Genomic DNA, 70,723 nt, shown 5'->3' on the forward strand with positions numbered 1-70,723 from the left:
GGAAGTAAGGGCTGTGCTAAAGCAAGCAGTGGTTTCTGATGGGCGGAGGCTCCCCTCACGCTTCCTGCTGGCAGATGTGAAAAGCCCTCCTTCAGAAATACGTCTATGACTTATTTCCCAGATAAGAGCAATACACTCGGCCGAGCGCGGTGGCTCACGCCTGTAATCCCAGCACTTTGGGAGGCCGAGGCAGGCAGATCACAAGGTCAGGAGTTCAAGACCAACCTGGCCAATATGGTGAAACCCCATCTCTACTAAAAATACAAAAATTAGCTGGGCGCGGTGGTGGGTGCCTGTAGTCCCAGCTACTAGGGAGGCTGAGGCAGAAGAATCACTTGAACCCGGGAGGCGGAGATTGCAGTGAGCCGAGATCATGCCACTGTACTCCAGCCTGGGTGACAGAGTGAGACTACATCTCAAAAAAAAAAAAAAAAAAAAAAAAAAGCAATACATTCTCACATCTAATCTCCACCAGCCTCTTTCATTAAAAAATATCTGTGGAGACCCACCATGTTGAATAAAACGTGCAGAACTCATAGGGTGAAAAACAACGGTGCAAGACCTGTTGAGAAGGGGGGGGGATTTCTTTCCAAGTTCAGAGGGGATGGATCGGAACGTCTTTGTCCAAGAGAGGTAACTGCCTATTTATTCTCTTCTCAAATGGAGTGGTACTTACTGGACGGGCCCCAGAAGCTGGGACCATAACAATCCAGAGAAACTGAACTCCGAATGCTTCAAAAAGCCCTCAGTAGGAAAGACACTGGGAATCAGCGACTTTTCTGGAAAAGAGAAAAAGGGATTCCTCTTCCAAATTCACTGGAACCTGGTGAGGAGCCGTGGTTAAAGGTCACTGAGAGCTGAGCCCCAGAAGCCACTCGCCCTCAAGCGGTGATGAACTTTCCATTTGTGAATTTGGTGCAGCAGGTCCAAGAGGTTCTCTCTGGCTTATTCATTTAATTTCTGACACAGACAAAGCACTGGAACAACTGAGGGGTGAATACGCCAATTTCCCTTTAAAGGAAAATTATTTACCGTAAAAATGTTTAAGAGCAACTTTCCTCCCTAGAAATGGGAAGACTGCGGTTCTGGTTAGTCCCGGTTTGAATGATCTGCACAGTAATGTGGAGACAAACGTTCACCCCTAGGCCTCTCCCATTCATTTACGCCGGGAATTGGGTGAGACCCCAGCTGCACCCCTGCAAGGGAGCCAGGGCCGCAGGTCTTCCTGGGCCAAAGCCGCCGAGCGGGTGATCGGGGAGCCGGCGTCCGCTGCGGCCCCGCCTGGCGGAGAGGAGCTTGCGAGACGCAACCCCACCTCCGAAATTTCTGCGCGGCTGCGCGTAGGGCGTGGCGAGATGAGCTCAGCGCCCCAGAGCCCGCCGGGCTCCAGGCCCACCTTGGAGACCCCCGCTCCAGCCGCCTGCCCCTCCTCTCCACTTCCCTGTAAGCACCAGGTGTAGGGCAGCTGCCTGCCCCGGAAAGCTGCTTGCACTTACTGGGGATGGGGAGGTGGAGGCCGGGGAGGGGAACCGTGCGAAGCCAGGGGACCCCTGGAGAGGGTTGGGGAGGAGTGGTGCTGGAGAGCATGGAGGTCTGACCCGAACATCGAGAAGGCTCTGGAATTCTAGACAGTCTTGCACCAGTCCCTGGTAGAAAGAGACCGAAACTGGGAGTGAGAACCAAGGGTTGGGGCCCAGAAATTCTTCCAGCGCTTTAGGTCCTTCCTCTTTCCTGGCCTTGGTTTCAACTCAATTAGATAATACGATACTGGATAATTTCTGAGGACTTATCAGAGTCCCCAGAATTCTCAGAATTTGCTGATAGGAGCAGTTACATAGGAGTGGGGGAGGGGGGGCGGGACGGGACTTTTAAAAGAAATTATGTGAGACACAGGTTTTTGAAAGTGACACGAAGGATGGAAGTAAATTCTAATTCAACACACAATAAATGAGCATGCAAAGTAACTTTGTTTTTGTCTTTTGAGACAGGGTCTCGCTCTATTGTCCAGGCTGGAATAGAGTGATGCGGTCTCAGCTCACTGCAACCTCTGCCTCCCAGGTTCAAGTGATTCTCATGCCTCAGCCTCCCAAGTAGCTGGGACCATATGCCACACCACCACGCCAGGATAAAATTTTTTATTATTTTTGTTTTGTAGAGACGGGGTCTCCCTATATTGTCCAGGCTGGTCTGGAACTCACGAGCTCAATTGATCCTCCCACATAGGCCTCCCAAAATGCTGGGATTACAGGTGTGAGCCACCACGCCCGGTCCAAACATATGAATCTGGGGGGACATAACTGGAATGAATGTTTATGTCCCCCTAGATTCCTATGTTGAGATCTTAACCTCCATTGTGATGGCATTAGGAGGTGGGGCTTTGGGAGGTGATTAGGTCATGAAGATGGAACACCATAAATGGAATTAGTGCCCTTATAAAAGAGACCCCAGAGAGCTCTACCCACCCCCACCATAGAAAGATAGCCCTCTATGAACCAGGGAGGGGATCTCCACCATTTGATTATACCAGCACCTTGATTTTAGACGTCTAAGCCTCCAGAAATAAATGTTTGTTCATGTCACCCAGTCTGTGGTACAGGTTGAGTATCCCTTATCCGAAATGCTTGGGAGCAGTGGCGTTTTGGATTTTGGATTTTTTTAAATTTTGGAATATTTACAAATACATAATGAGATATCTTGAAGATGGGAACCAAGCCTAAAAATTCATTTTTCTTTCTTTAAAAAAAAAAAAAGCCAGTGTCTTGCTCTGTGGCCCAGCTGGAGTGCAGTGGTGGAGTCATAGCTCGCTGCAGTCTCAAACTTGGGCTCAGCCAGGTGCCATTGCACCCTTTTTAAAAATGTTTATTGATACAGCCTCCCTATGTTTCCCAGACTGATCTCAAACTCCTGGCCTCAAGCAATCCTCCTGCCTTAGCCTCCCAAAGTGCTGGGATTATAGGCGTGAGCCACCACACCTGGCTCATTTATGTTTTATATACATCTTGTAGTTATAACCCAAAGCTACTGTTGTACAATATTTTAAAGAACAGGATATAACCATCACAAGGTCAAGTGTGCACTTTTCCACCTGCGGCGTCATCTTTTCTTGTCACTTGGCCAGTGAACCAGAGACCTGCACCTCTCTCCTGGCCTTGGGGCTACAGTTTGTCCTTCTCAAATAGGCTAACTGAACCCTGCTACCTGTTAAGCTGCCCTTAGCCTGATGAGAACCTTTCACTAACACCTTTGTTGTCTTGTTTGTTTTCAGAGACAGGATTTTGCACTATTGCCCAGGCTAGATGCAGTGGTGTAATCATAACTCACTGCAGCCTTGACTTCCTGAGTTTAAACAATCCTTTCAAGGCCAGACGCAGTGGCTCATGTCTGTAATCCCAGCACTTTGGGAGGCTGAGGCAGGCGAATCACTTGAGGTCAGGAGTTCGAAACCAGCCTGGCCAACCTGGTGAAATCCCATCTCTACTAAAAATACAAAAATTAGCCGGGCATGGTGAGCGCACCTGTAGTCCCAGCTACTCAGGAGGCTGAGGCAGGAGAATTGCTTGAGCTCAGGAAGCAGAGGTTGCAGTGAGCCGAGATGGTGCCACTACACTCTAGCCTGGGTGATGGAGCAAGACTCTGTCTCAAGAAAAAAAAAAAATCATCTGAAGTAGCTGGGAATCTAGGTGTGAGCCACCATGCCTACTTAATTATTTGTTTTTTGTAGAGATGGTGCCTTTGCTGGTCTTTAACTCCTGGGCTCAAATGATCTGCCCACCTTAGCCTCCCAAAGTGCTGGGATTACAGGCGTGAGCCACCATGCCTGGCCCACTTTGTTGCTTGAAAGACCCATTATAACATGTGACAGTGTTGATGAAAAAATGATGATACTACTGATTAAAGAACAGTTAGGCAGACTTTATTCAGGTGGCCAATGGAGATAAGTATAGGGACCACCACAGCAGTATTTTACAGTGGGGAAGAGAGATTGGGCTCAACTCTGAACACAAGTAAAGGTGGAAATTTATAGCCAAGGAGCAGGGTGGGGGTCAGCAGAAAATTACTAAGAAGAAACACCATGGGCATGGGGATTCTGGCTGAACGGACCTAACAGGACTCTTGCTGAAGGCAGGCCATGGTGATCAGACTTTACCTGGGGGACGATGGAGGACAAGGAACCTGATCAGATATCACGGTGATCAGATACCACATCACCAGAGGCATGATGGAGGATGAGGAACTCAATCAGATATCAAGGGTGATCAGTATCAATGGTGCAGGATTCTGGCTAAACTGACTTAGCAGGATTAGACAATGTGCAGAGATAAACACAGAAGCCCAAAAATCAGGGCTTGAGAAGAGTTCAGGGAGCATGAGTAGAGTTTGGTCGAGAAAATCTTTGTCAATAGCAGTCCTGCTTTTTTTTTTTTCTTTTTTTTTTTTTGATACAAAGTTTCCCTCTTGTTGCCCAGGCTGGAGTACAGTGGTGCGATCTCGGCTCACTGCAACCTCCGTCTCCCAGGTTTAAAGGATTCTCCTGTCTCAGCCTCCCAAGTCGCTGGGATTACAGACATCTGACACCACGCCCAACTAATTTTCTGTATTTTTAGTAGAGACGGTGCTTCACCATGTTGGCCAGGCTGGTTTCCAACTCCTGACCTCAGGTGATCCACATGCCTCCCAAAGTGCTGGGATTACAGGTGGGAGCCATGACACCCGGCCTAGTCCTGCCTTCTTCTAACAGAATAGAGCAGGAATTATCAGAGCATGTGCCTTTCTTGGGGATGCAGGCAAAAAATCATAAACTCCAGCCTGCAGAGTAAAAACCAAATTCTTTAGCATGGTGTACCGGGGGGCCTCCAGGTCTTATCGCCAAGTCTGTCACACAGTTCCCTCCAAATAGTGTTTTCAAGAGGCTTGGCCAGGCGCAGTGGCTGACGCCTGTCATCTCAGCACTTTGGGAGGTCAAGGTGGGCAGATTGCTTGAGGCCAGGAGTTTCTGAGACCAGCCTGGCCAACACGGCAAAACCCCATCTCTACTAAAATTACAAAAATTAGCCGGGCATGGTGGTGCATGCCTGTAATTCCAGCTACTTGGGAGGCTGAGGAATGAGAGTTGCTTGCACCCGGGAGGCAGAGGTTGCAATGAGCTGATCGCACCACTCCACTCCAGCCTGGGCGACAGAGTGAGGCTCTGTCTCAAAAAAAAAAGAGGCCCCACCTTTGTGTAGGTCTCCCGGATGCCCTTCCCTCTTTCTTTTAAGCTGGTGAATCCCCAATAAGCCTGAAACAAAACCTAAAAGATGCCCCCTTGGAGCCACCCCTGGCTGATGACAGGGCAGGGAAGTCCAGAGCTAATGTGGACCTGCTGATTGTCCTGCTAGTTCTTCTCCAAATGCACTGTGCCCTAGTCACCTGTAGGCTGCCCCTCCTGGCTGTGAACACCTCTGTAGGGAATGAAGCTTCTTGTTCTTGGGGTTAAGATGATACCCCAAAATGAAAACCTCAGTAGCAGCCTCAGAAGCAAATTTTCTGACCTTCTCCTGCCTTCCTGCCTCTGGCCTCTCATTTTCCCGAGGCCAACAATAGAAATTAGAATTCTTCTCCAAAGTGAAACCAGAACCCCCTTTTCCCTAAAGCCAGCCATTATACCTAAAAATATTAATCAAACTTCCCCCCACCTTCTGTATAAAAACTGACCATAAATAAATAATCTGACCTACCTTTTTTGATTGTAGGTCATAAGACCCCCCCCCACCACCATTCCGTAGAGGGGCTGCCCCGTAGCCAGAAGACATGCTGCACAGGAAAGCCAGGAAGAATCTAAGCAGATGCCCTGCTGGGTTTCCCCACTCATTTCTCTGCGTTGCTATCTACACTTTGTTGAACCTCAGCATAAAAATAGACAGTTTTCCGCTGGGTGCGGTGGCTCTCGCCTGTAATCCCAGCACTTTGGGAGGCTGAGGTGGGCGGATCACCAGGTCAGGAGTTCAAGACCAGTCTGACCAACATGGTGAAACCCCCGTCTCTACTAAAAATACAAAAATTAGCTGGGTGTGGTGGCATGTGCCTGTAGTCCCCAGCTACTCAGGAGGCTGAGGCAGGAGAATCGCTTGAACCCAGGAGGTGGAGGTTGCAGTGAGCTGAGATTGTGCCATTGCAATCCAGCCTGGGTGACAGAGCGAGACTCCATCTCAAAAAAAAAAAAAAAAAAAAAAAAAGACAGTTTTCCCTGTGTCTCTGGGCCTTCATTCTGAAGGCCTCTGAGTCATTTAGAACTATGAGTCATTAGAACTATGATCGAATAAATCTGTATGCCTTTTCTCCTATTCATCTGAATTTTGTCAGTTGATTTTTCAGCAGATCTTCAGAGGGCAATTCCCTCGGCTGCTACGCTGTCTTGTTGGTGGGAGGGGGGACTCACCAGGGAGGCATTTTGCCCCTCTCCCCGGGAGGTGCCGCCCGCCTCGTTGCATTACTGTCAGTCTCACTTATTTCATCTTCCGATTGCACCAGTGGGGTTTCCAGGTCATCCAGAATAAGCCCCACTTGCTCACGCTTGAGTGAGGCTGCTGTCTGATTTGATACCCAGTAAATGCCAAGTTGAATTAACTCAGAGGGAAAGAAAGGCACTGAGATCTGTTGGCAATTATCTCGATATTCCATGAGACAACTCAACAAAAGGCAACCAGAATTCAAAAGAGCTGATGGATCGGAGTTGGAGGACATTGTCAATTTTAACCAGTGAGGTGTGGGAACTAAAAGGCAGGGGAAAAGCAGGTCATGGGGGTGTGTGCCTGTAATCCCAGCTACTTGGGAAAATCACGTGGGCCTAGGAGTTCAAGATTGCCTAGGCAATGTGGCAAGACCTCGTTTCAAAAAAAGAAAAAAGTGGGCCATGCACGGTGGCTCACACCTGTAATCCCAGCACTTTGGGAGGCTGAGGTGGACGGACCACAAGGTCAGGAGTTTGAGACCAGCCTGGCCAGCATGGTGAAACCCCGTCTCTACTAAAAATACAAAAAATTAGCCGGGCGTGGTGGCAGGCACCTGTAGTCCCAGCTACTTGGGAGGCTGAGGCAGGAGAATGGCGTGAACCTGGGAGGTGGAGGTTGCAGTGAGCCTAGATCGCACCACTGCATTCCAACCTGGGCGACAGAGCTAGACTCCATCTCAAAAAAAAAAAGTGTTGGTGGGTAAAGCTGAAGGTGACAAGCTTCAAGTCTCAGTGCAGGGTTTCAGCTTTACAAGACATTTAAGGTGAACAGTCTGGTAACAATCATTATAAAACAAGCAGAAAAGTAGGATGGCAGCAAGTTTCCTAAGACCGTCAGTCAAGTCAGTGGGTGTCAGACGAAACAAGCCTCTGTGTGTTTCCCAGGGCTGCTGTCATGATTGCCATAAACTGAGTGGCCTGAAACAACAGAGTCAGAAATCAAGGCATCTGCAGGGCCATGCTGTCTCCGAAGGCTCGGAGTATGGACCCCTCCTTGCCTCCTCCTAGACTCTGGTGAGTGACAGCCAATCCGTGGTGTTCCTGACCTGGTACACATCCCTCCAGTCTCCGTCTCTATCATCTCACATGGCCTTATAGGGACACCTGTCATTGGATGTTGGGCCTACTCTAACTCATGATGACCTTTATCCAGTATCATCTTAACTTGATGACATCTGCAAATATTCTATTTCCAAATTAAGTTCACATTTTCAGGAACCAAAAGTTAGGACATAAACCATGTTAGGGGACACAATTTTACCCATTGTAAGACCCTCCCTGCCACCCCCATTTGCACATGCAGTGAACTGGGCCTGAAGGAACGGGGATGGAAGAAGACTGGCAAAATTTAAAAAACGGTAGCTACAGAGTGCTAAGGAATTCCTGCTACAGATCATGCTATGCTTATAAGATTTAGTGGCCTGGTATGGTGGCTCACACCTGTAATTCCAAGACTTTGAGAGGCCGAGGTGAGAGGATGCCTTGAGCCCAAGAGTTCGAGACCAACCTGAGCAACATAGTGAGACCTCACCTCTACAAAAAATTTAAAAACTTAGCAGGGCATGGTGGCACATGCCTGTAGTCCCAGCTACTTGAGAGGCTGAGGTGGGAGGATTGCTTGAGTCCAGGATGTAGAGGCTACAGTGAGCGGTGACTGTGCCGCTGTACTCCAGCCTAGGCAACAGAGATCCTGTCTCAGAGAAATAAATAAATAAAATAAAAGACTTAGAGAAAGTACTTGGAATGTTTGGAGATAGAGAGGAATTCAGAATACTTCATGTGGGAGCACAAATAACTGGCAGGTGGCGTCTGTATTAGGGTTCTTCAGAGAAACAGAACCAGCAGGATGCAGATTGAAACACATAAATGAAGACGGTATTCATTATGGAAACTGGCTTGGATGACTGTAGAGACTGAGAAGCCTCATGATATGCAATCTGCAGGCTGGAGAAGCAGGGAAGCTATTGGTGTAACTCTCGGTCCGAGGCTGAAGGCCTAAGAAACTGGGGGGCCACTGTCAGAGTATGAAGCTGCAAGAACCTGGAGCCCCAGTGTCTAAGGCCAGGAGAAGGTGGGTGCTCCAGCTCAAGAAGAAAAGAGAATTCCTCCTTCATCTGCCTTTTCACTCTCTCTGGGCATTCAACAGATTGGATAATGCCAGCCCACATCAGTGAGGGCAAATCTTCATTACTCAGTCTGATTCAAATGCCAGTCTCTTTGGGAAACACCCTCACAGACACACCTGGAGTTACTCTTTTACCAGCTATCTGGTCATCCCTTAGCCCAGTCAAGTTGACACCGAAAATTAATTATTACAGTGTTCAATGGCAGAAGGGCAGATTAAGATACACTAAAATGAGAAATGTCATACACTATAAAGTTTAAAAGTTTATATGCAGCTAATAGAGGAGGAAGAAGGATTGTGATGAGCAAGCACCTGCTAAGTATCTCTAACTCTGCGCTGGGTATTTAAGTGCCAGATTTTGTTCTATCCATTTGGGCCAGATGTATCAACAGTTTATGAATGGAAAAATTAACCCATCATCTCCCACCACTTAAGCAACACACATAGCGAGGGGGCAGAAATAGAATTGCCCTGTATGTGGGTCTGACAGAGGGAAAATACCCAGGGTAGGGACAGCATGGCTTAAACTGCACCTTAGTGAGCAGGCTGGAGAGAGATGCTGAGGTCAGGAAGAAGTCTGTGCTCTGAGCTGGAATCAGGACACATATCAGGGTGTGAGATCCAGGATGAGGTCTGTGCTCTGGGCTGGAATCAGGACACATATCAGGGTGTGAGATCCAGGATGAGGTCTGTGCTCTGGGCTGGAATCAGGACACATATCAGGGTGTGGGATCCAGGATGAGGTTTATGCTCTGAGCTAGAATCAGGACACACATCAGGGTGTGGGATCCAGGATGAGGTCTGTGCTATAAGGTAAAATCAGGACACATAACGGTGTGAGATCCAGGATGAGGCTGTGCTATAAGGTGAAATCAGGACACACAACAGGGTCTGGGATCCAGGATGAGGCCTGTGCTCTGAGCTGGAATCAGGACACCTAACAGGGTGTGGGATCCAGGATGAGGTCTATGCTCTGAGCTAGAATCAGGACACACATCAGGGTGTGGGATCCAGGATGAGGTCTGTGCTGTAAGGTGAAATCAGGACACATAACAGGGTGTGGGATCCAGGATGAGGTCTGTGCTATAAGGTGAAATCAGGACACACAACAGGGTCTGGGATCCAGGATGAGGTCTCTGCTATGAGATGGAATCAGGACACACAGCAGGGTGTGGGATCCAGGGTGAGGTATGTGCTCTGAGCTGGAATCAGGACACATAACAGAGTGTGGGATTCAGGATGAGGTCTCTGCTATGAGATAGAATCAGGACACATAACAGGGTGTGGGATCCAGGATGAGGTCTGTGCTATGCTATGAGGTGAAATCAAGATATAGGTTAGGGTTTCTAAGTGGGATTGCACAGAAAAAAATAAATCTAAGACACATTGAGGCTCCCAGACGTTTTATCAATTGGCAAATACTAGATGTGAGGAGAAAAATGTGGAGTTGTCAGAGGTGACTTGAATTTCAGAAAATGCTATGGAAAGAGTAAGGTGGCAGGAAGCTGAACAGAATTGATATTTACTTGTTTTGTTTGAGACAGGGTTTCACTCTGTTGCCCAGGCTGGAGTGCAGTGGCACAATCATAGCTCAACTCCTCGGCTCAAGTGATCTTCCTGCTTCAGCCTCCCAGGTAGCTGGAACTACAAGTATGTGCCACCTTGCCCAGCTAATTTTTAAATTTTTTGTGGAGATGGGTTCTTGCTATGTTGCCTAGGCTGGTCTCAAACTTCTGGACTCAAGTGATCCTCCTGCCTTGGTCTCTCAAAGTGCTGGGATTATAGGTATGTGTGAGCCACCACACCCAGCCAGATACTTTTTAAATTTTCCTAAGTGACATGGCATACAAGGAATAGCTGGACATAAAATTCCAGAACTGTGAGTAAGGATGTTTTCCCCCTTTACTAGATCGACCAAAACACTGTCCTACAATACCAGAGGAGTTTACTCTGGTATTTACTCGCCCAAGAACCAATCACCCCATTTGAGGCCTGCAGCAAACCCTTCTTTTCTGGAAGGCAGAGTCCAAACACTACTCAGGGCTCCAACTTCCTGGGATGGTGGTGAGAATTAGGCAATATGCAGATAATATACCTAGCAAATGCTGAACATATTCTGTACAAAGTCTACTTCCCCATCCCTCCCTCATTCAGACACACACACATACCCCTATAACACTGGGTCCCTGACCACTATCCTCTTTCTCTGAACATCAGTTTCCCTCCTGAAATTCCAAGGATGCTAGGATTCAATGCATTTAAGGAGCAGACAACAAAGACGATCACAAAGGATCAAACTCACGTTCATGGAAACATCTGCGGAACTGTAACATCAAGGCGTTTCCCTCCTAAGAGCATCAAAACCTCTCCAGGCTGGGCGCGGTGGCTCACGCCTGTAATCCCAGCACTTTGGGAGGCCAAGGCAGGTGGATCACGAGGTCAGGAGTTCAAGACCAGCCTGACCAACATGGTGATACCTCGTCTCTACTAAAAATACAAAAATTAATCAGGCGTTGTGGTGGGCACCTGTAATCCCAGCTACTCAGGAGGCTGAGGCAGAAGAATCGCTTGAACCCAGGAGGCGGAGGTTGCAGTGAGCCGAGATGGCACCACAGCACTCCAGCCTGGGGACAGAGCGAGACTCTGTCTCAAAACAACAACAACAACAACAGCAACAAAAACAAAAAAAAACCTCTCCAGGAGCGAATGTGAGAAAATCTACAAGATCTGCAAGGACTGAGAAAAGAAAACAGGCAGCCCTGCCTTTCATCAGGCTAAGAAGACAGACGAGTAACCCACTGTGCATTCACAGGACACATGGTTTTCCCCAAGGTCTTGCCAAAGCTTCGAAACGCCACAACGCCCGCTTGACAGATGGACTCCTGCTTTCTAACCAAGAACGCCCTAGACCCACTTGCTGCACTCATTTATGACTGGGGGAACGCAACAACCAAGGCATCCTTGCCTCCTGACGGCCCATCACCCTCAGTGAACCCCTACTTCTTCTGAGCCCACCTCTAAACAACAACCAGTGCAGATGCGACTCCCACTTCCCTGATACATTATCAATTATTAAAACTTCATACTTCCATGAGGACTCAGTATCACACACAGGCTGTGAGTCCCCCAAGCAACTAGGCACACTGGTGTGATAAGCCTGGTCTCTGCCTCCAGGTCCCCTTCTTGCCTTCCCCCGACTGTGACCCAGCGACATTCCAATGCACCAGTAAAATCCCCTCATACCTTCTGCTTGTGTGCCCCACCCTGACCCCCCGACACAGGTACTCGCCCACGGGTTCTCTTTCTCGACTCCCCACCTGCACTGCAGAGCCTGGGCCCTTGGCTCTCATCCAACACGGCCGCTGCACGCATGTGGTGCCTCCCTCTCCAGGACCTTGGAGCAGCATAAATCCTGTAATTTCATATCATTCTTGGACTGTAATTGCTGCAGCCACTTGGGAATGATTCTTAAAGATCCCACAAGGGAGACTTACTCCCACACTTACCTCACACCTGACACCATCCTCCTCCTCCCCGCCCCCGCTTCCTCCTTCTCCTCCTCCATCCGGAGCAAACCTCGCAAAAACACTTCTCCCATTATCAAGCCATATTCCAGCCTCCTCTGGGTGCCCTCCCCCGCTCACTGAATCAAGACGATAAATCTGGTCATTTCTGCAAATCTGAATTTGTCAAGGCACAAGCTTGTCCCTGATGGTCCAGCCGAATAAACATGAACAACCCAATGCTCAAGAATAGCTCCAAATACCAATGTCTGGGGTCTTTATTTTCTTGACTGTAGCATCCAACGCTGATTTCAAGGAAAAAGATGTCATCTCTTTAGTGACAACTTGGCCACTTAAAAGAGGTACTTTCACTGGAGCCCCTGAGAGTGGGTTATGTCGGCCTACCTGCAAATCTCAAAGTGTTTTTGCTTTCAAAAAAAGAAAAAATAAAATAGATGAACAGGCCTCTGTGACAGTTGGGAGGCCTCTATAGTGAGAAAATGTCATCATGCAAAGCTGTTTCACTGAACAGCTTCTCACTGACCCCTTTCCACAGGCCACAATAAGGGATCAGATTAATGCCTTGCTGTCCATGCCCCCTAGATGTCTGTGACTAACACAGTAAGAACTAGCACTACTATTCCTAGGACTGTTCCTAAAGCCACAGTTTATTGAGTATCTACTATGCCCAGCTTACAACAGAGCTTCTCACATTGCAAAAAGCATGCAAGTCCCTGGTGCCTGGTTAGCCGCGCAAGCTGTGGTTGGGGCCTGTGGGTGCTGACAGCTCCCAGAGAAGGCAGGTGTGGTTGGTCCAGTGATGGGGCTTCACATATTTGCACACCTGTATTTGTCATCAGTCTACAAGCATATTATGCGGAATGATGACCTCCTCTGCAGGGGGTGATGTCACAGTGGAACGGCTGCCCGCCTGGGGGGCGATGTCACAGTGGAACGGCTGCCCGCCTGGGGGGCGATGTCACAGTGGAACGGCTGCCCACCTGCAAAGCACTGGGGCTTTAGGTTACACATCACATTTCCTTGTGCACACTTCACTTTCCAGGTTATATATAATTCACCCTTTCCTTTGTTATCGTCCATTCACCTTTCCACTCTGCAAGATGGCCGTCTCACGCCCTCTTCCTCCTGCTCTCACATTTCACCCCCTCTTTCTCCCTGTCACTTAAGGGCCCTGTGAGCAGTCAGGGTTCTCCAGAGAAACGGAACAAATAGCATGTGGAGTGGGGGGAGGGAAGGAGGTGGGGGATAGAGAGCTAGAGATCAATAGAGAGAGATGAGAGAGACTGTTTTCTTTTAAGGAACTGATTGGCTTGCAAGTCTAAAATCTGCAGGGCAGGCTGCAGATCCAGAAAGCCGAGGCTGCAGCAAGTCGGAAGGCACGCCGCAGGGGGAGTTCCTTCCTCAGGAGACTGCAGTCTTTGCTCTTACGGCCTTCGACAGATTGGATGAAGCCCGCCCACGCTATGGAGGGTAACCCGCTGCATTCAAAGTCTACAGATTAAACTATTAATCACATCTAAAAAACAGCCTCACAGAAACACCAGACTGGCGTGTGAGCAAAAACTGAGTACCACAGCTAGCCAAGCTGGCTCATAAAATAAAACGTCACACTCGCTCCTTATTTTACTGGAGTGTTGGCAAAGTTGGAAGAAGCCTGCCCCAGGCTCTCCCTGCCCAGATGCTGTGGACATGCCTCAGGTCCAGAGGCAGCCTTCCCTGCCCTCCGGCTCCCCGTGGGCCCTGGGTGCCAGCCCTCCCTCCTCCAGGCGATGCACTGCAATTTCTCCCATCTTTAAGATGAGACCGTTTTTCTCCACAGGGCTGTGTCCACTCTCATCTCCCTTCTCTTCCAGAAAGTGCCCTAGCCCAGGAGCTCCACTGTCTGCTTTGCTCAGGGGCCTGTCTACCAGATTCAATGGGCAGTGTTCTTTCCTCATCAGATTTGATCTTGGCGCAGGATTTATCCCCCTGACCTCCTTCTCTCCTTGAAACACAGGTGCTCACTTGGATTCCAGGGCTCCACACCTGCAATTTTCCTTTTATCTCAAGGCGGCAGCGGCTCTCCCTACCCGCTTCTCTTGCCCTTGTCCTCCCTCACTTTCCTCCTCCTACTTCCCCTTCTCTCCCTTCTCCTCCACTAACCCCTTGGGCTCCCACGGTCCAGGGCTGGCATTTCGCAGGGTCTGCCCTCCCTGGGGCTGCTTCTCAAAACACACTCAACCCTCTCAAGTCCCAGCTCCTGCTACATACGGTGACTCCAGATTTCCACCTCCAGCCACAGCTTTCTATCCCAGAGGGTCATCCCCACTTGTCTCCTGGGCATCTGAAAACCAGCAAGTCCCAAATCCACCAATTCAACCCCAAACCCAACCCCTTCCTGGAAACCTGCTTCCTTGCATCTGCCATCTCTAGAGGGCCTGTTCAGTCACCCAGTTTCAGCCCCAGTCACAGCCGTTCCTCACTCCTCTAACACAGGCAGCATGCCTTCAACACAGAGCCTGGATTGGGCCTACTGTTCACCAGCTGTGCCTCCAACAGTCAACTCCAGGAACCGAGCATCTCCTGCCGGGATCTCTACAGCAATTCCTAACAGAGACTCTGCTTCATCTGTTCTGCACAGTGATCTTGATAAAATCAAGATTCCGTTAGGCCACACTCCTACTTGAAACCCTCTAATGACTATAAAATCTGGTGACCTGGTTCCAGCCTCACCATTCTCTCACTATTCCTCTGCCCAGCTGAGCAAGCACACGCTGTTTCCTCTGCTGGAATACTCTTCCCACACACCTCTGCTCAGGAGCCCCCCACCTGCTCTCCACTCAAATGTCACCTCCTGACAGAGGCCCTACCTGAACATCCCCAGCACAGTCTTCCCCACCATGTTGTATTTCTTTCATGACACCGATCACCAATGGCGTTATATTGCAGAATCACTGATTTATTATTTGATTCCCCTCCCAACTCCTTGGATCATTCTTCTATGGTCTCCCCATGGATCGAATAATCATTGGCACATAGCAAACATTTCATAAAAACAGATACAATTGGCAACATTATATTCATACAAACCTAATACACGCACACACTGGGCATGATGATGGTGCAGTCCTTGAGCAGGATTTACAGGCAGGATCCTCTTCCCGATGCTTCACCCGTGGTATCTGATACAACCCCACTTCATCCAGAGGCGAACACCTTCCCCACGGGCTCCTGTGCCCCCACCCAGCTCTATACCATCCCTCTCCTCTCATTCCCCAGCCCACCTTGCTTTGCATCGCTCCCCCTTAGGGCCTTTGCTGTCAAGGTGGTCTCCATGTGTCAAACGGGGATTCTGACCAACTACTTCATCTCAAATACCACCTTCACAGTAAGGCCTGCCTGCCCTCCTCTTTAATACCATGACCGTTACCAGCCCCTCCCCAGCACTCCTGACTTCCTGATGCCTCTCCACTTTCCTTTTTTTCTGTAGCACAGATCAAAGAGAGCAGGTCATGTTACTGATTTTGCTTCCTCCAATAGCCAGTTGTGTTCACAGATGTACCTGAGCACCTGGAAGGCTGGCTGCCTAGCACTCATGAATGTACAGTAGGTACTCGGTATAGGTTTGCTGAATGACTGAATCTTTGATCCTGCACAACCATCCAATGAGGTAGACAGCATCATCCCTGTTTTCTGGGTGAGGAAACTGAGGTACAGAAAGGTTATGTAGGCCTGAGGTCACCTGGCTAGGAATTCATGGGGCAGTATTTAATCCGGGTGCCTGAGTCCAGAACCTTGACTCTGAAGCCCTGTTTTGAGCTAAATGCAGCAGCAGCATAAACAGCCCGTTTTGTGCCTCAAAAGGTGAACAGTGGGAGGCACAGCTGGGCAGGGACGTGTCAGGTCAGGGGAAGAAACTGAATTGGGTAGTGGGGATTAACTGGATGCTGTCTGCCAGCAATTTCTGCCTCCTGCATTTTATCTGCTTTAGGGTTGCAAGGGGCAGAGCTATGAACACGGATGCCCACTCAACAGCCAGTTCCTGGGCCAATCAAAGGGTTGGGAGCTGTAGCACCAGAGCTCTGGAACCCCACAGACTAGGATGTTTGCCAGAGCACCTAAGCCCTACCAGCCTTTGATGACCCCTCGGTTCCTCCCAATTCCTCTCCTCCATGTCACGGTTCCTGGCTGGTGTTCCTGAGAGTGGGCTGTACATGAGTTCTGTAAATGCCAGTCCAGTTACGTCAAAGGGGGTGGCTCTCACTTGTACCTGTAGGCTCCAGCTAAGATCTGCGTGGCCCTGCCCGGCATCTGGCTGTCATCCGGGAAACAATCACTGTTCACAAACAAGGGCTTCACTCCTTCGCTCGCTCCATCTCCTGCTAAAGTCAGAATGTGAACACCGACAAACAGCGGCTCCCAGTAACTCTGCTAGTCAGAAGTGATTATTTCAGCAGTTCAGAGGAGGAAGTGGCGGTGCCCAGGGCCACGGGATTAGAAGAGCAACGGAGCTAAAGGATCCCGTGCCTCAGTCCAACCACCTTGTTCCCACTTACTCAGCCGGGCCACTTTCTTTGGAGAAACTGATTTCCTTCTGCTTGCCCTTGAAAGGGGATCCGAAGGAAATCGGAGCTACCGGCAGTAGCTACCCTCCGGAAGACGGAGAATCTTCTCCACCTTCTCCTCTAAGTAGGAGAATCCAATTTCGGTGCAGAGCAGATGGAGAAGGGGCCATGGGAATCAGACCTGCTCAGGGACCGGGTTCGCACTTTCTCTCAAGCTCTGGAGCCTGAAAAATGAGCATTCCCCGGGGACGACCCATGTAAGAATTTGGGCTATATTCAGCATAGTGCAGCGGCCAGCAGCCCTGTCTCGGGGTGGGGTCCGGAGGCCCTCATTTCTGCTTGCCCCTCACTGCCACATAACCTTGGGTCAGAGTCCCTCATCCTCTCCCTCCGCCACTGTGCACAGCGGCAACCGTGTTCACTTCAGCGAGCAACGAGCCCCGTGACCCCCACTCAGGGTCAGGACTCACCGCAGCCCCTCTGCGCAAGCCCCGAGGCTCTGCGTGGCCTCCGGATGCGCGGCCTTTCCTAACCCGGGGACTGCGCACGTGGGCGCCAGGCCCGGAAGGCGCGGATGTGAGCGCTACCTTCGGCGTCCCGCAGCGGCAGGAGGGGCTGGGCGGCCCGGCCTTCGGCTGGCGGCGTGGGGGGGGTCGCAGGGGAGTCTGAAATGAGGCGGCCGACGGCGCGCGGGGCCTCCTCTCTCCGCTCCATCCCCAGCCGCGACTCCCGGTCGGCCGTTCCGGGCGTCCACTGGCCGCGTGTCCTGGGGGCGCCAGAGAAGGAGAACAGCGGAGAAAAGAGCCCCGGGCCCACCTTCCGGACCGGCGGGCCCGCGGGGAGGCCCGGGCGCGGCGACGTGGCTGACCCACAAAGCCCCCGGCCCGGCGGCCAGGCCCAGGCGCGCGCGGAGCGGGGCGGGCCGGGGGTGTCGGATGTCACCCCCAGCGCACACCTCGGCCGGGGGGCGGGGGAGCGAACCACTGAGATGCGGAGACCTCCCCAGTCCTAGAGCGGAGCAGGAAGTGTCCCAGGGGAGGGAGCCGGAGGGCTCCGGCCTTTCCTTTCCTCGGCGTCCGGCGGGCTCCCGCGGCGGCCAGGCCTGCGCCGCCCGCCAACAGGGACGCGCCGCGGCGGTGAGTGCACCCCGGCTCCCGCGGCCGGCCCCGCCCCGCCCTCCTCGGCCCGCGCCCGGCCTCCGCGGCGCCGCCTCCCGGCCCAGAGCCCAGCGCTCAGGAAGGTGCGGGCGGGGGAGAAAGCAACACCATTGTTTTTCAGGCGCCTCCATTTGCCCCCGAGCCGAGCCGTGGCTTTCCGGATGATCGGGAGACGCGGTCTGGACGGGCCGGGAAAGGAGCCGGGCGCCTGCGGAGACCCCGCCTCAGCGAGTACGCCCGGCCGGGCGGGCTGGGAGGATGAGGACGGCTGCCCTGGACTTCCGCCGCCACAGGAGGGTTTTCGGCCGGACGCCGGGAGGGAGCTCCAGGCTGTGAGGTGAGGAGCCCGGAGCCGGCGAGACGGGAGACGCGCGTGTGAGGGAGACCGAGGGCGCGGAGGGCGGGCTCCCCCTTCCCTGGCCCACAGCGACCTTCTCCTTCCCTTTCTGCCGATCCAGCTCGGTCCCTCCTCCGCGAAAGGCTGGGAGCTCGCTCCGCCCCTGCGGGGCCCTCCTCCGCCTCACTCACGTTAGTTCATTCATCAGGCATCTCCTCCGAGCCTCCCACGCGCCAGGTGCCGCCGTGACAAAGACGGACGCGGCCGTCTGGTTGGAGACGATCCGAGTGGCAGCCCGGGTGGGCGCCGGTGCTCCGGGGGGGCGGACCTGAGTAGTCCTGGGCGCTGCAGGTGTGTGATGGGCGCCGCAGGGGGCCGCCGAGCAGGGCGGGCGGGGCCCACCCCGGGCTCCAGATGCCGGAGCCGCCCTGGAAGCGATCCGGTGGTGGGGAGCGCTGTAATGCGTCCAGCCCGACGCCTCCACGGCCCCCATATGGGTTTCTGTGTATGTTGTTACTTTGGAAAGCAAAGAGATTCAGAGCAGTGGGTGTTTCTGGAACCACTCAGTTGTTTCGTAGCTTTTCTGGCATCACTTGTCTTTCTGTGAAATGGGAGTGAGGCCCGAGTCCCCCTTCCCACCTTGTGAGCTGTTGGAGGTTAAGACGCGGCCACGCTGGACAACCTCGTGCAGATGGGGGAGTGGCAGGCACTGCCGGTCCTAAGGATCACAGAGACCTGATGGCAGAGAAGGGGACTGTGAGTGTCCCCATGTGCCCTTTCACGGGCCCAGCGTTCTAAAGTGGGAATCATGAACACCAGCCAGGTATACTGGTTGCTGGTCTCTTTTGCCACCCTAGTTGTGGCAAAAGTGTCGGCTAGTTGTCTGCACACCAGCGGGGAGGTGTAGGGACCCCTGAGTCCCACCTTGGGGGTGTGGCAGCTGCAGTGTCCAGGGGTTCTTTGAGGGCTGAGCTGTGCAGTGACGGACCCACTTTTCTGTCCTGGCCGAGGAAGGGCTTTGGCGGGTGTGCAGTTGCCTTCAATGTGGTTTGAAGAGGGCAAGGATAGAGAATAGGGTGGAGGCGAGGTTGAAGGTCAGGGCAGAATTGGCAGAAGGCTCATAGGAAACCACTGATACTTCTAGATGCGGTGTTATTTGTCCCTGGGAGACTGCATGTAGCTGTCTTACGTGATGTTTTCCCTTGCCTCCCATTGCAGACTCTGCTGGGCAAAGCTGATTCTGGCTGGGTTGTCCATCCAGCACGCAGCACCATCGGCCCTCTGCCACCAGAAGGGTGGATTTTCCATTCCTGGATGTGCTTGAAGGCTCATCCGATGCATGTCTTTGTCATTCCAGCTCCATTTGTAAAGGTCTTAATAACAGGAACAGTGACTTCGGCTCCGGAGCTTCAAGATAGTGGCCTGCTTGGCCTGCCCATCTCGGATCTCTCCAGGAGGACCCAGCCACTCAAGGTACCAGAGCGTCTTGATTACATCTGCATGTGGCGCTGTTGGTTTCCTGGGATGCTCAAAACAGCAGTGTCACGTTGAAATGCCACCACTTTCTCCCAGATTTCCTGTCTTGTTCATCCAGTCATCCACATGTAATGGTACTGATGGGGGGAGGGCATCTTTCTGTCTGTTTCATCCTGTGTGTAAAGACCAGCCACACCAACACTCCCTACCTTTCCCAGGGCTTCTCCAAAGGGCTGGTCTCTGAGGGCATTGACAGTTTCCTTGTCACTGTCCCCCAGAAATGACCACAGGAGACCAGAACACTGAAGCCAGTGATTTCTGTTTGGAAATAGGGTCGTCTTCTGCTGCTGACCCCCATCAAATCCCATCATGCCCACAGCCCTGTGCCCCCGAGTCTTGGCTCCGAAGGAAAGTGAGGAGCCCAGGAAAATGAGGAGCCCACCTGGAGAGAACCCTAGCCCCCAGGGGGAGCTTCCCAGCCCCGAGTCCTCTCGGCGCCTCTTCCGCCGTTTCCGCTACCAGGAGGCGGCGGGACCCCGGGAGGCCCTGCAGCGCCTCTGGGACCTGTGCGGGGGCTGGCTGCGGCCTGAGAGGCACACCAAGGAGCAGATTCTGGAGCTGCTGGTGCTGGAGCAGTTCCTGGCCATCCTGCCCCGGGAGATCCAGAGCTGGGTGCGAGCGCAGGAGCCTGAGAGCGGAGAGCAGGCTGTGGCCGCGGTGGAGGCACTGGAACGGGAGCCCGGGAGACCCTGGCAGTGGGTGAGTAGAAGAGGTGGGGCTGGGACGGGTAGAGATCTGGTACTTAGACACTTTGGCTGGGCCGTGCGTGTGCTGGCTGGGGAATGAGGAGTTCCATCGAGAGCCATGTACTTTGGTTAGGCCCAGACTAGAGTTTCCTAAGAAAGCCAGTTTTACTCCCTGAAGGCTCTAATTTGGGCATGATAGTGTGGTGCCCCTTTACAGCCCAGTCCAAGGCCTAAGTAGAGCCTTTGTTGGTCAGCTGTGGAGTGGATGGTCACCAGGCCCAGGGAGAGATGGGACCTCTTACCCTAGCCCTGAAAAGCTGTCTCTGGGATTGCAGCTCAAGCACTGTGAAGACCCTGTGGTGATTGATGATGGGGACAGCCCTCTGGACCAGGAGCAGGAGCAGCTGCCGGTAGAGCCCCACAGCGACCTTGCAAAGAACCAGGATGCCCAGCCCATAACCCTGGCACAGTGCCTAGGGCTCCCAAGCAGACCACCAAGCCAGCTCAGCGGGGACCCAGGTATGCAGCCCAGGGGAGTGTAGCAGGGGTGATCTGGGGAAGCGCACACCCCATACTGTGCCCTGGGTGTGGTTTTTGTTAAGCTGATGGCTTTTACATCAGCAGTGTTCTCGTGTCCCCGAGGAGCTGTGAGCTGTTGTCAGGGTCTGAGTCCCTTCCTAGAGCAATTAAATGAGAACCTCATCAGGATGTTTGTCCTCTTCATGGTTCTAGATCCTCTCAGAGCTAACTCTTCTGTAGGTGGGTGTCACTGAGGTGGTGCCCTCTCATCTCTTCGAGGGTGCATCTCTGCAGGATTTGTCAGTTTGATGACAGCTGGGGACGGCCAGTGTACAGCTGGGGCCTGCTGCATGACTGGAGCATGGCCATTTCTTGTCTCTTGGAACCTCTGTTTCCTTGGCTAAACAACTCCTGTTTACAGGAGTGTTGTGATGCTGCGAAGAGATGTAGAAATACTTAGGAGGACACAGGGTGGTGTCTAGTGTGTGGAGCCAGAACATCAGCTACACGTAGTTTGAGTATGTATATGAAGTACATGGTAGCTACAGGAAAGTAGTTTTTTCGTCATATAAACTCAGATTTGAATCTTCTGGGTATGACCTGAGGCATGCTTCTAAGCTCTGAAAGCCTCAGTTTCTTCCTCTGTCCAGCAGAGATAGTAATTACCTTTTTTGGGGTTTTTGGACAATTAAATGAGATACAACCTATAAAAGGTTGAGCACAAGGCCTGAGGTGCCCAAAACTTTAAGTACATATCATGGGAAACCAGCTCCCTTGGGTTGAAGGAAGTCTGGCACGTAGGTTCCTCTGGGTGGACTTGCCACGGTGCTTTATATGTACGGTGGAAAGAGAGTGTCTGGGGGGCCAAGGGGGCTTTCTTATGACTCTGGGTGGACTTGCCATAGTGCTCTATAGGTACAATGGAAAGAGAGTGTCTGGGGGGCCAGGGGAGACTTTCTTATGACTTGCAGAAGTTGTGTTTGGCATTATGATAAGCTTTTCAGTAATAAAACCAAAATGCCTATTAAATTTCTGTGTGTGGAAAAACTATATTGACTTCTGTACAAATCACATAAACTCTTCAGCCTTTTCTTGCTTATAAATCAAGTTTGGTGTGTTGTTGGCTGCCATAACAAAGTACCACAGACTGGATGCCTTATGTAACAGAAATGTATTCTCTCACAGTTCAGGAGGCTGGAAGTCTGAAGTCAATGTATCAGCAGCCTTGGGTTCTTCTGAAGCCTCTCTCCTTGGCTTGTAGGCATGCCTAATGTTAACACTAAGAGAAGTTTGCAGATAGACATTTAGAAGGAGCTAGGGGTTGGGCGCGGTGGCTGACGCCTGTAATCCCAGCACTTTGGGAGGCCAAGGTGGGCGGATCACCTGAGGTCAGGAGTTCGAGACCAGCCTGGCCAAGATGGTGAAACCCCATCGCTACTAAAAATACAAAATTAGTTGTGTGTGATGGTGGGTGCCTATAATTCCAGCTTTTCGGGAGGCTGAGGCAGGAGAATCACTTGAACCTGGGAGGCGGAGATTGCAGTGAGCTGAGATCACGCCATTGCATTCCAGCCTGGGTAAAAACAGTAAAACTCCATCTCAAAACAAACAAAAAAAAGGAGCTAGGAGGGGAAGTCTCTTATGCCACTGGCTCTCTTTGGGACCCGTAAAAACCTATGAATATCCGGCCCTGAAAGCTGACAACAAGCTTTGTGCCAGGACTCTTGATGACGGGCGGTTTTCTTTCAGGGAAAGGAAGAGGAAGATGTTTACACTAAGAGAAGTTTGCAGAGCAGGTGTAACAGACACCTTCTCTCTCTGGGTCTCTTTATGGGGTCTTTCCTTGTGTGTGTCTGTGTCTTAATCTCCTCTTCTTAGAAGTACACCAGTCCTATTGGATTAGGGCCCACCCATATGACCTGATTTTATCTTAATGACCTCTTTAAAGACCCTATCTCCAAATACTCAGTCGCATTCTGAGGTACCTAAGGGTTAGGGCCTCAACATAGGAATTCGAGAGGGCCATAACTTAGCCTGTAACAACAGGTATAAGGGAAGCAGCCAGTCGCCCACATAATGCACGTGCAAGTAGCTTGGGTTATGCAGGAAGTGGGGGGCTGTGAGAGGCCTTGTAGTGGGGTCTGGGAAGGCATGCAGGTGGAGAGGAAGAAGTTTCAGGAACTACAGTAGCCTGTGCAGTTGCTTCTTGATAAAGTTCTGAGATAAGCCAGCAACCACAGATGGGCTTTAGGAAAACAGGGCCAGCTCTCCCATTTCCATGAGCAATAATCAATAGGCAAAGTAGGTGTGATGAGAGTTAGCAATCAGGAAAACCTTAACTATTGGGACAATTCATCATTGGAATGCACTACCTATCAGAGCTGTATAGTTCTTCATCTTGAAGATCTTCCCCAAAAGCTAGATTTTGTGTAGGGTCTGCAACTCTCCAAAGTGATTCTTGAAAGGGTCCATGTATTCATTTATCGGGGCCAAAGGTAGGGTGGGACTACATATTCATATATATATATATGTGTGTGTGTGTGTGTATATATATGTGTGTATATATATGTGTATATATATGTGTGTATATATATGTGTGTATATATATGTGTATATATATGTGTGTATATATGTGTGTGTATATATGTGTGTGTATATATATGTGTATATATGTGTATATGTGTGTGTATATATATGTGTGTGTATATATATGTGTGTGTGTGTGTATATATATGTGTGTATATATATATATACATATGTCTCAGCCTCCCAAAGTGTTGGGATTACAGGCATGAGCCACTGTGCCCGGCCAACATGACTTCAAACTTGGAGAAGGGAGGGCTAGGGATGGGAAGGAGTTAGCCAGGTTACCCAGTTAGGGGGCATCTCCATTCATATATATATGAATATCTGGGATAGCTACATATCCCAGAAGGTGGCAGGTGTGAGGAAGCAGAACTAAAATACCACCTCCTAGCCAGGCATGGTGGCTCATGCCTATAGTTCCAGCTACTCAGGGGGCTGAAGCAGGAGGATTGCTTGAGGCCAGGAGTTTGAGACCAGCCTGGGCAACATAGCGAGAACCCACCTCTAAAAAATAAAACACCCCCTCTGGGAGACATCGGTCAAAGAGTACAAAGTTTCCGTTAGGTAAGATGAATAAATTCTGGAGATCTATGGTACAGCATGGTGAGGTTGATGAAAAATAATGCATCTTATACTTGAAAATTGCTAAGAAAGTAAATAAGAAATGTTCTCGTCACAAAAATATATGAGGTATAGATTTGTTAATTAGCTTAATTTAATCATTTCACAATGTATAGTTATCACATTGTACAGTTTTCGTACACAAAATACATACAATTTTTGTCAATTATAGCTTAATAAAACTGGGAGGTAAAAGTAAGTTAAATAAAGATGAAGATAGAAACTTAAAATGGAACATACACACAGAAAAATACCACCTCCTCAAATCTACGCCCATCCAGCCTGAGCTTCCCCTTCAGACACAGTGAAGAGGCTGCCTTCCACTGAGACCCCTAGAATGGCACTGCCATCTGTGTGGGCTCCTGGCCCCGTCCTTTGTTCCACATAGCCACTCCTGCAGCTGCTGTTTCCTGCAGGCTTTGTATTCCGGGTCTGAAAGGCCAGGGACACTGGCCTCTGGGGTTTGCTTTGATAATGACTTAACATGTGACCTGGGGTTAACCAGTAGACTATAGCACAGCTCTCCAAGTCTTACTCTGAGAAAGGAGTACCTTTTGAAACAGAGCTCATTTTTACATGGCTGCACTGTTGGCAGGGGATGTGGCTCATGGCAGAAGCCTGAACAAAGGGTAGTTTCCAATTCCAGGAGAGAAGAGTGGCAGAGTCCCTGGTAGCCCGAAATAAGGCTGGTGAGATGGTCCCAAAGCCACACTTTACATTTTGTATGAGGGTCTTTAGGACACTGTGTCAAATGCTCTTTCAGGAGTACCTACAGTGGTAACAGTTTTTCTTTTTTGTTTAATTTCTGTCTTCAAATTGACAAAAAAAAAATTGTACGTATTTACAGTGTACAGTGTGATGTTTTGATATCTATACACATTGTGAAATGATTAAACCAAGCTACTTAGCTGGGCATGGTGGCACACCTGTAGTCCCAGCTACTCAGGAGGCTGAGGTGGGAGGATCCCTTGAGCTCAGGAGTTCTGTTCCAGCCTAGGCAACCTAGTGAGACCAGTTTCTTAAAAAAAAAAAAAAAAAAGTCAAGCTAATTAATATAATGCATTACCTCATGTACCTATCCTTTTTCTGTGTGTGGTGAAAATACTTCAGATCTACCCTCTGAGCAATTTTCAAGTACACAGTACGTTGTTACTGCCTATAGTCACCATGTTGTGCAATAGGACTCCTGAGTTTACTCCTCTCATGTCACTGAAATTTTGTACACTTTGACCAATGTCTCCCCAGTCCCCTCATTCCCTAGCCTCTGGTAACCAGCATTCTGATCTCTGCTTCTATGAGTTCAGCTTTTTTAGAGTCCACATTTAAGTGAGAACATGCAGTATTTCTTTTTGTGTCTGGCTTATTGCTCGTAGCATGTCTTTCAGGTTCATCCATGTCGTCACAAATGACAGGATTTTCCTTCTTTTTTTATGGAGTTCCACAGTAATTCTGATTGCCAACAGCCCTTACTTTTTTTTTTTTTTTCATTTGAGACAGAGCCATGTTCTGTCACCCAGGCTGGAGTGCAGTGGTGCAGCTGTGGCTCACTGCAGCCTCCATCTCTCAGGCTCAAGCAATCCTTCTGTTTCAGCTTCCCAGTTTTTTTATTTTTAATAGAGATGCGGTCTCCCTATGTTGCCCAGACAGGTCTTGAACTCCTGAGCTTAAGCAATCCTCCCACTTTGGCTTCCCAAAGAGCTAGGATTACAGGCATGAGCCACCACATCCAGACCCTAAGAGTCCTTATAGATTCCTCAACTCTACGGCTTTTTCTTTTTCTTCTTCTTCTTTTTTTTTCTTTTTCTTTTTAAGAAACAAATACTCTGTGTTGTCCATGCTGGTCTGGAACTCCTGGGCTCAAGTGATTCTCCCACCTCAGTCCCCAGAATAAGAATAGCTGAGATTACAGGCATGTACCACCACACACGGCTGAACTCTATTATAGAGTTTTAACCTTTATTTTCCCATAGTTTGGATAACAATGCTGAGGTCCGGGGACCTACCCGAGGTGAAAGAGTTCATTTAATTGACCGTGCCATCATGAACCCAGGCACACTCTGTTACAGCCCCCCTTGTTATATCTGGAAACAAAGTCGCAGCAATCTTTGTGGTTTACAGAGTGCTTTTCATGTGCGTCATTTTGTAATCCTCATTTTACAGTTAAGAACAGAGACTGGGGTTTTATGAAAAGCACCATGAAACAGTTCCCTGTTGGTGCCTCTCTTGTGATTTTCCTTGCTACCAAAATGGAAATGAAGAGCCGCAGGAAGCTCAGAAGGTATCAGCACCGGGCCTGGCCCTGGCCCACTTTAGGACACCATTTTCTGATCTCTTTCAGTTCTGCAAGATGCTTTCCTTCTTCAGGAAGAGAATGTGCGGGACACACAGCAGGTGACCACCCTCCAGCTACCCCCGGTGAGTGGTTTCTACAGGAGTCCTTGAAAATCCCATGTTTGCCTCTCTAGGCTACAGGGCAGCTTTCTTAGGACCCCAGCCAGCTTTCTGACTGCCACACAGGATGTTCAATCCCAGCCCAGAAAAGCTAAAATAGGCAGAGCGTGAGCTTAAGAGACGCCCCATTTCTCCTCCTTCCCTGTGGTCCCAGCCGCCCACTGGGTTGACTGTCATCAGGCCACCTTCAGGAAGCTTTGTGCAGACGATAGCAGGAAACAAAGGCCCGTGAGTCCCCATTGATGGGCCTCTCAGCGTGTCTAAGTTCCCCTCTTGTGAAAAAGGAGATCTCTCTGCTCTCTTATTTTACAGAGAATTTTTCAATTTAATAATCATCGCAGCAATGGTTATATTTTAGAAATGTTAGGAAGTGGAGGGAAGAAAGCACAGATAATTTCAGTCCTGTCACAGATCTACGTGGTGAGTCATTCCAGAATTTCCTCGAATGTTCTCGTTCGTGTTTTTGTGTAAGACTTGCTTACTCGGGCGCTCTGAGGAGTCAGAGTCAGGGCTGGGGGCTGGTCCAGCAGGTGATCTTACTCGCCTCTCTCTAGCCCAGTTGCTGTCTTTGGCCATGTTTTCTGGCCATATCTCCTTCACTTTCCCTCCTAACACTTTCCACTGGCTGGCACGAGATTTAGTTATGACAGCATCATCCCCTCCCATGGGAACAGGATGTGTGACTCCTGCTTTTGTTTAGTTGCTCCTTACCCAACAGAAAACTGTGAAAAACAGTAGACACTCTTATTATCATATCTCAGCAGAATGTCAGAAGCTGAGCAGTTTGCTTTCTGCACAGTTCATTTGACATGACTTTATTTTATTTTTATTTTTAGAGACAGGGTCTTGCCTTGTCACCCAGGCTTCAATGCAGTGGCACAGTCGTAGCTCACTGCAGCCTCAAACTCCTGAGCTCAAGCCATCCTCCCACCTCGGTCTCCTGAGCAGCTGGGACTACAGGTGCATGCCACTACACCCAGCTAAGTTTTGTATTTCCTTGTAGAGACAGGGTCTCGCCATGTTGCCCAGGCTGGTCTCGAACTCCTGACCTCAAGTGATCCTCCTGTCTCAGCCTCCCAAAGTGCTGGGATTACAGGCATGAGCCACTGTGCCCAGCCAACATGACTTTAAACTTGGAGAAGGGAGGGCTAGGGATGGGAAGGAGTTAGCCAGGTTACCCAGTTAGGGGGCATCTCCATAACTTGCTTTTGCCCCACCAAAAATGTGGCACACGCCTGTTTACCCTGATGCTCAACACATACATGTCAGCATCTGCTGTGTACTGTGACCATTTCCAAACACAAAGGAGGTAAAACCAGTATTTCTTATTAAAATTTGGACATTTAACCAGTTTAACACATAAGGGGATGCTGTTAATCCAGTACCTAATGAGGTTTGGTCTTCATCTTTCAATTCCTGCAGTCCCTAGTAAATGCCATAGCGAGCACAGTACAGAGATTTTGATAAGTCAGTACTGTTTTATTACTCTGATAGTTTCTTCCCAGTGATAGTTTCTTCCCAGTGCACTAAAAGTCACCATCATGAAGATGTTGTTTATAAGTGTTTTTTAATTTCTGTTTTTAATTGTGGTAATATACACATAGCGTAAAATTTTCCATCTTAACTGTTTTTAAGTGTGCGGTTCAGTGGTGTTAAGTATATTTACATTGTTGTACACCCAATCTGTAGAACTTTTTCATCTTCCCAAACTGAAATTCTCTATACGTTAAATAATAACTCCCCATTTACCCTTTCCCTTAGCCCCTGGCAACCTCCATTCTACTTTTAGTCCGTATTAATTTGACTATAAATACCTCATATAATTGGAATTATGCACTATTTGCCTTTTTGTGACTGGTTTATTTCATTCAGCATAATGTCCTCAAGGTTCATCTATGTTGCAGTATGTGTCGGAATTCCCTTCCGTGTTTTTTTTTCCCCCGAGATGGAGTCTTGCTCTGTCGCCCAGGCTGGAGTGCAGTGGCTCGATCTCGGCTCATCGCAACCTCCGCATCCCGGGTTCAAGCAATTCTCCTGCCTCAGCCTCCCGAGTAGCTGGGATTACAGGCACCCGCAATCACGCTTGGCTAATTTTTGTATTCTTAGTAGAGACGGGGTTTCACCATGTTAGTCAGGCTCTTGAACTCGAACTCTTGACCTCGTGATCCACTTGCCTCGGCCTCCCAAAGTGCTGGGATTACAGGCATGAGCCACCATGCCTGGCCATGAATTCCCTTCCTTTTTAAGGTTGAATAATACTCCCATGTGTGTATATATCACCTTGTTTATGCATTCATCTGTCGATGGACATTTACATTGCTTCCACATTTTGGCTTTTGTGAATAATGCTGCTACGAACATGGTACACGTGAAGTTTTGTTTTTCTTTTTAAATTAATCTTCTCATTTTTACGTAATTGTAGATTCACATGCCATTGTAAGAAATAACACAGAGAGATCCTGTGAACTTTTTAAACCCTCAATGGTAAAATATAGAGTAAAAATCTATATTCTATAAATATAGTACAATGTCACACCCAGGGTATTGACATTGATACATGCAAGATAGAGAACAGGTGCTTCACCAGAAGGATACCTCCTGTTACCTAATGTCCACACTCATTTCTTTCCTACCCTCACCCTCTCTTCAGCCTCTGGCAACCACTGATCTGTTTTTCAGCTCTATGATGTCATTTCATTTCAAGAATGTTATATAAATGGATTCATATAATATGTAACCTTTGGGGATTGGCTGTTTTCATTCAGCGTAATTCTGTGGAGCTTCATTCAGGTTGTTGCGTGTGTTACTATTCCATTGCTTGTCATTGCTGAGTAGTATTCCATCACATGGAAGTCCAACAGTTCGTTTAACCATTCACTGGTTGAGGACTATCCGGGTTGTTTTGGGGCCATTATTGTATAAAGCTGCTGTAAATATTTGTGTGCAGGTTTTTATATACACATCAGTCTTCATTTCTCTGGGATAAATGCCCAGGTATGCAATCGTTGGTAAGTACAAAAGTTGGTAAGTTTTGTAAGAAAGTACTCTTATCTGATGTTAATATAGCTTTTCTTCTTTCTTTTGATTAATAATTGTATAATATATTTATTCCATCCTTTTACAGTCAACCTGCTTATATTATTATATCTGAAGTGAGTTACTTTTAGATAGTATATATGTTGTTTTATTTTGTTTGAGGCGGAGTCTCACTCTGTCACCCAGGCTGGAGTGCAGTGGCGCGATCTCAGCTCACTGCAACCCCCATCTCCTGGGTTCAAGCAATTCTCTTGCCTCAGCCTCCCGAGTAGCTGAGACTACAGGCACGCACCACCAGGCCCGGCTCATTTTTGTATTTTTAGTAGAGACAGGGTTTCACCATGTTGGCCAGGCTGGTCTTGAACTTCTGACCTCACGTGATCCACCTGCTTCGTCCTCCAAAAGTGCTGGGATTACCGGTGTGAGCCACTGCACCCGGCCTAGATAGTATATATTTGGATAATGTTTTCTAATCTACTCTGCCAGTTACTGTGTTTTGATTGATGTATGTAGACCATTTGTATTTAATGTCATTACCGACATGTTAGGGCTTAAATCTGTCTTTCTATTTTTCTGGCTCTGTTTCTGTTTCTCTGTTTCCTTTTTCCTATTTTTCTGTGCGTTACTTGAACATGTAGAATTCCATTTCGATTTACCTAGTGTGGTGTTGAGTGTATGTATATTTTTGTATAGCTTTTTTAGTGGTTATTCTAAGTATTACATTATATATACATAACTTATCTGCTGAGTATCATTTTATCAGTTTGAGTGAAGTGTAGAAGCTTATTTCCTTTGTTCGGGCACCGTGGCTTGTGCCTATAATCCGAGCACTTTGAGAGGCCAAGGTGGGAGGATTGCTTGAGCCCAGGAGTTTGAGACCAGCCTGGGCAACATAGCGAAACCTTGTCTCTACAAATAATAATTCTAAAAAAATTAGCTGGGAATGGTGGTGTGCTCCTATAGTGCCAGCTACTTGGGAAGCTGAGGCAGAAGGATTGCTTGAGCCCAGGGGGTTGAGGCTGCATAGTAAGCTGTGATTGCATCACTGCACTCCAGCCTGGGTGACAGAGTGAGACCCCATCAGAAAAGAAAAAGAAAGAAATATAATATACCTCCTTTTACATACCCTCATCCTTCTTCCCCTATTATAATGCAGTTGTTTAAATATTTCCTCTACATACATTTAGAACCGCATCATAGAGTGTTGTAATTTGTGCTTCAACTGTCAAACATTATTCAGAAAACTCAAAAGGAAAAAGAAAACCTATTTATTACCCATATTGTGGCTTACTGTTTTCTTTCTTCTTATGTTCCAAGGTTCCTTCTTTTTGTTTAGAGTGTTTCTTTAGCCATTCTTTTAAGATAGATCTGCTGGTGATAGACTTACATATTTTTTCCTCATCTTAGTAGGTCTTCATTTCCCCATCATTCCTGAAGGATGTTTTCACCAGATGAAAGATTCACACTTGACAGTTTTCTTTCAGCACTTGAAAAATATTATGTTACTTCCTTCTGGCCTCCATGGCTCTTGATGAGAAATCTGCTGTCATTCAAAAACTTTTTCCCTGTAAGGAAGGTATTATTTTACTCTGGCTACCTTTAAGATTTTTTTCTTCTTTTGCCTTCAGTTTTCAGAAGTTAAATTATGCTGTGTCTTGTTATGGATTTCTTTAGATTAACCTGTTTAGAGTTTGCTCAGCTTCTTACATTTCTAGGTTTATGTCTCTTTCCAAGCTTGGGAATTCTTAAGCTAGATTTTTCTAGTACTTTTTTAGTCCCTCTCTCTTTCTCCTCTCCAGACAGCTAAGGATACAGGTTTTAGATGTCTCATTAGAAACTGTGTAATTTATAAAGGTACCTGAGACAATTTTTTTTCAGCCTGTATTCTCTCTGTTGTTCAGATTGAATAACTTTATTTTTCCGTCTTCAAGTTGACTTGAGTCTTTCTTCTGTCCCCTCCTCAGCTGAGCCTGTTCACTGAGCTTCTTATTTCATATTGTGGTTTGTACTGTTCACATTTCCAGTTAGTTATTTTCTGTATCTTCAGTTTCTTTGCTGAGACTTTCTGTGTCTTTACAGACACTTTCTATTGTTTCGTTTGTTTGGAGTGTGCTTATAATTGTTCATTGAAGCATTTTTTGACAGCTTCTTTGTCAGATAGTTCTAACGTATCTGTCACCTGAGGGTTGGCATCTATTGGTGGTTATCTTTTTTCATTCAGTTTCAGATCTTGATATAGTGAGTGATTTTCTGCCTGCATATTTTTATATGATGAGACTGGACCTTAACTTTGGTGTGGCTGGTTTTGTTTGGTTGTGCAGTGTTGTTTTTGACATAGCTCCAGCAAGAGAAGGGCAGGTGGGCCACCACTTGTTATTACCTGGTGAGAGAACGTCAGGTTTCCTCCTGGATCTCCACGGGCATCAAAGTGGGGATGCTCCTCATACGCCTGAGTGGGAGTGGAGTTCCAGCTCCCTACATGGTCTCCACTGGTGGCGGTGGCGGGGGGGGGCTTGTTCTTAGCTAGCAGGGATGGAGGTCCCAGCTCCGCATTTGGCCTTCTCTGAGACCACCCCAGCAGGAGTGTTAGGGCACCTCATTGCACCTGGTGAGGGTGGAAGTCTAGGCTCCCCAGTCATTCTCTGCTGGTGTTGGTAAGAAGGGGCCACAGTTTTCTTATGTGGTATTAAGTGGAGTAGAGCAGTTATTACCTGTTTGGCTGGGCTGCCCCTGTCCAGGTCCTGTGGCTTTTGTTGGAGCTTTTTTTGGTCTGTGCCCATGGGTATTTCTTGGTAGCTGGCTCCTTCGGCTTCAAGTCAGGGGAATATGTGGTAGAAAGAAAAACCAGTGAACTTAGCACATATTGTTCTAAGGTCCCTGGCCATTCTGCCACCCTCTCTCCACCTTTCAGAGTCTCCTGTGCTCATTTTATATGCAATGTCCAGGGTTTTCATTGTACTTAGTGGGAAGCATTAGAAAAATCTCCTCTGAAGATTTAATCTTAAATAGACATGTTTATCTATCTTGCCCATCCCTTCTCGTGAAAAATTAACAAAATGTAGGAAGTGAAAAGATACCACTCATCCCCAGTCATGTGAGAAGATTCTGCATGGTCTAGTGAACTTCCTTCTGGACTTTTCTCTGCCAATTTATTTGTGTGCCTCACAAATAAATCGATCACAAATAAAAGGATCCCGCTGTAAATCAATGTCCTGTTTTTATGCTCCTCCCCAGCATGTAAGCATTGGTCCATATGGTTCTAAAAGCTCCCTGGGGAGCCTGCTAAGTGGCCGTGTCAGATTCTGGAGGTGACTGGAGCACTGTCTGTCCACCCGCCTGGCGCTTAGACTTGGGTTTGCTTCTGTGATGCCATGACTGTCTAGTCAGTTTTCTGTCGCTTGTAACAGAATACCTGAAACTGTAATTTATAAAAAAATTAATTGACTTCTCATATTTATGGAGGCTGAGAAGATTCGGGTTGAGGGGCTCCATCTGGTGAGAGCGTTCGTGCTGGTGGGGGCTCTGTGGTGTCCCGAGGTGGGTGCAGGGTGTCACATGGCGAGGGGCTGAGTGTCCTGACACGCTTGCTCCGGTCTCTCTTCCTCTGCTTACAAAGCCACCAGTTCCACTCCCATGACAACCTATTCATCACCTCGTAAAGGCCACACCTTTCAGTACTGCCACATGGGGGATCAAGTTTCCAGCACCTGAAATTTGAGGGCCACATTCAAAGTATAGCAAGTAGATCCTCAAACACCTAACCAAGGCTCAAAGGAAAAAGCAGCCAAATCTGTTGTTAATATATACTCTCAGTTTTTCACTCGGGACCCCCGCTGTGTGCGCACACACACGCACACACACGCGCGCGCACACACACACGCACACACACACACCCCTCCCAGGAAGTCATGTCAGAGTGATGAATTCTTTTGTATTTTTTGTCACTGGGGCAATTACCATTTTTTTCCCCATTTAAGAAACCAACATCAAGTTGTCTCCCACAGGTCCTTGTAATGAAATCCAGTGGCTTCCCGAGGCCTGTTTTGGATTCTGTGGAACAGTCTGGGAAGACAGGCTTTTCCACACTGACCTCTTCCGAGCAGCACATCCACTTAGGGGCTCATTCAGATATAGCCTCTGAGGCTCCACCCCGACCTACTGAGTCAGAGTTTTTACTAAGATGCTTGTGATTCATATGTACAGGCAAGAGTCCTTGTTCCAAAACCGTGACTCAAATTTAGAATTTTTGAGGTATTCTCTTTCTTTTTATTTTAAACTTTTTCTTTGGAATTAATTTTAAAGTTAGGGAAGATGGCAAGAACAGTACAGAGACTTCCAAATACCCTTTCCTTCACTTTCCCCGTTCTCTCTCTCTCTTCCTTACCCACTCCCAGCCCCTCATTCTATTTTTCCCCAAATCTTCAGTTAGATGCAGACGTTTGTGCCCCCTTCTTCATGCCAAAGGAGCGTATTTCCTAAACACAAGGACAAGCTCTTAACCACAATACAGTTATCACGTTGAGGAAATTTCACATTAAAACAATAATGATCCAGCATCGTTGCTTCTTATTTAGTTGTCCCATCTCTTAACACTTCCTCCTTGGGTTCTCAATGTTTGTCATGCTGTGGCTAGTTTTGAAGAGTAGAATATCGTGATAGGTGATACAGCTTCCTTCCCTCAGGTGGGGTTAGACTCACAGTGGCACTCAGGCCACGCGTTTTGCAGGAGAACCACACTGGGCTGTGCACTCCCCATGCAGCACATCTGGAGGCATTGAAGGTGAGGTGTCCTGCATGGGTCACGTCAGCTGTGGTCACTGGGATACACATGTACAATTGACGCATAATTATTCCATAGCTGTTTTTTTTATATTAACATCTTTTACTTTTCACCAAAATGATTCCTTTAAGTGCCCTCTGCCCTCCATATTTTTGCCTTTTTAAAAAAAAAAAAAAAAAAAGACTAGTCAAGGCTGGGCTTGGTGGCTCACACCCATAATCCTACCACTTTGGGAGGCCAAGGTGGTTGAATCACTTGAGCTCAGGAGCTCGAGACCAGCCTGGCAACATGGTGAAACTCCATCTCTACTAAAAATACCAAAAAAAAGTAGCTGGTCATGGTAGTGAATGCCTAGAGTCCCAGCTACTTAGGGGGCCGAGGCCCAAAAATCATTTGAACCTGGGAAGCAGCAGTTGCCGTGAGCCAAGATTGCACCACTGAACTTCAGCCTGGGCGACAGAGCAAAAACCGATCTCAAAAAAAAGAGAAAGAAAGAAAATCACTCCTTCCCAGCCGTGTCCTGGGTGCCTGGCCCCAACACCCGGGGAAACCATCTGACAGTAACTGATAGTTTTCCAGAGAGGTAGGCAGATGCAAAGCATGTTTTAAAAATTATTCTGTTCCTTTTTTGCTTGTCACATAGATACTAGTAATATAAAAGTCCTTTGAGTTACTTTTCTTTTTTCCACAAAAATTTTATTTTGTGGTCCTTTCCAATTATATAAAGAACTGCTTTATTTTCCTGGTTTCCTAGTATTATATGGATATACCATCATTTTAAAATGAAATTTTAAAATGAAAATTTTAAAATGAAGCATTGATCTAATAAATACTGAAAACCTTGACACACATCAACAAGACAGCGGATTAAGTAATGAAAATTAGGCCAGGCACCATGGCTCATACTGGTAATCCCAGCCCTATGGGAGGCTGAGGTGGGAGAACTGCTTGAGCCCAAGAATTTGAGACCAGCTTGGGTAACATAGCAAGACCTCATCTTTACAAAAATAAAAAATTAGCCAGGCGTGGTGGCTCACTCCTGTAGTCCCAGCTACTTGGGAGGCTGAGCAGGAGGATTGCTTGAGCCCCAAAGGTTGAGGCTGCAGTGAGCTGTGGTTGTGCCACTGCACTCCAGCCTGGGTGACAGAGTGAGACCCTGTCTAAAACAATATAAAGATAAAAATAGAAATTAAAATCAGTTTTTTGACACATTCCCGTGGTCCATGATTCAAAGTTTATGAAAAAAATCTCCCTGTTACACCTAACCCCAGAGTCCCAGGAACTTCTTGAGAAGCAGCTAACCTTCGGAACTCCTAGACGCCCTGCACTTGGTGGCCATCCGGATTCCATCATGCACAGGTGTTTTCCTGCAACAACACGCTTTGAAGAGAATTCCTTCTCAGTACAGAGAGGCCGTCATTCTTTCTGTGCGTGTAGGATCATCCCTTGTGAGGTTTCTGTAGCTTACTTAATCTGCTGTCTTGTTGACGTGTGTCAAGGTTTTCAGTATTTATTAGATCAATGCTTCAGTGAAGCAGCTTTTGTAGACTTTACGTTGCACATGTGCAACATAAACTTGAGAAATCTCTGCACGGAAGGGTGGGCATGTTGGTAACGTGCAACATAAACTTTAGGAATCTCTGCATTGAGGGGCGACCACGCTGGTGACCTCTGGACATTGCCCAGCAGCCCACCATAGGAGTGGTGGATGTGCAGCCTCCCCAGCACTGAGGAGAAAGACCTGTTTCTCCACATCCTTGGCCACCCAGCCAGGTAGCTGCCATGTGGATTTTGCCAAACAAGATAGGGATGAGGTGGATCCAAGAGCAGAAATTACAAAGCAGTGTGTCCACTTGCGCCTGGACCTGGGGTAGTCGGTCTCCTTTCTGTCTCTTCTATCTGCATATGTTGCTTTGGGCTCTTCCCTCAGCCCCAGCTTCCACACCACCCCCCTCCCCTAGTGCTATGGTCTGAATGTTTTTGTGTTCCCCTCCCCACAGCTTTGACATGTTGAAATGCTAGCCCCCAAGCTGCTGGCATTAAGAGGTGGGGCACTGGGGAGATGATCAGGTTATAAGGGCAAATCCATCATAAATGGATTAGTGCCTTTCTAAAAGAGGCCTCAGAGAGCAGCCTTGCCCCTTCCACCATGTGAGAACACAATGAAATGATGACCATCTATGGAGCAAGGAACTGGGCCCTCACCAGAACCCAACTATGCTGGTATCAGCTGGGGACTTCCTAGCCTCCAGAACTGTAAGACATACATTTATGTTGTTTATGAGTCCCCAATCTGCGGTATTTTGTTAGAGCAGCGCAAATGGATTAAGACAGAAAATTGGCACCGAACATTTTGGGTGCTACTCTAACAAATACAACGTGGAAGAAGCTTGGGAACCGGGTAATGGGTAGAGGCTAGAAGAGTTTTGAAGTGCAGGCTAGAAAAAGCCTGTGTTGCCATGAACAGACAATTTTTTCTTTTTCTTTTTCTTTTTTTTTTTTTGAGATGGAGTCCTGCTCTGTCACCCAGGCAGGAGTGCAGTGGCGCGATCTCTGCTCACTGCAACCTCAGCTTCCTGAGTAGCGGAGATTACAGATGTGCACCACCACACCTGGCTAATTTTTGTATTTTTAGTAGAGACAGGGTTTTGCCATTTTGGCTAGCTAGGCTGGTCTGGAACTCCTGACCTCAGGTGATCTGCCAGCCTCAGCCTCCCAGAGTGCTGGGATTACAAGTGTGAGCCACCGTGCCCAGCCCATGAACAGACTATTACGGGTGATTTCTAGTGAGGCTCCAAAAGAAAAGAGGAGATTTGAAATCCTCAACCAGAATGTTGGTAAAAATGTGAACAGTAAAGCTATTCTTAGGAGGTCTCAGATGGAAATGAGAAACGTGTGGTGGGCAATGGAGGAAAGGCCATCCTTCTTACAGTGGCAAATCACTTGGCTGAACTGTGCTTATGTATTAGTGTTTTGTGGAAGGTAGAACTTACGGGCCACTGCAATTGGATATTTGGCTGCAGAAATATCTAAGCAAGGTTTTGAAGGTGCAGCTTGTGAAATGTGAAAAGAGAGAAGTGATTTAAAGATGGGATTGTTACTTAAAAGGGAAGCAGAACTTAAAGATCGGGAATATTTGTCAGCCTATGTTGGTAAGAGTGAGCCAGCCTGTTTAGGAGAGAAGATAAAGGTTTTGCCATTGAAACTGAGGCTAGGAACTAGTCCAAGAAAATGGAAAAATGACCCCAAAGGCAATTCAGAAATCATCAGGGCTCTTCTGCCCATCACAGGCCCAGAGCGCAAGACCCGCAGCAAGCAGGGGACCACAGCAGAGAGCCCCGCTTCAGTCACCCCTGAAGCCCTAGATGGTGGGGCCATCAGCGAAGTTCCAGCCCAAGAGAGCCTTGGGCTTCTGAAAGAGACAGAGCTGCCACAGAGGTGGGGCCACTGCAGAGAACCACCTCAAGGGCAGGCCCTCACCAGGGGCTGCCATGGGGCGGGACCACCAAAAGCCAGGGGCAGGGCCACCCAGGGCCTTGGGGACTCAACTCCTGCCCAGTGAAGCTGCCACCTGTGGGTTTGGAAGGCGGGGTCACCTCCCAACACAGTGGGCCTGGGGAGCACAGCATCAAGACAAAAAGGATTATTCTGCAGATTATTCTCAAGCCGTAAACCATAATGTGCTGTGACCCATAGGTTCAGGACTTGCTTGGGACCTGTTACTCCTTTTCTTTTTTTCTGTTTCCCTTTTTTGAAACTGGAATGTTTATCCTGTGCCCGTCTCACCACTATATATGTGTGTGTGTGTGTGTGTCTCTGTGTGTGTGTTTTGTTTTTTTTTTTTAAGACTGAGTCTCACCCTGTTGCCCAGGGTGGAGTGCAGTGGCATGATCTCAGCTCACTGCAGACTCCGCCTGCCGGGTTCAAATGATTCTCCTGCCTCAGCCTCCCAAGTAGCTGGGATTATAGGTGCTCACCACCACGCCTGGCTACTTTTTGTATTTTTGGTAGAGATGAGGTTTAACCGTGTTGGCCAGGCTGGTCTCAAACTCCTGACCTCAGGTAATCTGCCTGCCTCGGCCTCCCAGGGTGCTGGGATTACAGGTGTGAGCCACCGCGCCGGCCTCACCACTATTTGGAAGGCACATAACTTGTTTCATTTCACAGGTTCACAGCTGGAGAGAATTTTGTGTCAGGTAGAATTGTGCCTTGAGTTTCAACCGTAACTGATTTAGATGATATTTAAATGAGATGTTGGACTCCGGACTTTTGAGTTGATGCTGGAATGAATTAAGACTTCGAGGGTTATTAGGATAGAATGAATTTGTTTGGCATGTGAAAAGGATATGAATTTGGGGGAACCAGGGGCAGAATGCTATGGTTTCAGTGTTTATATCTCCCCAAAATTTGTGTTGAAATTGTAATCCCCAAGATGATGGTATTAGGAAGTGGAGCCTTTTGGGGAGATGATCTGGTAACAAGGGCAAAGTCCTCATGAGTGGGATTAGTCCCTCCTAAAAGAGGCCCCAGAGAACTCCCTTGCCCTCTCCATCATGTAAGAACACAGAAGATGCCTGTCTTTTGACCAAGAAATGGGCCCTCACCAGGCACCCAGCCTGCTGGCACCTTGATGTTGGACGTCCAGCCTCCAGAACTGTGAGGAACAGATTTCTGTTGTGTAGAAACTGCCCGTCCTACAGCGTTGTGTTGTCACAGCCTCAGTGGACTAAGACTGAGACACCTAGCTCGTCCCAGACTGAGGCATCCCTGTTCTCCTGTGCTTTCAGAGTCGGGTTTCTCCATTCAAGGACATGATTTTATGCTTCTCTGAAGAGGATTGGTCCCTTCTAGATCCTGCCCAGACTGGCTTCTATGGAGAGTTCATCATTGGGGAGGATTACGGGGTCTCAATGCCTCCAAGTAAGACTTAACTTCCCCCCACACCTCAAGACCAGGGAACTGGGCAGGGGAGTTCTCACTTGGAGTAAGAGTCAACTTCGTCCCATAGGATCAGGGAAGCGGGGCCTGCATCAGATCTCTCTGTTCACCCCCAACCTGGACAGGAGGTCATTTGCACACAGCGGCCCTACAGGCAGTGTGTCCGATTGACCATCACCTGCTGTTTCACCACATCAGGCTTATCAGAACCAAATAGAACATGTGCTGTATGTCCATTTCTCTTCCATCGTTCTTACCCTTTTGTCCCTTTATGTCTGCTTTACACCCAAAAGCCTCAGAGAGACCCCCAAGCCCATAGCTCTCCCTGCGTGTGCTGCCCCCACTGCCCCTGCACTGCCAGCTCTGGCCTTTTCACTTCTCGCCCCTGATGGTGCCATGCCCGCTGGGCATCCCTCCGCCTTCTGTCTTCTGGACCAGCCCTGGTTGCTGCAGGATCAGATTACTAATAAACATGTACCCTGCCTTTTTCTTTGAACAGACGACCTAGCTGCCCAGCCAGATCTCTCCCAGGGAGAGGAGAATGAGCCACGCGTTCCAGAGTTGCAGGATCTCCAGGGCAAAGAAGTGCCCCAGGTCTCCTACTTGGGTGAGTAATGATTCCAGAACTGAGTAGACAGAGTAGGGGGAAGGGTTGCTGGCAGCCGGAGGTGACCCCACTCTCTGGCTTCTCTCTGCGGCCCCTAATTGCCTTCTTCATTTCCCCAGACTCTATGTGGGTCTTGCATGTCTTGCCTTGTCCCTGACTTTTCATAGAAAGAATGGAGGATCTTAATTTTGCCAGGCATTGGGATTGTACTCCCTTGGCCAAGGACTGGGAAATAATAGGAATGTCTTTCTCCTCTGCCTGTAAGTAACATCTGGTTTGTGCTGACAATGCAGCAGCCCCTCCAGGAGTGAAGTCAGATACTTATGACAAGCCTAGTTGCAGAGGGAGTGTCTCCTAACTGGGCACCGAGCACAGCCCTTTGAGGTGCCTCACCTGTCTAGTCTTCCCATCTGCCTGGTACAGGGGTGCTGTGAGGACACTGGGGTGTGGGGAGGTGCTGGGGCTCAGCAGCAGCAGTTTCCGTCTTCCCCTCTGCCTGGTACAGGGGTGCTGTGAGGACACTGGGGTGTGGGGAGGTGCTGGGGCTCCGCAGCAGCAGTTTCCAGCCCTCCTTCAGGCTGTGTCGCCAGCACTTGCACCCATGATCTCCATGCCATGGTGCTTCGAAGCATCTGCTCCTTCAGGAGGAAATAGCTTTGTACAGAATCATCAGCAGCTCCACACCTCCTTCCCCTTTGGGACCTAGAGCTGGCATGAAGCAGACAAGGTTTCGACGCACCATCCCCACCTGGAACAAGCGTTCAGAGACTTGGCGTGGCGCAGTAGCTCCTGTACCATCTCTACCCTGTAGGCTCTGCACAAGCTGTTTGTGCAGGATGTGCGGAGTGTGCAGGAGCCTGTGGTGATGACTATAGAAAACCCACCACAGAAAGTGGGAATAAATGTGGGGCTGGGGGAGGTGCTTGTCTCTGGCCATAGAGTAGGTGGAGTAGAACCCGGATCTACGTCGATTCTGTCTAGCGTCAGAGCTCATGTTTGTGGAGTTGGCCCATTTTGCCTTCAGGTTCATTCACTCAGCAGACACTTATTGAGTGGCCACCCCTGCCAGTCCCCAGGAGGGAGCCCAGGGCCGCCCCCAGACCGTAGCCTGGCATCTATTCGGATAGCACCCTCCCAGGTAGTGTTGTAGGTGCAAAGCAAATCAATTTTTCCATTTCCTCCTCTGGAAAGACTCTCCAAGTCTCCAGCCATTCCAGGTAGAAGAAAGAAGGAAACGTGAGGAGCTGCAGGTGCCAGAGTTCCAGGCCTGCCCACAGACGGTGGTGCCTCAAAACACCTACCCAGGTAAAGAAGGGTCAGGGAGGTGTGGGTTTGTGCCTGTGTGTCTGTGTGTGCACATGTGTGTCTGTGGTGTGTCGCATGAATGTATGTGTGCATGTGTGGCATGGGGGATGGTTGTGTTGAATGCATGTGTGCGTGCACACACATATGTGGTGTGCTGCATGTGTGAGTGTGTGCATTCACGGGTGCACCTGTGTGTTGGGGGCATGTGGGTGTGTGATGTAAATGTGCGGTGGTGACGGCATGGGACAGTTAGGAACTGAACCCCTCAGGATCCCCGCTGACCTCTGCTGTGGTGTTCTTAGCTGCTTGCCCTGATTCCGTTGTGCTGGGGTCATTCTCCAGCTCACTCCCAATCCCAGGCTCACCCTCCTTGCCTTTCCCGGGGGCCGGGGAGGGTGTGTCAAAGCAGGGTGCTGCTGTAGTGCTGTTGGTGATGCGGTGAGTGTTTTTCTTCTCTCAGCATGGATGGCCAGCATCCTGGCACAGAATCTTGGAACTGGGATTAAAGAGCAGGTTTCTGGCATACTGAAGCTGCACAGGACTCTTGGAAAGTGTATGTTCCATTCCTGCTTTCAGAGAAATAGCCACAGTGTAGACTCTGAGTCGTCTTGGTAAAAGCCACCACTTCCAGAAGCAGAGGCTACAATACTGCCATCTTTCTCTTCTAAATACAAAACCCAAGCCTCTGATTCTTACCTGAACCCACGTGTCATTGTAGTTTTCTGCAGCTATGGAGACCAACTCACACATATTATCTCTTCTACCTGTGATGCTTTTGAAGGCAAGATTTATGCCATTTTGACCCAGCTCCATGCATCTTGTACTTGGCCCCCTTTCATGCATGGACAAAGGGGCTTTTCTAGTGTGGGAGATCTGAAAGGATGAGATCCTGCTCCACAAGCATGGATGCCCACCCCTGGTTTTCTAAGAAGCCCACCTCTGCGTGCCAAGAGTGATGCATTCATTTGGGGTCCACTTGGAGTTCAAGCGCAGGCCTGATGTTTGTGGTGCACTTTGAATCTTCTCTAGCTTCTTTCTGCCCATAGCATGTCTCTCAGCCCCATCAATATACTTTTAGAAGATGGATGGATGTTCATTTATACACAGGAGTTTTCAACTCCATTCTTCCCTTGCTGGACTCTGACACAGACTGCTCTGAAACAGCCAGAAGCCAAGGGTTGCTACTGAGAAAGGGGAGAGACGATATATTTCAAAGAGTGGGCACTGTACTTATTTTGGTAGCTCCTGCCAGCTTGCCTTCCTAAAAGGCTTTTCCTGCCAGCTGATGCCGGATAGCTGGTGATAAGGTCTGCTTCTCTATATCCATGCCCACGCAGGACACTCCCAGATGTTCAGTTTGTGCCAATCAGATAATGCTGCTACATCCGCCACTGAGGTGGAATACCTTTTCTTGTTTATTGTGTTCTATGAATTGCCTAGTTAGTATTCATTTATCCTTATTTATTTATTTTTGCACTCATACTTGTTTTCTTTATGTCCTAAACATTGCACCAGGATTCAGTGATTTACATGATGACATGATTCTGTGCATTGTATCTTCATGGCACCTTCTGAGATAGGTGGCATGATGTCTCTGTATTGCAGCTGGGGCACCCGAGAGCTGAAGTCACTTGCCCAGAGTCCAGTGCTCACAAGCTGTAGGTGGTGGAGTGAAGATTTGAACTCAGGCTGGGCGCAGTGGTTCATGCCTGTAATCTCAGCACTTTGGGAGGCCGAGGCGGGCAGATCACCTGAGGTTAGGAGTTCAAGACCAGCCTGGCCAACATGGCGAAATCTGTCTCTACTAAAAATACAAAAATTAGCCAGGCACAGTGGCAGACACCTGTAGTCTCAGCTACTGGGGAGGCTCAGGCAGGAGAATCGCTTGAACCTGGGAGGTCAAGGCTGCAGAAATCATGACACTGCACTCCAGTCTGGACAACAGAGCGAGACTCTGTCTCAAAAAAAAAAAAAAAAGAAAAAGAAAAAAAAAAAAGGCCAGGTGCAGTGGCTCACGCCTGTAATCCCAGCACATTGAGAGGCTGAGGCAGGCGGATCACCTGAGGTCAGGAGTTCAAGACCAGCCTGGCCAATATGGCGAAACCCCATCTCCACTAAAAAATATAAAAATTAACCGGGCGTGGTGGTGGGCACCTATAATCCCAGCTGCTCGGGAGGCTGAGGCAGAGAGAATTGCTTGAACTCAGGAGGTAGAGGTTGCAGTGAGCCAAGATCACGCCACTGCGCTCCAGCCTGGGACACAGAGCAAGACTCCATCTTAAAAAAAAAAAAAAAGATTTGAACTCAGGCTGTCAGGCTTCAGACCCATGGCTTTTACTCTACATTACCAAACCACGGTTTGCTTTTTCTGTGGATTCATAGAAACTGCCATCTTTCATAGGTTCTTCTAAATACCAAATCCAAGTCTCTGATTCTTACCTGAACCCACATGTCGTTGTAGTTTTGGGTCTGAATCCCTTGCCTCTGCTGTATTTATACATAGTTTCTTCCATTTCCCTCAACTTTATGTGTCTTGCAGCATATAAATGTTTTGTTTTGTTTTGTTTTGTTTTTTAAAGATGGGGTCTCTTTATGTTGCCTAGACTGGTCTTGAAGTCTTGGGCTCAAGCAGTCTTTCTGCTTTGGCTTCCCAAATAGCTGGGGAGACTACAGGCGTGTGCCATCATGCCTGGCTTAAATGTTTTCTTACAGTTTTTAAATGTAGGTACACTTATTCGTCATCTTTTTGGTTTTATGCCTTGCTTAAGAAAGCTTCCCCATTCTAACTTTACAAGAATATTTTACAGTTTTTAATAATGCCTTTATCATTTTGGTTTTTCACATCCAGCTTCCTAGTCTCCCCTGCTTTTCCCGTTAATCCCCTCAGCTCGCAGGAAGTCATTCATTCCTGGCCAGAGCATCCTTCCTGAGGTGATAGTCATGGACTTACCTGCATGCTGCATGCCTTTGCCGCTCCGCCTGCAACAAGCACTTGCAGCAGCCTGGCTGCCTGCTAGCTATGTGGCCACGAGCCCTGGTCCCATCTCCACTGGCTCAATTCCCCTGAAACCTTGGGCAATTTCATTTTCTGCCTTACATTTTTTATTTGGAAAACAGAGATAATAGTTCAAGCCGCCTTGTACAGTTATAGCTGAGGATTAAATGGTTTCGTGCATGCGCTGGCGGTTAGGCCAATAGCTCTTCTCTTTTCTTTCAGACGGAGTCTAGCTCTGCCTCCCAGGTTAGAGAACAGTGGCGCCATCTCGGCTTACTGCAACCTCTGCCTCCCGTGTTCCAGCAATTTTCCTGCCTCGGCCTCCCACCATGTGTGGGAGCCCACCCACCCATATGTCCTCATGTTAATTACATCTTGAAAGAGCCTATCTTCAAATACAGTCACATTCTGAGGTCCTTAGGGTTAGGACTTCAACATGAAATTTTGGGACAACACAATTCATCCCCTGTAAGACCTCACCCTCAGGACCTTCAAAATTCATGTCTTTCCCACATGCACAATCCATTCACCTCATCCCAACAGCCCCCAAATTCTCAGCCTGTTTCAGCATCAACTGTAAGTCCAAAATCTCATCTAAATATCAACATCTCCATCGGGTATGGGTTAGACTTGAAGTATGATTCATCCTGAGGCAAAATCCTCTCCAGCTATGAACTGTGAAACCAGATGTTTTTTGCTTCCAAAATACAACTGTGAGAAAAGCATAGCATAGACCATTCTCATTCCAAAATAGAGAAATCCAAGAGAAGAAAGGGTAATGGGTCCCAAGCAAGTCTTAAATCTAGCAGGTCAGGGCTAGGTGTGGTGTGGCTCGTGCCTATAATCCCAGCACTTTGGGAGGCCGAGGCAGGCGGATCACCTGAGGTCAGGAGTTCGAGACTACACTGGCAAAAATGGGGAAACCCTCTCTCTACTAAAAATACAAAAATTAGCCAGACGTGGTGGCACACACCTGTAATCCCAGCTACTCGGGAGGCTGAGGCAGGAGAATTGCTTGAACCCAGGAGGCAGAGGTTGCAGTGAGCCAAGATCATGCCATTGCACTCTAGCCTGGGCAGCAAGAGCGAAACTCCATCTCAAAAAAAAAAAAAAATCTAGCAGGTCATTTCCATGGGATTTTAAGGCTCAGCAATAACCTCTGGCTCAGTTCTCTGTTTTCCAGGCCCAGCAGGCTACTGGCCCTGCTCTTTGGAACTCAGAAGGAAATGACTTCACCTCCTGAGCCTGTACTCTCTGGTCCCATGATGACAGTGGCAGTCCTGTAACCTCTGAGCCACTTTTGGAGTCATTCTTCCCTTTTCTTGAAGGATAGTACATATTCATAGCCAGATAGATCTATCGGCCAGTTTGTAGAATCCCAGAAGTCCTAGCCGCCTTTTATTTCATCCCATCTCTTTTCCTTTCAGTTCCAGCTGGCAGTGTTTCTGCTGGTATATAATACTCAGAAACCCTGCCCTCCATGCAGTTCACAGGGTTGCAGGCCGTCAGACGAGGGTGTCCTCCATAGACCTTCCTGGATAACCTCATCTCTGTTCCTGGCTTCTGTTGAGATGGTTGATTGGATCCGTGAATCATACCCAGAATCTCTTTAACAAATGATGAGCCAGCCACACTCTTGGTGTCTCTCCAGTGCACGCTTTTTTATTTTTTGCCGTATGGATAGACAGAATTTTCCAAATCTTGAAGTCATGGTTCCTTTTTGCTATAACAATTCCTTCAGTTTATCTCTCTCATCTCACGTTTCACTATAAGCGGCAAAAAACTAGTCTTTGCCTTTGACACTTTGCTTAGATACCTCCTCAGCTCAGTATCCGAGTTCCTTACTTACAATTTCTGTTTCCACAGAACAGTTGAATATGGTTTGGCCAAATTCTTTGCCACTTTATAATTGGAGGATCTCCTTTTCTCCAATTTCCTGTAACGTCCATATTTCTACCAGCCACTTCCTCAAGGCTTTTTAAACATGCACTTCAGAACTCTCCTAGCCTCTCCCCATGACCTAGTTCTAAAATCACTTCGACAGTTTTTGGTCTTTGTTTTAGCTGCACCCTACTTCCTGGTGCCAAAGTCTATGTTAGTCTACTGTGGCTACCATAACAAGGTACCACAGGCTGGGTGACTTAAACAACAGAAACTTACTTTCTTACAATTCCAGAAGCAACAAGTCCAGAATCAAGGCTTCAGCAGAGCTGGTGTCTTCCAAGGCCTTTCTCGTTGTCTTGGAGACGGCTCCCATCTTGCTGTGTCCTCACAGGGTCCTTCCCTCTGTTGAAGTCTGCCTCCAGTCTCCTCCTCTTAGAAGGACACCAGTGATTTTGGATTGGCCCCACCATCTGACTTCATTTTGACTTAATTACTTCTTGAAAGACCCTATCTCCAAGTAATCACATTCTGAGGCCCTATGGGTTAGGGCTTCATCATGTAAATTTTCAGGGGGACACAATTTCACCCATAACATTCACTGTCTGCTCTCATAATTCCATCTCCTCGCCCAGTTAACAAGTAAGAGATCTTAGCGGTCCACCTTGTCACTTTGTTTTCTTCTTCCACCCAAGTCCATTAACAGAAATCAACTGCTGATCAAGTACCTTGTCATCGGCAGCCTGGTAAAAGTTACACCTTGCTCTTGTCTCCACCCCATGAGGTCCACAAAGTACATCATACACATGACCTCACCTGCCCCACCAGCAGCTTAGAGCAACGGGCTGCCACTGTCATTCTCACCTTGTAGACGAGGTGACCCAAGCTCAGAGAAGCTGCCTGGCTGGAACGAGGTTCCTGCAGCTTGAAAACCAAGAGTCGAGATAAGCGTCAAACATAGCCTCTCGGCGGGCGCAGTGGCTCACACCTGTAATCCCAGCGCTTTGGGAGGCTGAGGCAGGTGGATCACCTGAGATGGGTGGCTCGCTTGAGCCCAGGAGTTTGAGACCAGCCTGGGCAACATAATGTGACCCCATCTGTACAAAAAATTAAGAACGCACACACACACACACACACACACACACTCACTCTATCTGTCTTCATCTGATGATTTCCCTCCTATGCTACGTGGGTTCTTGGCAGACTCAGTACCCACTCCCAGACTCATGTTCCCCCAACCCCCTTGTGACTGAGGGACAAATGCCCCCTCCGCTTCCACCATTGCCCTTCATCTCTCTGCTCTCCATAGCCTCCGTGTCTTCCTGCCCTGCTTCTGTTTGTCCAGCTTCTCCTGTCCTGAGCTGCTCTGACTAGCCAGGGCTCTCCTCCCCACAGTCATGAAGCCCAGACTAACCATGTTCCTACTCTTATCTGGGAGGGCCTGGTTCACTCCCCCCAAGTTCTAGATTTGAGTTCTGCATTTCACAGCAGTGAGGAAACAGGCCACCTGTATGGTGGGCTCTGCTCGATAAGCTGGGACCTCAGGCCGGGCTCTGCACTGTCCACCCAGCCCCTCCCCGTGGTTCCACCTTCCCAACATCACAGACTCAGGATGTAGGAAGTCCAGAGCAGCTTTATTCATCACCACCTGTGGCCTCAGAAATGCGGTGCTACTGGGAGCCGGGGAGCTATGGGGGACCCAGGACTCTGGGCAGTCTGGGACTGTTGAGCAGCCCAGCAAGGCTGAGTAGCATTTCAGCCCTCCTTCCTGGCACAGATCACCTTAGTTTATGTGTAAACATGGCAACCAATAGGTCATCGGGTTGCGTCCAGGAGCAAATAGGAATGTGCATGTCAAATCTAGCACAGTCCCTGGAGCATGCAAGTGCCCAGCACATGATATGTGTAGGTTGTAGAGTCTTCCTCTCTCAAGTCCTTTCACTATCCTGATAGAGCTTTCCCCCATGCCTTGTTAAGTGCATGATCTGTAAATGGTCAAGGCTTTACCCAGATAAATACAGACTCCTAGAGCTTGTGGGGATGGGGTGGTCTCCGTGGGTAGAGAACAAAAGGGTTGGGGGTGGAGATAAGGGAAAATGGCTGGGAAGAGGGAGAGCAAGGTGCCCAGCATGCTCTGGACACAGCGGGGCCCATGCTGAAGATTTCTTCCTCACAGGCTACACCAGTGGCCCCTGCAGGGCTGGCCAGGCCGCCCCGGTCACCGAGGACCATTGTAAAAACACGGGTTTGTAAACTCCAAGCTGAGTGTTCCTCCGCCGCGGTCATAGGGGCTGGGATGTGGCCTGTGCAGCGTCGCTGACCTGCATGTTGCCTTCCTGTAGCTGGCGGCAACCCGCGATCTCTGGAGAACAGCCTGGATGAAGAAGTGACCATCGAGATCGTTCTCTCCAGCTCTGGGGACGAGGACTCCCAGCATGGCCCGTACTGCACAGAAGAGCTGGGGAGCCCCACAGAGAAGCAGCGCAGCCTCCCCGCCTCCCACCGGAGCAGCACCGAGGCCGGAGGCGAGGTGCAGACCTCCAAGAAGTCCTACGTGTGTCCGAACTGTGGGAAAATCTTCCGCTGGAGGGTCAACTTCATCCGGCATCTGCGGAGCCGCAGGGAGCAGGAGAAGCCGCACGAGTGCTCGGTGTGCGGGGAGCTGTTCAGCGACAGCGAGGACCTGGATGGGCACCTAGAGAGCCACGAGGCCCAGAAGCCTTACCGGTGTGGTGCCTGTGGGAAGAGCTTCCGCCTGAACTCCCACCTGCTCTCCCACCGGCGGATACACCTGCAGCCGGACAGACTCCAGCCGGTGGAGAAGACAGAGCAGGAGGCATCCGAGGACGCGGACAAGGGTCCCAAAGAGCCGCTGGAAAACGGCAAGGCCAAACTGAGCTTCCAGTGCTGTGACTGTGGCAAGGCCTTCCAGCGGCACGACCACCTGGCTCGGCACCGCAGCCACTTTCACCTGAAGGACAAAGCCCGGCCCTTCCAGTGCCGGTACTGCGTCAAGAGCTTCACGCAGAACTATGACCTCCTCCGCCACGAGCGCCTGCACATGAAGCGCCGTTCCAAGCAGGCTCTGAACTCCTACTGAGCTTCTCCGCCTGGGGCGGCCTCACCCTGGCTGGTGCTGCCCCCTCACCTTGGTACTGATCAGCGCCCCCACCCAGGACATACCTTCCCCAGGATAGAGAGCACACCTCCCTCCTGTCCTTGCTCTCAGGTAGTGAGCGTTCGGGTGGTGCCATGGGAGCACTCTCCCTCCCCCAGGTAATGAAAGAGTGGCCAAGGGAGTGTTCTGTTTCTGCTGTGCCAAAAAACGGGGGGGGATGTGCCATCACCAGGTTGGACATGCCAGGTGTTCTGCGTCTTAGAGACCCTTGGCCCATGCTCCCCAAGCTCGGGGAGTAAAACTGGGCTATCCCCCGTCAGGGCGGCACCCTGGTCACCAGCCAAACCTCAGTATACTCCCTCCCCTCCTTCCCTGTCTGAACGCTAGGATCTGCTCCTGAAGCTCCAGGATGCCTGCACTTCCACTGAGAAGCTGCTGGCGGGTGTTGGACTAGAGGAAAGAAGAAGGCAGGGTGGGACTGATGGGCTCAGTGGGGAGCAGGGCCAGGCACACTGAGCCAGACATGTCATGTCTGAGCCCCAGATTCGTGGCCATCAGGTAGGCAGGAGCACCCCGCAGATCCAAGATGATCAGGCAGCCCTTTTGGGCTGGCGTCTGTGGCAGGGGTCTGCAGAGCTCCTTCTTGAGGTTTGGAAACAGTCATCGTACCTGTTGATTTTCCTGGGGGCCAATTAGTAGGGATCTGGAGCTCACCAAAAACAAAGCTTACATTTTAATTTGTGTTGCACACCCACCCCATAATGTCTTTATACCCCAAAGATCCTTGGTAAATGCTTATGGGTTGGAAGCGGAGTTGTCATCGTTTAAAAGGCACTTAAGTCCCTTCTTCCAATCTGTCCTGTCTAGGAATGTGGAGCTCTGCCCCCAGTGAGGGGTTCTCCTGTCTGGGTGAGCCAAGCTCCAGAACAGAACCTTGCCCGACATCACACTTGATATATACATTAGCTTGGAGTGCTGGTGTGTCCGTTTTCTAGGTCTGTTGTAACAAAGTACCAAACACTGGCTGGCTTAGAACAACAGGAGTGTATTCCCTGACAGTTCTGGGAGGTGCACGTCCAAGATCAGGGTGTCCTCAGAGTTGGTGCCTTCCGAGAGCTGTGAGGGAGAAGCGGCTTCATGCCTTTGCTGGCAGTTGCCATTCCTTGGTGTGTGGAAGCGTCACCCAGTCTCTGCCTTCATCTCCACATGGCACTCTTGCTGTGTGCGTGTCTGTCTCCAAACCTCCCTTTGTTTAAGGACACCAGTCATATCGGATTAGAGCCCATCCCACCGACCCCAGTATAACCTCATCTGTATCCGCAGCAACCGTTTACCAATAAGGTCACATTCTGAGGTACTAGAGGTTGGGACTTCAACATCGGAATTTGAAAGGGACAGCATTCAGCCCATGACTCCAGATAAACGTGAGGTATGCTATATCATTCCTAATTTACAGATGAGTCAATACAAACTTGAGTGAGCTTGCTCACAATTCCATCAAAGGCAGGGTTCAGACCCAAGTTTCAGCATTCAGGGCAGGTGTCCTCTGCATGGAAGAATCTTACTCAATAGCCCTAAACGCTGACAAATTCCCCTTCCTCCCTGCCTTCTGATGGGGGCTGGGCAGGCCAGCTGGAGCTGTGTCTCCCGCTGGGATTCCGGACTGAGTGACAGCAGGTAGTGAAACCTCAAGCAATTTAAAACATGGTATTGTTCCTGGAAGACTGGTTATGTTGGCTAGGGTCAGCAAGAGAGGGCATCAAGGCTTTAGTCTAGCAGTGACTTAATCTGCAAGTCAAACCAGACGGGTATTTTTGTATTATTCATATGTCACATCCTACCAACAGACAGTAAGCCAGGCAAGGCTCCTGGTGCTCCTTGTCACTCACGTAATTTTCACATCAGGAAAACTCTGGGCTGGGTGCAGTGGCTCACACCTGTAATCCTAGCACTTTGGGAAACCAAGGTGGGTGGAACGCCTAGCTCAGTGACACCAGCCTGGGCCACATGGCAAAACCCCGTCTGTACCAAAAATGCAAAAAATTAGCTGGGTGTGGTGTTGATGTTTGCGGTCCCAGCTACTCTGGAGGCTGAGGTGGGAGGATTGCTTGAGTCTGGGAGGCAGAAGTTGCAGTAAGCCGAGATCATGCCACTGCACAAGCTAGGTGACAGAATGAGACTCTGTCTCAAAAATAATTAAAAAGCCTCTGCCCCAAACTCGTTAAAAGATTTTATAACCACAACTGCTGTTTCTGTGTAGATGCATCTGCATGCCCAGGAGCAGTAAATGCAATAAAATCATTTGGTTATACTTTGAACACAAAATAAACGGTTGAGGCTTTTACTTTCTAAATAGTTTGTCTCTTGTATCAACATATCTGGAAAAGGGAGAAATCCGATTTTTAAGTCCTAAGGCCAAGGGAGGGGAAAATTCCAAGTAGAAGCCAGGCTCTCTGTACACGTTTACCCCACCTACCTGTGTGCTCCTGCCTGTCCTGAGGATCCTCTCTGTAGCTCTGAGGTCTTGGGAAGGTTATTCACCTTCCTGCTTCAGACGTCTGACTCAAGAGAAGAACACTGTTCTACTTACCAGAGTGTTTTCTGTGTAAAACCACATCATGAAGGAGAAAGCGAGAAAGGGAATGTGAGGGGCTGGAAGCCACAGGGAGGCTGTCTCTTGAGTCCCCACCACTGATCCAGAGCCAACCAAGGCACCTCAGGAAATGGAAGGCCACATTGCCTCTGGATTTGGAAATCCTCCTGGGTAATGTAACTGAAACCCAGGTTGATGCCATGCAGCAGGAGCAGCAGGGGGAACGTGCTCTCAGGAGAGGTCTGCCAACCCTCCAGCCCAACACCCGTCACCACAGTGGTGGAGGAGGCTGCACCCAGGAGATCTTTGTCTCCCTTTTGGCCACTGATACCTTTGGCCTTATCTGACAACAGCTACCCCTGGATCCTTCCCTCCCACCCCAGGGGCTGGGCAGCTGGCTGGAGCTTTGTGTCCACCTTGCTCTGGAGGTTGAGACCCCCATCTGAGCAACATCCTCTCTCTTTGTTCCTCTGATCCCTTGGCATCGTCACAAACCCACAGGTGCATAATAAAAACTCGCTGAGTCAATATTCCTGTTAGGCTTTTCATTTTCATTTAAAAAGTAAAATGTGGCTGGGCGTGGCGGCTCATTCCTGTAATCCCAGCACTTTGGGAGGCTGAGGCAGAAGGATTGCTTGAGGTCAGGAGTTTGAGACCAGCCTGAGCAATATAGTGAGACCCCATCTCTAAGAAAAAAATAGAACAATTAGCCTGCCGTGGTGGCACATGCCTGTAGCTATTTTGGGGGCTGAGGTGGGGGAAGATCCCTTGAACCCAGGAGACAGAGGTTGCTGTGAACGGTGGAGGTTGCTATGAACGGTGGAGCGCCACTGCACTCCAGCCTGGGTGGCAGAGCAAGACTTCATCTCAAAAAACAAAAAGTAAAATGTGAAGCACAGCCAAAAGATGTTTTCTAAGACCTGCAGGCTTTAGATAGTTCTGGTCACCTGATCTGGCCCCTCCCCAAAAGAAAGAAGAAGAAATAACTGTTTCATACACTGGGAGTAGATTGTACTCCTGGTCACACCACAGCTTTAAGCCAACCTTAGTCGTTTTTCTCTTTTCTCTATCTCCCCAACTCTTGCCTCAGCTAGAAGAAGAAACAAATAAAAAAGATGAGGCCATTGGTGGGAGGGTCCCTATCAGTCCTAAATCATACTGTGGCACAAAGGAAAGAGAAGGCCAGCTTTGAAGCCTGTGGAGATCTTGTCCAAGTCACTCTTCTCCTGTGAGATGGTTTCCCTTCCTCTGCCAAAAGCAGAGTTTGGATCAGACAGAAGTAATTCTGCTTGCAGAGTTACATAGACGATTCAGCGATGATTACAGCACTTCAGCAATTCCATCAATTAAGCCCACTTTTTTTTTCCCCCCCTAAAGATGGGCTCTCACTATTTTGCCCATGCTGGTCTCAGACTCCTGAGCTTCTCCCACCATGGCCTCCCAAAGTGCTGGGATTATAAGTCTGAGCCACCACACCCAGCCTCCAGACACACTTAGTATTAGCAACAAACACTGATACTGTTTGGTCTTGAAAGTGACGGTCAGTGCCCACTACTAGTCCATGCAACAAGGCTAGAGGTTAGAAAACTTGCTTAGGGCAGACTGGCCACAGGAAAGGGACTGTTGAAGGGACCACTGGAAGACCAGGTACCTCTAGCAGCCCAGACCCATGTATAGGGCAGCTGATAGAGTGCCAGTGGCCCAGCATCTTGGGGGTGGTTAGTAGCGATCATGAGCTCATCAGGGGCAAAGCCCAGGGGGTCCATCTGTACCTGTTTTGCCCATCAGATACCAATTGGGAACTTTATCTTCTCTTGAAACCATAGCCTATAACCAGGTCACCATGATTAATGTGCATATAATTAGCAAAGTACAGAGAAGCCATAGAAATTCCCTGTGAGAAGATGCAAAACTCAGTGTGGGAAAGCAGAGTCCTCAGGAATACACAGAAGTGGGAGGAACCCAGGGCTTACCTCACACATCTTGGCCATAGCCGAGAATATCACAGGCAGGCCGACAACTGTGTGACAAAGGGCTATCTTCTAATCACACAACCAAATGGCAGGAGAACCACCCTTTTTCCATCACCTGCTTTAAAAAAAAAAAATACTATGGTTGTGTCTGTCCTGCCCCATTATATTGGTCTTGCTACACCTTGTCAAAATACGAAGAGGTTGGATACCTGCTATTTTCTACCTTTTTACGTGATGATCAGTCAGGTATAGCCACAAGAGAAGACAGAGGAGAGTCTCAGGAAAAGACGAAGTTTATTCTACTCACAGGTCCTAGAGACAGGAGGCACAGCAGGCCAGGCAGGGCCACATGGGAAAGACACCAGGTGGCAGGAAGCAGAGGACAGGAGCAAGGAGAAGGTTTGGGCCACCGTCTTTATTGGGGTTTCCTTTGAGAGAGTCAAAGCAGGGCAAGGTGAACAGTTTAGGATTGGTTAGTTTGAATAATTTCTGTGGGCTTTGGGTTACAGGGATGGTTACTAATTGCCTGGCGCCAGGCTCTGGGATGCATAAGACAGGAATGTTGCCTCCTGGGGTGTCATGTCAGATACTGGGGGTGTGGGTCCGAATGGGTTAGTTTGCGTATCGAAGGCATGCTCCTTGCTGGGCAAGGGTTCACTGGCGCATAAACCTCAGATAAGGGGGCCTAAGGACTGAACTCTAACTGGTATTGTCTTAAATTTCCTCCTGGGACTGGAAGAAGTCGTTCCCAAGAGCCAGACCTAACATTCTTTTCTGCTGACCCCAAATTTTAAACAAAGCTTCTGTTCTATAACCTACTGCAAATCAGAAAATCTGTGAATTCTACCTATGACCTGTAAGCCTCCGCTTCAAGGTATCCTGTCCTTTTGAGGCTAAACCGATGAGTAATTTCAATGTATTGATTTATAATTTTGCTTGTAATTTCTGCTTTCCTAAAATTTACCCCTGCCTTTATTTTTCTCTTCTCCTTTCTTTTCTTTTTCTTTTCTTTTCTTTTTTTTTTTTTTTTTTTTTTTTTTAATGACTAGTCAGATGCAGTAGTGAGAGTCAGGGGAAGAGCAGAACAAGGTGTTTGATGTGTAACTCACTGAACAATCGTGATAACTCATTACCTTTGCACCAGCCGCCCTGCCTTTAAAAACCCTTTCTTGCAAGCCGCTGTGGAGGTCAGATATTAAGTGTGAGCTGCCTTATTCTCCTTGCTTGGCATCCTGCAAATAAACACCTTCCTTTCTCCTGCCACAAACCTCAGGACGGGTGTTTGTCCTTATTGCACTGGACGAGTGGATCCCAGTTACATTAAATAATGGCCAGGTGTGCAGTGTTGGGGCTCGAAGATGGTCAGTACAGACTTGCATTATAGTTGAGAAGAAGAGGACAGATGATATCCAATACATTCCTTTCTCACCACTTTCTCCACGGTTACTCACCAAGGGCAGAGACCTGTCTGTGTCTGCTTACGTCATCCAGCTTGCGGTCTAAGACAACATGCTCCTGCAAAATGAGAGCTTGGTATGTGTTGGATAGAGCTGCACCCCATCACTTCTGCCCTCCCAAAAGAAACATAACTCCCATCCAAGCAGGTGCTTGGAAACCAGTATGTTCAGGTGCTGGGGAGAGCTGCCACTGCTCAGACACCAGCCTGTGGTATCAACTAGGTATCCCACAGACACTCTTTCTCTGGCATCAACTAGATATCCTGCAAACACTCTTTCCAAATACGGTCACATTCACAGGTCCCAGGAAAAGATCTTCATGGAGGCCCCATTCAAACCACTACAGTTCTTTTAAGGGAAGATTTAAATCTCAAAACCAGTTAGGTAATCAATAGTGTTCTACCACTCCAGGAAACTAACGCTGCCCTCCAGGTTCTGGTTTCTACAGTAAAGTGATTCTCCCTCAGGAAATAGTTATCTTCATGTAACCAACTCAAGTTCAGCTGCTCACAAGAAGCAAGGTGTGGTCAAAGGAAAGCAGCTTTACTAATGAAATGCTAGCAGATGGGAAATGCCAAGGCCTTAAAGAAGCCATTTCCAAAGTTTGGGCTGAGGGCAGGGGCTGAAAAAAGGGAAGCCTGATGTGAAAGGCATGCTGGAGTTGTGCAGGTGCAGGGGCTGTGTCTTGCCCTGATGCCTGTCTTGAGTTATGGTCCACCTGGAGCGCAGGCTGGCACCATCTTCACAGTGGCAATGGCCATGTAACTGAGCAGCTTGGCAACTAAGCCTCAAACCATGTTCTAAAACTTTTTTTTTTCCTTTCTCCTTTCCTCCTTGAACCGTCTAGTCTCAAGCTGTAATAACTTCATTATTTATTTATTTATTTATTTATTTATTATTTATTTATTTTTGAGACAGAGTCTTGCCCTGTGCCCCAGGCTGGAGTGCAGTGGCATGATCTGGGCTCACTACAGCCTCCGCCTCCTGGATTCAAGCAATTCTCATACCTCAGCCTCCCTGGTAGCTGGGATTACAGGCATGTATCACCATGCCCAGCTAATTTTTGTATTTTTTAGTAGAAATGGGGTTTCGCCATGTTGGCCAGGCTAGTCTCGAACTCCTAACCTCAGGGGACCCGCCTGCCTCAGCCTCCCAAAGTGCTGAGATTACAGGCGTGAGCCACGACGCTTGGCCAACATGTTGTTATTCTGACTTCTTTCCACAAGCAGCGACCAGCCAGAGCCTTTTTCTGCTGGTTACAGTCGGGCTGTAGATGATCCATCTTGAGGCAATCTGTAAGTGGGGGAGCATTTCACAGCTGGACCTGCATGCCTGCTGTGTTTTTAATCAACCCCTGGAATTTCCTAACAAGCATATGGTTAGATAAAGGTGCTTGGGGTAAGGAAGTGTGCAGTGGAAAAGGGAAGGGACTGCAGTTTCAAAGTACATTTCAAGGCTATATTTTAAGACTAAGGAAAAAAAGGTTTTTACAGTCTGTTTCAAGGTTGTATCTTGAGACTGGAAAGAAAGGAGGAAAGAAATAAGTTTTAAAATGCATTTTGAAACTCAGCTACTCACATTTAGTCAAGAATCTAGAGTGTTACTGGGTGTGGTGGCTCATGCCTGTAATCCCAGCACTTTGGGAGGCTCAGGCAGGCTAATTGCTTGAGCACAGGAATTTGAGACCAGCCTGGGCAACATGGCAAAAACCTGTCTCCACAACAAAATACAAAAATTAAGCAGGTGTGGTGGTGTGCACCTGTGGTCCCAGCTCCTCAGGAGGCTTAGGCAGGAGGTTCACCTGAGCCTGGGAGGTCGAGGCTGCAGTGAACCCTGATCGTGCCACTGCACTCCAGCCTGTGTGACAGTAAGACCCTGTCTAAAAACAAAAAACAACAAAAAAGAATCTAGAGTGTTAAAGCTGAAAGAGACGCAGTAAGTTGTCCAGAGCCCTCCTTTGGCCAGGGGGGACAACTTAGTTAAATGTTTTATCTAAGGTTACGGGGTTTGGGCTGAACCAAGTTTCCTGCAACCTCATTCAGTTCTGGGGCTGATCCCGTGGTCGCCAAGGCAGGTGAGGACGCGGAGGCAGGGACTGTAAGTGCCTTGCCCTCAGACTGCCTCAGCAGGGCGGCGGTGAAGCCACGCTGCTCACCACAGTCCTCACAGTGGCTTCAAGCTGGAGGAGGAGTAAGCCTCATAGACGCAGTCGCGTTTCTGAGCGGATGGGACAGTCTGAGAATACTGAATGAGTGAGTGGTTTTGTCATTGTTTTTGGCAGGATGGAGGTGGGTGAAATTTTTCTGAGCTGGGTTTTAAGAAGCAGGAAGAAGCAAATTACTTTTCTGCATCTTATGGCTGGATGGGAAGAAGTTTATGACAAAGGCATGGCTGAAGCCGGGCAGTTTCCCTCCCCGACCTGGGCGCCTCTCCCTCAGCTCCAGGTGGAGCCTGGAGCGCTGCTCTAGAGGGTGGTCTTTCCCCAGGCTGTGCTCAGTCTCAGGGCGTGGCTGAAGATAGGACGTCTGCTGAGCCTCAGGCCTGATGGTAACAGTGAAGTGAAGACACACCCAGAGAAGAAAACAAAGGTTTTGAAAGGAAGACCCTGGTCTGTTTTGAAATGGGGTTGGGGAGAAGGGCCTTTGGGAGAGGAGGGCTTCCCTTGCCTGGAAATGCCTAGGAGCCACTCGCCACCCATGCCCTCTCCTTTGCCCAGTCAGAGCCACCGCAGCCACCAGCCCCATCGGAAAGGGGCTTAGGAAAATCCAGGACACCGTGGCTCTGCTGTCCTGTGACCCTCACAGCCCCCTCCTGTCTCCTCAGAGGGGCAGCTATTTTTGCAATCCCAAAGCATCACTTTTGGGATGGGTTTAATCCAACCATGCTGCAGCAGAGGCTCAGGCAGGGTCCAGGTCTGAGTATGGTGGTGCGTCCTAGTCCATAGTTGTCTTGGTAACTGTATTGACTTTCCGGCATAAGTCATGGAAACACCATTTGTGCGCCACTAACTTGGGGGTATTCAGTTCTCCCAACTCCAATCTCCAATCTGCCTGTCTGTTTTCCAGAGAGGTCTGCAAGTGCTCTCTAGGGAGACGAAGCGGTGGGCCCTGCCCAGATTCCAGTCTCAACACTGCTGCGTGGCTCTGAGCAATTTCCTAGGAGTCTGTAGAAGTGGCTCCAGGGCACCGCCCTGGGGCTGCCTGGGCAGAGGTGCAGCTGTGCCTGCAAGCCCTTAACCTGAGCTGGGGTGATGGAGGGGTGAGGGCTGGGAGTGGCGAGGGACGCTTTTTCTTCAAGATTTTATCTGTACCTCAACCTGCCCCCCCTGTGGTAGATGATGATCAGGCCAGCAGAACAAGACTCAGGAGCCTTCCTATGACTGGGAAGAAGAGACTTGCATTATTCACCATTTACCTCCCATGGCACCTGCTGAAACGCCAGGCCCTCTTGGAAGAGCTTGGCACATAGCAGCTCACTGAATCTTCATGATCACCCTGCAAAGGAGGCACAATCATCATGCCCATTTTACAGATGGGCCATACAGTGATAGAAGTTGCTGAGGGACACGCAGCAGATCCAAGATTTCAATTCCGGCAGCCTGTCCAGACTCTGGGCATTTCATAGTGCGTGGAGCTGCTATATACTAACAGGGTAATTAAAGGCATTGAAAGGTTTTTGTATTGGTTCGAACCCCAAGAGCGCGCCAACGGACAACACAAGGCGGTGTGGAGCAACATGCTGTTTTAATGAGCACCTGGGTGCCGGCGGGCTGAAGCCTAAAATGGTGTCAGCACCAAATGAGGACAGGGCAGGGATTTTATAGTCCTCTGCAAACAGGAAGTGTCCCAGTCCGACGTGACTGCTACGTAGTAGCCAGACGGCCTCTTTCTCGATCTTCAGGGGTACGTGTCTTCTGGCCATAGTGCGTGTCTTCCAGCCAGCCCTCTTCCTGCTTCTGCTTCTCGCTGACGCACGCTGCTGGTGCAAGTGGCCTTGTGCCTTGGGACTGGGTCTGAGGAGGGAGGAGTTATTCATCCCCCCAAGCTTTCGGCCCCGGGGAGAATCTTTCATTCCTGTCTATTTGGTTATAGAAAAAGGGAAAAGGGGCGACTTTCTCAATAACTACTTCAGGTGTGATGTGGGGGGTGGTGTGGATACCTTGGAAACAAAAACTTAATTTTTGGGGTATTCTTGAGAGACGAGTTGGTATCCATCGTGTCATTGTAGCAGGAGCATCGTCTGGATTGTCTGGCGGTTAACTGTAGTTTCTTTTTTCTTTTCTTTTCTTTTTTTTTTTTTTTTTTTTTTTGAGACAGAGTCTCGCTCTGTCGCCCAGGCTGGAGTGCAGTGGTGTGATCTCGGCTCACTGCAAGCTCCGCCTCCCGGGTTCACGCCATTCTCCTGCCTCAGCCTCCCAATTAGCTGGGACTACAGGCGCCCACCACCACGCCCGGCTAATTTTTTGTAATTTTAGTAGAGACGAGGTTTCACCATGTTAGCCAGGGTGGTCTTGATCTTCTGACCTCTTGATCTGCCCACCTTGGCCTCCCAAAGTGCTGGGATTACAGGCGTGAGCCACCGCGCCCGGCCAACTGTAGTTTCAACAAGAGTTTTAATGGCTTTTATTATCAGTGGGATACCACAGGGGAGAAACAAGAGGACCCCAATGATGAAGATTACTGTCCCTACCAGCGTTTTAAATCCTCCTAAGTTAAAGAACCACCCTCCTAGAAGGTTTGTTGGGTCCCATCCCTTCCAGGTTTGGACTGGTACATGGGCTACTTTTCTGATGTTTGAAGCGATTTCTAGAACCGATTTTCCGTTATCGTCTATGTTAAGACAGCAATTGGAGATGTTAAACTTACCACAGACCGCACCCTCTTCTGCTAATAAGTAGTCTAGAGCCAGCCTGTTTTGATAAATTGCCGGGTGCATTTGGTTTTGTTGTCACGCGAGCATTTCCAGGGCTGGGGCGGTTTGGTTAGTGATTATCTCTAGAGCAGCCTGTAGTCTAATTATTCTATTTAGCATATACGTGGGAGTGCGATAACCCCGTGAACCATCCTCAGCCCAGGTGGCAGGACCGTAATATTCGATGATCCGTTGCGGAGGCCACTCGTCCTCTCGCCGTCTTTGGCTTCCTCCTACCTTTAAGGACTGTTTTTCTCTGGTTATCATACGCAGGGACTCCGAGGGTGTCGGGGTTTTCCCACGTAAAGGCAAAGAGGTTTTGGGAATCAGGGTGTAAAGGAATTGTGAAAAAAGCATCCTTTAGGTTTAGAACAGAAAAATGGGTGGTGTTGGAGGGAATTGTGGAAAGTAAAGTGTATGGGTGAGGAGCTACTGGGCATACTGGGAGTACAGCTTGGTTAATGAGCCTGAGGGCCTGGACTAAGCGATAAGTTCCATCTGGTTTTTTAACAGGTAGAATCTATATGTTAAAAGGGGAGTCTGTTGGGCGGAGTAGGTGACTGACGAGAAGGAGGGAAACGATAGGCTTTAGGCCTATAAGAGCTGCTTGGGGGATGGGATACTGCTTCTGTGACAGGAACTGGGTGGGCTCTTTAAGGGTAATGCGGACGGGGCTGTGGTGTTTTACGGCTGAGGGTGTGGAAGTATCCCAGACAGCCAGGTTAACTACGGATGGGGGAAAAGGAAAGGTTGCATGTTTTAGGGTGGGAAGTTGGAGGAGTAGAAGAAAGCTAGAAGTACCAGAGGGGTCTGGGCAGATGCGTTGGCTACCATGGGGAATGTGGAAGTGGAGAGTAGTGCAGAGTTTTGAAAGGATGTCTCTGCCTAGAAGCGGAGTTGGGCATGAGGGCAGGACTAAGAGTGAGTGAGGGAAAAGGCGTGAAGGGAGCAGAAGAGCGGAGGGTGGCTCAGGGTTTGGAGACTTGTCCATCAGTTCCCACAACAGAGACTTGGGAGGACTGGGTGGGTCCTGAAAAATTAGGTAAAGCAGAGTAGGTTGCCCGGTATTAATTTAAAAAACATACTAGCCTATCTGCCACCATCAGGGTTACCCTTGGCTCGGATGAAGCGATGGTAGTTGCTGGGGCATCCATTCCAGGGCACTGTCAGTCTTCAGCAGCAAGGCCAATGAGAGTAGGAGGTTTTTGTCTGGCTCAGGAAGGGATGGGGGCGGTCTTTACAGGGGCCGCTCACAGTCCAACTTCCAGTGGGGTTTTCTGCAGAGGGGGCACGGCCTGGTGGGCTTAGCCGGGTTTGGGCATTGTCTGGACCAGTGGCCTACATTGCCACACTTGAAACAGGTGCCAGGTGGAGGTGGATTACCAGGAGGCTTCCGTGTGGAGCGACAGCCCCGTGGGCCTGCAGGGCCCCTGATGGCAAAGGCAAGCATTTGAAACTCTCCCTGTTTTTGCCTTTTACTTTCCTTATCATGATTGTTAAAGACTTTGAAGGCTAAATTAAGGAAGTCTAGTTGTGGGGTTTGAGGGCCGTTGTCAACCTTATGAAGCTTGTGCCAGGTATCGGGGTGGATTGGGAGATGAATCGAAGGTTTAAAATAGTGGTTCCTTCTGGGCTGGCTGGGTCTAGGTTGGTATACTTTCTCATGGCTTCAGTTAAACGACAGAGAAAAAGGGCTGGGTTTTCGTCGGGACCTTGGGTGATTTCTGAAAGTTTTTCATAGTTGACTGCTTTATGGGCACCCTTTTTGAGTCCTGCAAGGAGACACACAATCATGTGGTCTCGATGGCGGCGTCCAGAAGCCCCGTCTTGATAATTCTAGAGGGGGTCCTGTTTGGGGACTGCCTCTGCACCAGTAGGCTGCGCAGGAGCCTGGTGATGAATTGTATCAGCATGTGCCGGAGTTGGGGTCCAGATACGGTCTCAGTCTTCTGGGGTGAGGGTGGAAGACAGGATAATGTAGAGGTCATGCCAGGTTAGTTCATAAGACTGGGTGAGGTATGAAACTCATATATAAGAGGTGGGGTCTTCTGGAAGTGAATCAAGTGTTTTGTTCATTTGAGAGAGATCAGTGAGGGAGAACGGAACGTGAACTCTAACAATACCTTCAGTTCCTGCTACTTCCCGAAGGGGGCGCTGAAGTAAAGGTGGGGCATGGGCTGAAGATGGCGCCCGAGCGAGTATGGGCGGGAGAGAAGGAAAAGCCGGAAGTGGTTCCTGCTGAGGGTTTGAAGGGGGAAGGGGGGTTGAGTTAATAGGCGGCGGAGGATAGATAGGGGTGTAAGGTGGCGGGATGGGTTTACAGGCCTCAGGAGAGAGGGCGGTGATGAAGGAGAGTGGGGACAGGCAATACTAGAATTGTCCTGAGGAGGGGACGGTGTCGGAAGAGAAGATAAAGGTGTCACCTTCCCGGCTGACTGGGAAGGTGGCGGCTGAGAAGATAAAGAGGAGGCTTGGGGGTTTAAAAAAGACAGTTGAGAGGGAGAGGAAGGGGCTGGGAGGGGTGGGCAGGAGTCTGCCGGATCAAACGAGGAAGAAGAGGTAGGGTTGGGAGGAGAAACGCGATCAAGGTGGAAGAATGGAGGAGAAACAGGTAAGCAAGAACAGCAGAGGTCGGGCTGTGATCTGAGTGCAAAAAGGCCTGGACAGAAGGACAGAAGGAATCTCTCCCCATTTCTCCAGTCGTCGGAAATAATTGCTTAAGTCAGGTAAAACTGTAAAGTCGAATGTTCCATTTGCGGGCCATTTGGACCCGTTATCTAATTGGTACTGTGGCCAGACTGAATGGAAAAAAAGACAAGGCGCTTAGGGCGGTTATCTTGCCTGAGGCCTGAGGTTTGCAGGTTTTTATGAGGTAGCCTAGCGGGCTGTCCTTTGGAAAGGAAGACTGAGAATTTCCCATAACAGAGGGTAGGCTCAGGAGAACAGGGAAAAGGAGACCGTCCTGCACGGCTGGAGGGAGACGATAAAAGAAGCAGTCATCACCGCTGCCTTTTTCATTCCTGGAACGGGATCAAATGGCTTAGAGGCGACCCCCTGAGACCAGATGATCAGCGAGTGCCTGGCACACGCCGGAGCCTTCTTGGACCAACGTTGGATTTTCGGGCCAGAGAAACCAAGAGAAGCCGTGTGGATTTTTCCCTGTTAACGGGGCTCCAGGGAAACTTACAGGTAGGCAAGATCAGTGACTGATGTGCATGCACAGAGAGGCGATTGGAGACTGAGGAGCTTCCCTTGTCCGGCTGCTGTGGCCTACTCTCCGGGGTGCAGGGGTAGGCCCACAGGGGACACAGACCTGAGCCCCTCCTGGGTTTCGGCACCAGATTAAAGGTTCTTGTATCTGTTTGAACCCCGGGAGCGCGCCAACAAACAACACAAGGTGGTGTGGAGCAACATGCTGTTTTATTGGGCGCCTGGGTGCAGGCGGTATGAGACCTAAAATGGCGTCAGCACCAAATGAGTGCTGGGCAGGGGTTTTATAGTGTCCTGTAAACAGGAAGTGTTCCGTTCTGAAGGGACTGCTACGTAGCAACCGGATGGCCTCTCGCGATCCTCAGGGGTACATGTCTTCCGGCCAGGGTGAGTGTCTTCCGGCCGGCTCTCTTCCTGCTTCTGCTGTCCTGCTGAGGGCGCTGCTGGCGCAAGTGGCCTTGTGCCTCCGGACTGGGCCTGAGGAGGGAGGAGTTATTCATCCCCTTAAGCTTTCAGGCCCCGGGGAGAATCTTTCAGGCATAAAGTAATGAACACTAATAAGTGATTTTTAAATTACCCCTGTGATAAGGGCTACGGTTTAGGAATACATAGAAAATGTATCAAGGAATTTTCCCTTAGTCTGTAGCGTCAGAGAAGCCTTCCAGGAGAAGTAACTTTGAAAGGCAGATGTGGAAGATGAAGAAAAGGCAGCACAGGAAAGGGAGGAGGCAGGGCTGTCCATGGGTGGCAGGACTTAAGGAGGACCCGTGTAGCTTTGGGAACAAGGGACAGAGTGGCAACAGGTCTTGTTGGAATGTACCTTGAGAGCCTGTCACAGCAGGGAGGTGGCAGAACCAGGTTTGCATTTGTACTTTATTTATTTATTATTATTATTTTTTTTTTTTTTTTTTTTTTTTGAGCTGGAGTCTCGCTTCGCCCAGGCTGGAGTGCAGTGGTGCGATCTTGGCTCACTGCAAGCTCCGCCTCCCGGGTTCACGCCATTCTCCTGCCTCAGCCTCCCAAGTAGCTGGGACTACAGGCGCCTGCCACCACGCCCGGCTAATTTTTTGTATTTTTAGTAGAGACGGGGTTTCACCGTGTTAGCCAGGATGGTCTGGATCTCCTGACCTCGTGATCCGCCCGCCTCGGCCTCCCAAAGTGCTGGGATTACAGGCGTGAGCCACCGCGCCTGGCCACTTTATTTATTTTTTGAGACAGGATCTCACTCTCTCATCCAGGCTGGAGTGCAGTGGCAGCATCATAGCTCATTGCAGCCTTGAACTCCTGGGCTTAAGCTATCCTCCTACCTCAGCCTCCCAAGTAGCCGGGACTACAGGCATGCTTCACCATGCCTGGCTAATTTTTTAATTTATTTTTTTGCAGAGACAAGGTTCACCATGTTGCCCAGGCTGGTCTTGAACTCCTGGCCTCAGTCTCCCAAAGTGCTGAGATTACAAGTGTGAGCCACCTTGCTGGCCGAGGTTTGTATTTTTAAAGGTGGCCCTGCTGCAGTGGGGTGCAGAGGAGAGAAAAATGGGGTATAGGAGGATAGTGGGGTGCAGGGGGGAGGGGACAGTGGGGAACAAGGGAGAAGATGGTAGGATGCTGGGGAGAGGGCAGCGCTGGGGGATTTCAGGTGAGTTTCAAGGCCACTGAGCTAGGACAGGTGAGATTCCAGCATGGAGCAGTTTGGAGGCAACAATATGGGTGAAGAGAAGTACAGAGATTTGAGAAGTATTTGGGCGGCAAGCTGGGAGGCAAACTTCCAGGTTTCTACGTGAGCACAGGGGCGATGTCTTGGGGAGGAAGGAATATTGCAGCAGGAGTTCAGTGTGGAACATGCAGAGTGGAAGGGTAGCCATGGCAGGAGACAGCTGAACATGCAAGTCCAAAGAACAGAGAGAGCTTTAGGCTGCTGGGGAAATGTTGGGGGTCTTGCCCTGTTGCTGTAATTGAAGTTGTGAGAGTAGATGAGGTGGTCAGGGAAGAAAGCACCCACAGACAAGTGGCCAGGCGCAGTGGCTCAGGTTTGTAATCCCAGCACTTTGGGAGGCCAAGGCAGTGGATCACTTGAGCCCCGGAGTTCGAGACCAGCCTGGGCAACATGGAAAAACCTCATCTCTATAAAAAATATAAAAATTAGCTGGGTATGGTGGCATATGCCTGTAGTCCCAGATACTCTGGAGGGTGAGGTGGAAGGATTGTTTGAGCCCAGGAGGCGGAGGATGCACTGAGCCCTTGATCATGCCACTGTACTCCAGCCTGGGTGACAGAGCAAAAACCTATATTGATATGGTTTGGCTCTGTGTCCCTACCCAAATCTCATCTCAATTTGTAATCCTCGTGTGTTGAGGGAGGAACCTGTAATCCCCATATGTCGAGGGGGGCAGGTGATTGGGTCATGGGGGTGTCCCCCATGCTGTTCTGGTGATAGTGAATGAGCTCTTGCGAGATCTGATGGTTTTATAAGTGTTTGGAAGTTCCTCCTTTGTCTCTCTCTCTCTCTCTCTCTCTCTCTCTCGCTGCCTTGTGAAGAAGGTGCCTGCTTCTCCTTCCACCATGATCGTAAGTTTCTTGAGGCCTCCACAGACATGCGGATCTGTGAGTTAATTAAGCCTCTTTTATTTAAAAATTACCCAGTCTCAGGTAGTATCTTTATAGCAGTGTGCAAATGGACTAATACATATAGCAAAAAAAGCAAAAACAAACAAAAAACAAAAACAGACAAGGGAGGCTGGATGCAGAGGGCTGGCTGGGTATTTAAAAGTCAAGAGGGAGTTTGTACTGTTATAAACAAAGGGTTGGATAAATAAATGGGGAGTAGATATCATCTGTGCAGAACTCCAAATGATTTACATAGATGATCTGCCCTCGAGGAGTGGTAGCATAACACTGCAGTCCTTAGGTGTGGATTGTTTATAGTGACTGCCTCTCCATCCATATAGTGTGGAAAGGAGGAAAGAGTCACTGTATAATGGACAAACCTGACAATCATTCCCTGAGGCAGGTGACCAAGGCCAACATCAACAATGATAAGTCAAGTTGACAGTTTGAACCCTTGAGAATGAAGTACTGAGAAGGGCACTTTACCTCTGTGGTCTTCCAACCCCAAACCTTCCTCCCCAAAACTCTCATCTAACCATGAGAAAATCATCAGACAGACTGGGCAAAGTGGCTCATGCCTGTAATCCCAGCACTTTGGGAGGCTGAGGCAAGAGGATCACTTGAGCCCATGAGTTCCAGACCAGCCTGGGCAACATAGTGAGATCTCGTCTCTATTTAAAAAAAGAAAAAAGAAAATCATCAGACAAACCTTGATTGAGGGATAGTTTACAAAGTACCACAGTACCTCAAAACCATCAAGGTCATCAAAAACAAGAAAGTCTGAGAAACTGTCAGTCAAGGAGAGACTAAGGAGGCAGGACAGCTGGGTACAACGAGACATCCTAGATTGATGTCCCGAAACAGTAAAGAGACATAAGGTGAAAACTGAGGAAATCTGAACAAAGCATGGACTTTAGTTAATAACGTATCTACATTGATTCATTAATTATAACGTGTACCCAACAAATACATTAATAAAATACTAATAATAGAAGAAACTGAGTGCAGAGTTTATGGGAACTCTCTGCATTATCTTACCAATTTTTCTGAATGTCTAAAGCTCTCTTCTAAAAACTAAAGTTTACTTTTTAAAAAACCGATATGAAAATTTTCTCTGGCATCCTAATGTGTTGTTTGGGATTCCCGAAGTGGGGAATTAATGAGATAATTTTAGTTTGGCAAATGGATATAGTATTAAAAACATAAAGTTACATACTGAAAAGTTATTCTTTTCTTCACCTCTTCTGGTGAGATCACACAGTGAGTCTTCTTCAGTGCTAGGATGTCTTCATGGCTTCTTTGACACTTACTAATCTCCATTATTTAATGACCTCAAACTCATAGTCCCAGCTGGACTCCAGTGTCTACAGTTCAATAGCATTGCTTTGTTTTGAGTTCATCTTCAGGCACCTTTTTTTTTTTGAGACGGAGTCTCGCTCTGTTGCCCAGGCTGGAGTGCGGTGGCTTGATCTCGGCTCACTGCAAGCTCTGCCTCCTGGGTTCATGCCATTCTCCTGCCTTAGCCTCCTGAGTAGCTGGGACTACAGGCACCCGCCACCACGCCTGGCTAATGTTTTTATTTTTTTATTTTTAGTAGAGACGGGGTTTCACCGTGTTAGCCAGGATGGTCTTGATCTCCTGACCTCGTGATCTGCCCACCTCAGCCTCCCAAAGTGTTGAGATTACAGGCGTGAGCCACTACGCCTGGCCCTTAGACACCCTTTCTTTATGGCAAATGCTACCGGTTGTCCTTTTATGTGAGCAATCTGAAGTTTCTTTAAAGAACTTGATTGCAGTTATTAAAAGGAAGAACATCAAGTATACTGGTTGACAATGGTGACTTTTACCTGAGCCCTGTGAGTGTGAATCAAAACAATCTTCCTACCCTTTGTGTCCTGGAAATGGCTTCCAGCTGATAACCTACAGGTCCAAATTAACTACCTGGAGAAGGTTTTATGATTCGTGGCTTACATCCTGTCCTTGAGTAAAAAATCTTTGCGTTGAGTTCCTCAAATCTCATCGTGCCTCCCCTTCTATTCCAAAAAAATAGCTACTAAGATTTAAAAAAAAAAAAAAAAAAAAAGTAAAAAAAATGACATACCTTCCTCACAGTTTGTGGACAGAGGACAGACAGAACTCAAAGTCATCCCTCTGCTCACTGGGATAAATGTGTATCTGATGACTTCCTTTGGAAAGGCTAAGCAGAAACTCAAAAGAATGCAACCCTTTGTCTCTTATCTACCTATTACCTGGAAGCCCCATCCTCGCTTCAAGTTGTCCTGCCTTTCCAGACTGAACCAATGGACATTTTGTATGTGCTGATTGATGTCCTATGCCTCCCTAAAATGTATAAAACTGAGCTGTGCCCCGACCACCTTGGCACATGTCATCAGGACCTCCTGAGGCTGTCACGGGTGTGTCCTCAACCTTGGCAAAATAAACTTCCTAAATTGACTGAGACTTGTCTCAGATACTCTTTGATTTACAAAACATTTATCAAATTATGTCTGCCTCCACAGCCTTAATTTAGTTGACACAGCAAAGAACTTCCCTTCCTCACATGACCTAGATCTCTCTAAGAGATGTCCCCTTGTTGACCTGGCACAAGGCCACACACAGACCTTCCAAATTCCCACTCATTGCCCCACAAATGATTAGGCTGACTCCCTGTACTCACCGATCCACCAGAACAGAGTGCTGGTTAGCCAAACTCTCCTTCTCCCAGGCCCCTGATCCTGGACCTACCCTCAGCCTGGAGCAGCAGACAGCCCCTCCAGAGAACAGGCTGGACGCTGGATAAAACATTCTCTATCTACTCTCCATTCACCCCACCTCCCACCCATCCCTTCATGAGGCTCCTCCCATTTCCCCACACTTCATTCTTCTTAGCTTTAGTTACTCTTCCCTCTAGAAGAAAAACCCCTTTCTACCCAACCTTTGAGACGCTGGCAGATTTCATTTTAGGAGCGTTCTCCCTATTGAAATAGTCCCCCTCTTCCTATTACAACAGCCCCTTCCTCTTCCTCTTGTAATAATCCTTTTCTATAAAGTGACTCCTTACCAAGTCTGGAGTTTTTTTTGTACTTGACACAGTACAGGTGGTATTCGCAGTGGCGATGTAATGAAAGTGGTCTGTGAATAAATTAAGAATCAGAAATGCTGTAGTCATAAGACAAAATAAGACAGTGATTTGGAGAGATATCTTCCCATATTCATTATGAATCCTTGCTGTTCGGCTGGATGCTGTAATAATCATGAGCTCAGGTCTTTGTCACTCAGGCTAAAAAAAGTACCTGGATTTGGGGGGTGTTTAATAATATTCTGGGTGTGGTGGTGCAAACCTGTAGTCCCAACTACTCAGGAGGCTGAAGCTGGAGGATGGTTTAAGCCCAGAGTTCAAGTCCAGCCTGGGTCACATTGCCAGACCTCATCTCAAAACTAAATAAACAGGCCAGGTGCCATGGCAAATACCTGTAACCAGCACTTTGGGAGGCCAAGACGGGCAGATCACTTGAGCCCAGGAGTTCGAGACCAACCTGGATAATGTGGTGAAACCCAGTCTCTACTAAAAATACAAAAAATTAGCTGGCTGTGGTGGTGAGCACCTGTAGTCAGCTACTCAGGAGGCTAAGGTGGGAGGATTGCTTGAGCCCAGGGAGTTGAGGCTGCAGTGAGCCATGATCATGCCCCTGCGTTCCAGCCTGGGCAACGAGAATGAGATTCTGTCTCAAACAAAAATGAATAAATAAAAATAAATAAACATGTCTAATCAACTCACCTGTTTAACTAACATTGCATATATTGCATATGTGCTTTTCTTTCTTTATGTCTTCTTTTTCTTTTCTTTCTTTTCTTTTTTTTTTTTTTTTTTTTTGATACTAGTTCTCCCTCTGTCACCCAGGCTGGAGTGCAGTGGCATGATCATGGCTTTCTGCAACCTTGAACTCCTGGACTCAAGCAGTCCTCCCATCTCAGCCTCTGGACTACAGGTGTGTGCCACTACACCTGGCTAGTTAAAAAAAATTTTTTTGTAGAGATGGGGGTCTCGCTATGTTGCACAGGCTGGCCTTGAACTCCTGGGCTCAAGTGATCCTCCTGCCTAGGCCTCTGAAAGCACTGACATTATAGGCATGAGCCATCAGGCTCGGCCGACATCTTGATTTTTAGCCCACTGTGGCCCGTGTGAGATGTCTGACTCCAGAATTGCAAGATAATAAATATATTTTATTTATTTATGTATTTATTTTGAGACGGAGTTTCATTCTTGTTGCCCAGGCTGGAGTGCAATGGCGTGATCTCAGCTCACTGCAACCTCCACCTCCCAGGTTCAAGGGATTCTCCTGCTTCAGCCTCCCGAGTAGCTGGGACTACAGGCATGCGCCACCACACCCGGATAATTTTGTATTTTTAGTAGAGACGGGTTTCTCCATGTTGGTCAGGCTGGTCTCAAACTCCCGACCTCAGGTGATCTGCCCGCCTCGGCCTCCCAAAGTGCTGGGAATACAGGTGTGAGCCACCATGCCCAGCCTAAATATGTTTTATTTTAAACAATTAAATTTGTGGTAATTTTTATAGCACCAATAGGAAATAATACAACACACATCTATAGTTATATATGCTATATATACATGCTATTGTATGTATAAAATATTTTTGAGAGATTTACATAGCAATGTTAACATCATTTCCTCTGGAAAATGGAACTGAAGGTCTAGGTGATAAAAGGTCACAGGGAGATT

At 48.8% G+C, this 70,723-nt stretch overlaps 1 protein-coding gene and 1 long non-coding RNA gene across 8 annotated transcripts; both read left to right on the forward strand.

The window, feature by feature from the left end:
* Nucleotides 1–1,322: 1,322 nt before the first annotated feature.
* LOC107970835 (uncharacterized) lies at nucleotides 1,323–12,378 on the forward strand. The gene is made up of 3 exons (XR_001713780.3): nucleotides 1,323–1,443; nucleotides 7,376–7,504; nucleotides 10,833–12,378. It is a non-coding gene; the product is annotated as an uncharacterized LOC107970835 (long non-coding RNA).
* Nucleotides 12,379–18,038: 5,660 nt separating this feature from the next.
* On the forward strand, nucleotides 18,039–51,589 carry ZNF496 (zinc finger protein 496). 7 transcript variants are annotated; one of them, XM_016942245.4, is made up of 10 exons: nucleotides 18,039–18,177; nucleotides 19,535–19,650; nucleotides 19,986–20,412; nucleotides 20,735–20,918; nucleotides 26,464–26,540; nucleotides 26,889–26,996; nucleotides 39,180–39,312; nucleotides 39,830–39,937; nucleotides 41,129–41,242; nucleotides 48,461–51,589. In XM_016942245.4, the coding sequence occupies exons 3-10, from the start codon at nucleotides 20,023–20,025 to the stop codon at nucleotides 49,216–49,218; spliced, it is 1,872 nt and encodes a 623-aa protein (XP_016797734.1). In that variant the 5' UTR covers nucleotides 18,039–18,177; nucleotides 19,535–19,650; nucleotides 19,986–20,022; the 3' UTR covers nucleotides 49,219–51,589. The 7 variants fall into 7 exon arrangements, with proteins under 7 accessions (XP_016797734.1, XP_001140463.4, XP_009440102.1 ...); XM_001140463.8 differs by having other exon boundaries at nucleotides 20,033–20,412; XM_063809290.1 differs by lacking the exon at nucleotides 18,039–18,177 and adding an exon at nucleotides 18,386–18,528.
* Nucleotides 51,590–70,723: the final 19,134 nt, after the last annotated feature.

The sequence above is a fragment of the Pan troglodytes genome, chromosome 1 (genome assembly GCF_028858775.2).
Source record: "Pan troglodytes isolate AG18354 chromosome 1, NHGRI_mPanTro3-v2.0_pri, whole genome shotgun sequence".
In the NCBI taxonomy this organism is placed as follows: domain Eukaryota; kingdom Metazoa; phylum Chordata; class Mammalia; order Primates; family Hominidae; genus Pan; species Pan troglodytes.

Bases quoted from the DNA above. Each gene is read 5' to 3' on its own strand.
- ZNF496 (XM_016942245.4), top strand. From the start codon at position 20,023: ATGCCCACAGCCCTGTGCCCCCGAGTCTTGGCTCCGAAGGAAAGTGAG. The intron at 20,919-26,463 runs GTATGCAGCCCA...GATCTCTTTCAG, and splicing joins CCAGCTCAGCGGGGACCCAG to TTCTGCAAGATGCTTTCCTT. The intron at 26,997-39,179 runs GTGAGTCATTCC...CTGTGCTTTCAG, and splicing joins TCCTGTCACAGATCTACGTG to AGTCGGGTTTCTCCATTCAA.